Source organism: Urocitellus parryii, chromosome 1 (assembly GCF_045843805.1).
Source record: "Urocitellus parryii isolate mUroPar1 chromosome 1, mUroPar1.hap1, whole genome shotgun sequence".
Classification (NCBI taxonomy): domain Eukaryota; kingdom Metazoa; phylum Chordata; class Mammalia; order Rodentia; family Sciuridae; genus Urocitellus; species Urocitellus parryii.
This window is the reverse complement of record NC_135531.1, coordinates 224,550,324-224,622,412: the sequence shown is the minus strand read 5'-3', so window position 1 is coordinate 224,622,412 and position 72,089 is coordinate 224,550,324. Positions and strand designations below refer to the sequence as shown.

The 72,089-nt window shown below is 39.2% G+C and overlaps 1 protein-coding gene and 1 non-coding gene across 3 annotated transcripts; both read right to left on the bottom strand.

Moving 5' to 3' along the window:
• Positions 1 to 19,198: 19,198 nt before the first annotated feature.
• On the bottom strand, positions 19,199 to 48,778 carry Cybrd1 (cytochrome b reductase 1). 2 transcript variants are annotated; one of them, XM_026389575.2, is made up of 4 exons: positions 48,107 to 48,778; positions 34,893 to 35,101; positions 24,399 to 24,553; positions 19,199 to 22,817 (listed from the first exon to the last, which is right to left on the bottom strand). In XM_026389575.2, exons 1-4 carry the CDS (start codon positions 48,291 to 48,293, stop codon positions 22,514 to 22,516), a joined length of 855 nt encoding a protein of 284 aa, XP_026245360.1. In that variant the 5' UTR covers positions 48,294 to 48,778; the 3' UTR covers positions 19,199 to 22,513. The 2 variants fall into 2 exon arrangements, with proteins under 2 accessions (XP_026245360.1, XP_026245362.1); XM_026389577.2 differs by lacking the exon at positions 34,893 to 35,101 and having other exon boundaries at positions 22,596 to 22,817.
• A 22,317-nt stretch (positions 48,779 to 71,095) lies between these two features.
• On the bottom strand, positions 71,096 to 71,168 carry Trnaa-agc (transfer RNA alanine (anticodon AGC)). Its single transcript has one exon. It is a non-coding gene; the product is annotated as a tRNA-Ala (tRNA).
• Positions 71,169 to 72,089: the final 921 nt, after the last annotated feature.

Sequence of the window (72,089 nt, the reverse complement as noted above, 5' to 3'; positions counted from 1 at the left end):
ATAATAATCAAGGTATGTAACTGGGTGAGAAGTTGCCAGGGCACCTTCAGTAAGGCTGTTCTTTGGCCACATTTTCCCAAAGTGAATCAAAACAGTCGTGCTGCAGCTTAAAAAAAAAAAAAAAAAAAAAAAAAAAAAAAAAAAAAAACTACTCTGGTCAAATATATATAGATACTATATGTTATATCTCTTATCTTAAAGATTACCCATTACACATTAACAATTAAAAGTGTTATAAAGTCCTGATTTATTCTCATTTCTTCTTTGATTCATTCTTCATTTAAGAGAGTATTGTTCAATCTCCATGTGTTTATGTAGTTTCTGTTCTTTTTCTTCTTTGATTTCTGACTTCATTCCATTATGATCTGATACGATCATATGGGATTATATTGATTTTTTTCTAGCTGCTATGATTTGCTTTGTAGCCTAGAATATGGTCTATTTTGGAAAAAGTTCCATGCACAGCTAAGAAGACAAATTTAATTGTTTTGGGGTGAAACATCCTATGAATGTCCTTTAAGTCTATTTGACTTATAGTGTTATTTAGGTTAGAGATATATTTATTGATTTTATGTTTCTATGACCTGTCTATTGGTATAGAGTGTATTGAAATTACTCTGTATTATTTTGTTGGGGTCTATGTGAGATTTAATGTTATGGAGTATTTTTCCCATGTAATTGGGTATGTTGACATTTGGGACATAAATGTCTATTATTATTATATCTTTTTGTTGAATTTTCTCCCTTACTATTCTTGTAAGGACAAATGAGTCAAGGCACTGAAGATAGCAGGAAACAGTTTTATTTGGCTACAGCCAGGTTCAGAGGGCACAGCTTTGGCTGTAGTCAATCGATACCCTGAACCCCAAGTTTAGGTAGTTTCAGATTATACCCAGCATGTAAGGGGAGGGGCTCACAAGTTGACAGTCTGCAGATGTTCACATAAAAGCAGCTTTTTTTTCACTGTTCTGGGCAAGTTAACCCTTCAAGGACAACACCTGAGAAGGGGAGAGCTTCTTCTCCCCTTTATTTCCTCCCCCTGTCATCTGTTACCATGGAGCCCAATTGGTAACTTGGGCCAAGTAAAATAGGGCGACACAAAAGTAGGAAGTTTATCTACATTGAACTCTTTTGCAGAGACTCTTTTGCTGACAGTCCTAAAAACAGCCATAGTGAAGATTTCTGGAGAAGCCCAGTTAAGACTTTTTTGTGGAGAAAGGGGGTGCCACTTCACTATGATTTAGTGCCTTCTTTGTCTCTTCTGATTAATTTTTGCTTGAAATCTGCTTTGTCAGATATGACAAAAGCTACTCCTTCTTGTTTTCTTGGATCATATGCCTGAAATATTTTATGCCATTCTTTTATCTTCAGCCTGTGGATGTCTTTGCCTATAAGTTGAATTTCTTGTAAATACCATGTAGTTGGATCTTGTTTTTTGATCCATTCTTCTTTTCTATGTATCATAATTGGGGAGTTGAGACCTTTAATGAAAGGAAAGAGAGGAACTGGGAGATGGATGAGCAAGAAATGAAAGACAGACCAGGCGGAGATGCACATGAGAGTTTATTTGTCAGAGCTGACAAATAAAGGCCATCTCTCCATAGATGGAGAGAGGAAATACAGACTTGGGTTCCATGACTTTTATGGGGCAGGCTCAGGGATTAGAGCTGGGTGGGCCCTAATGCAGGAGGTAAAGGGTTGGGTTGGTATGAGGGAGTGGTAAGCCTTTCTCAGAAATGCCCTTGGGTGGGAAAGCTAAACTCTTTCTTAAGATGGCAGCTGTCACTTAAAATGGCCATCCGGATGCTAAGCAAGGACCTTACATTCCCTCCTTTTTTGTTTGTTATTGGGCCCCTTAAGGGTCAGGGATGTAGATCAATCTTCTATAGTTTCTTCTTGCTGGGAAAGGGCAGCATCTGGACCCTTGTTAGGGGAACGGGGTGTCATTGAGGCAATGGGAATGGTCAAGAGGTGCTGGGCGATGCTGACTCCAGATGGCCCAATTTTGGTGAGGGTTGGAAGTCCTGTTACAGAAGCTGGTTCATGGTTTGGTTAGGGTTCCTTTGACTCTGGTCTTGAATAAATCTAATGATGTGGGGACAAGCATTAGCCAAAGGCCTATGACAAGGAGAGAGGTCGGGAAAGGAAGTGCCCACTGGGGAAGGGGGTTACTTAGCTTCCATTCTTCAGTTCCAATGGCAGTGGGAAACTCTGAGGCCTGAAAGAGAACAGAGATAAAGGGGCATTAGTAATTGAGGTTCCCTTGGGGGTAAGGAATCCGTGCTCCTTCCAAAGAGCAGAGTGGGAGAGAAATATGTGGAAAGTATATTGGAGTCAGGGTAGGCATTGAGGGAGGCTCCCTTTGCTAAAGTGAAGGCTCTGAGGAGGGAAACAAGTTCAGCCTGCTGATTGAGTGTATTATTGAGGAGGGTAGCTGCTTGCACACCTTAGATCCGAGGAACTCCCTCCTGGAGGAAGGAGGAGCCACCTGTGATCCATGTGTATGTTGCCTGGAGCAAGGGGCCTTCCTGTATGTGGGAGGGATGTGGAAGAAACTCCTCCAGAGTTTCAATGCATGAATGGGTAAGAGCAGAAGAGGTGGAAGAGTCCTGAGGAGTGGGTAGGAGAGTAGCAGGGTTTAAAGGTGAGCACATGTGGAAAGTAAGATGGGATCTTCCACCAGGAAAACCTGTAGAGATAAGAGGCTATAGGGGGATAAAGAATGTAAGCCCTGTAAGCAAGGAGTTTCTTTAGGTGATGGGGAGCAAGGATGGTGAATGGGGCCCCAAAGGCAAATTTCTTTGACTTGTTAAGGAGAGGCTGCGGTTGGTAGGCAAGGGGCCCAACAGTAGGGTCAAGAATCTTTGATAGATAAGCCATAGGGGTAAAGGTTGGCCCCAGCATGTGTCCAAGGACCCCTAGAGCAAATCCCTGCTTTTTAGCCATGTAAAGGAGAAATGGGCATGTGAGATCTGTCCTTTGTATTTCAATGTTAGCTTCGGTGTGGCCTTGGCCAGAGAGATTGCTGCCTAGGGCTTTACAATGTAGGAGAGTTCTGGGTCCCTTGTGTGTCTAGAAGTAGGGTCTCTGGAGAAATCCAGAGCTTTATTGGCAAGTAGAAGCTGGGCGGGAGAGCAGGAGGAGCAAAGGGAAGGCTTTGTGCATAAAGAAGAGTGCTAGGTGAATGGAAGAAAGTGTGTCATAATTGTCCTGGGCCCTCAGGCCAGGATCCCTAAGTAGCTCAAATCCCCAGAGGGAAGAGCAAAGCTGACAAGTGACAAGTCACTGGCATCAATGAAAGAAAAGTGGCGCAGGACTAATCACACACACACACCTGGGATAAGGAGCAGGTTTATTGTTAGGAGCCTGACAAGGCTGCTCTGCAAAAAGAGAGGGACAACAGCAGCAAGGAGGTAGAGCAGGTATTATAGTTGGGCCAGAAAATGGAGGGGGTTTTGAGACGGATGTGAATGGGCTTGTGGTGTGAGGCGATAGAAGGACTTGAAACATCCCAGACAGAATAGGGGAAGGTGCTGAGGTTAGGGTGAGGAACAGGGGAGCAGCAGGCAAGTCTGGATGGAAGCATATATGAGGGGAGAAGGAAACCATAGCTCCCAACTTTGTGAGGATGTCCCTTTCCATAAGGGGAACAGGGCACTGTGGAATGACCACTGTGGAATGTGGAGTGGGTGAAAACTAGAGAGCCAAAGGCTCAAACAGGAATAGATGTTTGAAAGAGCTGGTAAGGTTTGCCCTCTACCTCGACAATAAAGGTCATGGAATGAATGGTAGGCCCCCAGAACTCCTTGAGGATCGAATATATAGCCCCTGTGTCTAGGAGGAAGGAGACAGGCCTACCTGAAATACGCAGAGTTACCCTGGGTTCCTGCAGAGTGATGGTAGTTGTCAGGTGATGGGGACCTGGGCCTTGTCAGTCCTCTGTAGCCAGAGTTGGAAAGGGGAACTAGAAGGGCCAGATGGTGGAGGCCGCTATGGGCTCAGGGACATCAATGGCCCAGTGTCCCCCCTGATGGCATTTAGGACAAGGGCCTGGAGGCTTGTGAGGCTTAGGACATGTACAAGCCCAGTGACTTGCCCAACAATATTTAAAACAGGATCTGGGTGGTCCCAAGGGACCCTTCCATGGGCCATTGGAACCAGGGACAGATGCTAAGGCCAGATGGATAGCTTAGGTGAACATCTGATATTTCTGCTTCTGGGCCTTCTCTTCTTTCCTGTTATACACCTTAAAGTCCACTTCCAGAACCTCAGCTTGGGGAGTTAGGGGTCCCTTCACCTTAGTTTGGCTTTAATATTAGGGAACCTCTAAGAGAAAAAGTAGATCATTAGTAGTTGTCTCTGATCTGGAGTCTCAGGGTCCAGATTAGTATGTTGTGATAAAACCTTGGTCAGGTGATCTAAAAATGATGAAGAGTTTTCATTTTTATCTTGGATGATTTCCTGGAGCTTTTCATAATTGATAGTCTTAGGGGCTGCCTTTCTTAGTCCTTCCATGAGGAAGTAATACATTGGTTTCTACTAGTTATTCCTCCAGGTGAATTTTAATCCCAATTGGAGTCCCATCAGGGACTGCTTCAGTCCCAATCGGATGGGCAAGGGAGGTCTGATGCACCTCAGCAGCATAATTTCTAGCTTGCTCCCAAACTCACCTGCACTCCTCAGGCAGGAGGATCATATGGACATGGTGAAAGGTCAAATCACATGATTGGATCAGATATTGAAACTCTTTGATATTTGTGGTTGGACTTGAAGTATAGGACTCAAGCTGCTTTTCTATCTGTGAAAGATCTCATAAAGAGAAAGGCACATGAACCAGGATTACACCATCTACCTCATCCACCTCATGTAGAGGACACAGAGATGCAGGGTGGGCAGCGGCAGCCTGTGAACGTGTGGCAGGAGGAGAGAAGTATGGAGGGGCTGAGGGGACAGTAGCTACAGTGGCCTCATCAGAAAGAGAATTGTAATATGGTGGGGACTCATCTGCTTGGTCAATGGAGAAGGAGTTCTGGGTAGAATCTTCTGTCCCTTTAGAAGCAGGCGTGGGGGAGGTGAGAGCTAAGACTTGTGTGGGAGAGCAAGAGGTGCAGAGAGAGGGCTTAGAATGTAGAGAAGAGAAGGCCTGAATGTATGATATCTCTTTCCATTTTCCTGAATACCCACAATAGTTGAAAAGATCCCTGATAATACTAGGATCTAGAGTGACGTTAAGCGACCATTTAGAGTTCAAAGGATATTGAGGCCAGATCTGATTGCATAAGTGGATAAGTTTTGGGGGGTTTAGGTCCAGGATTAGAGAGAGAGAGACAGAGAGAGACAGAGAGAGAGAGAGAGATACCCTAGGTTAGCCAGGAGGCAACCAAGAGGACTATGGGAGGAAATGGATAAGGAGCTGTTCATGGTGAGATGTAGGAGGTGAGTTTAGAGGTGGGGTATCCCCCGGTCTCTAGTATCACCCAGTCAAGAGGACAGTTATACTCAGGAGGTTATCACCACCACTGGGTAAGCATCAGGGGCAGGGCCCACAGAGCCACTTGGGCACCCAGCCAGGACTATGTAGGGGTATAAGCCGTAGAGATTAACCCAAGGCCAAGAGGTCTCACCAGGAATAACTCCCAATCAACCTCAGTGGTTTTTCCTCAAAGCCCAGGACCCAAATAAAAGACCACCTATGGACTCGGTCGACAGTAAGGATCAGCCATAGTTGTGAAAGCTGTGGCTGGAGGTGTCCCCAACCACACGGTAACCCTGGGAGTGCTTAACAATCAGCAGTCACTTCATTGGACTCGTAGGTCATTTAGGTTAACTGAAAATAGGGGTCTTATCTGATATGTCTGGTGGTGGGTGCAGAGAGGGTGTTCAGCAGAATGGAGGTCCTGGTCCCACAATGGAATTCGGAGTAGGGAGCTGGGAACTCTCAGTGGCCCTTGGAGAGGGGAGTGGGCACTCTGGGGAACCTGATCCTGGGTTTATGCACCAATGAAAGGAAAGCAAGGAACTGGGAGAAGGGCGAGTGAGAAATGAAAGATGGAGACCAAGCAGAGATACACTTGAGAGTTTATTTGTCAGTACTGACAAATAGAGGCCACCTCTCCATAGATGAAGAGAGGCAATATAAGCTTGGGTTCCATGACTTTTATGGGGGCAGGCTCAGGGATTAAAGCTAGGCAGGTCCTAATGCTGGTGGTGAAGGGTTGGGTTGGTATGGGGGAGTGGTGTGCCTTTCTCAGAAACACCGTTGGGTGGGAAACTTTTTTAAATATTTTTTTTTAGTTGTAGGTCAACATAATATTTTTATGTAGTGCTGAGGATCGAGCCCAGTGCCTCGCGCATGCCAGGCGAGCACTCTACCTCTGAGCCACAGCCCCAGCCCTGGGAAAGCAAAACTTTTTCTTAAGATGGTAGCTGTCACTTAAGATGGCCATCCAGATGCTAAGCAAGGATCTTACAATTAACATTCAGCATTAGTGTGAATATGTGTTTATGATTTCCTGCCATTTGGGTTTTTTGCTATGTTTTATCCTGTCTTGATTCTCAGTGGGTTATTCTTCTATTTAACTTGTTTGGGAGGTTTGGAAATTGCTTTTTAGTTCCTCTGTATACAGTTTATCTTTGAGTATTCTTTGTAGTGCTGGTTTGGTGCTCATAAATTATTTCAGTTTATTCTTATCATGGAAAGTTTTTATTTCTCCCTCAAATTTGAAACTGAGCTTTGTGAGGTATAGTAAACTTAGCTGGAAGTTGTTTTCTTTTAGGGCTTGAATATGTCATTTCAGGCCCTCCTTTATTTTAGGATCTGAACTGAGAAATCAGAAGTAAGCCTTATTGGTTTGCCTCTAAATGTGATGTGATGTTTCTCTCTTATGGCTTTTAATATTCTTTCCTTATTTTCTATGTTAGGCATTTTGATTACAATATGTCTTGGTGAGCTTCTTATTTGACTAGGTCTATTTGGGGTCCTATAAGACTCCTATATATGGATGTCTATCTCATTTATGATATGAGTAAAATTTTCTGAAACTATCATTGAAGATGTTCATTATGCCTTTGCTTTGTATCTTCTTATACTCTTCTATCCCAATAATTCTCAGGTTTGGATTTTAAAGTTGTCCCAGAGCTCTTGTATATTCTGGTAATGTTCTATAATTTTTTCCCTTTATTATTTTCTGTGTACTCAAGATCTTATAACCTGTCTTTGACGCCTGCAGTTCTGTCTGCAAGAGCTGAGATTCTATTTTCTATGTAATCTAATCTGTTAGTGATGACTTCAAATGAGTTTTAAATTTGGTTGATTGTGTATTTTGTTTCTAGGTTGATTGTGTATTTCGTTTCTGCTTGGTTTCTTTTAACCATTTCTATTTCTTTATTAAAGTGGTCTTTCATCTCCTGTAATTTCTCTCTTAATTCCTTTCTTAGGTCTTCTTTTTGTTCATTGAACATTTTAATAATCTTTTTTTTTTTTATAATCTGTCTCTGGGTTTTCACCTACCTCACTGTTGGTAGGATCTTCTTTTAGGGATTGCGGATTTTGAGGGGAGATTTGTTTGCCTGTTTTCTCATGTTTTCAGAACTCATGGACTTGCACATCAATTGAAGTGGATTCCTCTACTTCCCCCCCCCCATATGTCCTTTGTAATTATTTTATTTGTTCTGGGACTTCTCTCTATTTTTGATGTATACATAGATGCAGAAGAGTGGGACCTGAATTCCTTATCTAATTGTTACTCCTTGGTTCCTTGTTGATGGTTTGGGGCTTTTGTCTCCTTACTTCTTTGAGTTGCAGTAATGTCAGGGAATGTTGTTCAGCAGCAGAGCCTCTAACATGTGAACATTTAGTGTCCCTGTAAGTTCTCAGCATCTCACTGAATTGGGTGAAACAAACAGTAGTAATAATCATCACAAACAACAAACATTACACAATTTTAAAGTAAACATGCAGATCCTGCTATGACATCTTCAACATTAATTGCCACCAATAAAGTGGAATGGTGGGTTCAGCAGTTATCAACAGTGAAAACAATAACTGTGAACTAGCTCTGGCTTTAAAGCAAAAAGCCGGTGTTTACTATATCATCCATAGCAGTAATGATTGTATTAGCACTAATGGTGGGGGAGTTATAAACCAATTAGTTCTAAAAGATGGTGAAAATGATACCGGTGATGAGAATCAATCAGGGCTGAGTTCCCCATTTCCTCAGCTACTGAAGATTTAACACCTGAGAAATGTCAAGGTGAGTGTAGAAAGTGAGTTTTATTTAAAGGATAGAAGAGAGATAGTCTTTTCCACTGAGAAGGGGTCCCAGAGCTGGGTGTCCGTGGGAGGGAGTGAATCTTGTTTTCTTATAGTTTCCAGGTTTCTTACTTCTCATGCCCCTCCTTCTATCCTGGGCATGCAACAAAAAGGCAAGAATGGGGGAAATCCAGGGGTATTTCTCCCCATTTTACATTGAAAGAAGCAGGATGGGAGCCACCCAGGGAATACTCATTAACAATTCCCTCCTGGGAGGAACAATGTTCTGGAGGCAGGCGACTTTGGCCACAGGTGAGGGGGATGCATCCTGAAGGTATTAACATTCTATTCCTTTGAACCAGCTTCCATCTCTCCAACCAGATCATCTATCTACACTGACTGCCTGACCTGTGTTCTTGCTTCAAAAATACTGTTTAGGAGAAAAGGAAATGTGTTAGGAAGTTAGAAAAGATTTTACTATTTCAAAAAGTGAACAGAGAGAATGCAGAAGAGATGTAGCAAGTCATGTTTATGCAGAAGGAAGGGAAAACAGAAGAAGCAAGGTGTTGGAGGGAAGAGAGAGAACTTGTTAGCAGGAGAAGATAAGAGAGAAGGAGAAACAAGAGAAATAAACAAGTGAAAATAATACAAAACTATACAGAAATATACAATACAAAAAACTTGAACCCTCAAAAGACAATGCTAAGAAAATGGAATTACATAAGCCAGGCACAGTGGCACGTGCCTATAACCCCAGAGATTTGGGGAGGCTGAGGCAGGAGGATTTCGAGTTTGAGAACAGCCTCAGCAATTTAGCAAGGCTGTAAGCAATTTAGGGAGTGAAGGACAAAGAGAATAAATTCCAGGGCACTCTCCAAACTACAGCTGTTCCCCCACTCACCTCCTGCCACCCATCTGTAGGGAGATGTCTGTGGCAAATTGGAGCTTTTGTTGTTTAGAAGCCCAGGCCTCAGCCTGAGGGAAGGCAGGAAGGGAAAATGGGAGAACACCAAGTCTCACCAACTCCTCCCATGATCTGGCTCTGCTAAATCCTAGAAAACTCAGACCCTTGTTGTAGTCCATCATCATTTTCTCTCCTGAAAATATGCCCCTCTGCTGCTTAACAAAAGCATCGCTGATCCATGGAGGTCTGTCCCCCTTTAAGTTGTTTTTGTTTCCAGGGAGACCCTGTCTCAAAACAAAAGAAAAAAAAAGTGCTGGAGATGTGGCTCAGTGATTGATAAAGCACCCCAGATTCAATTCCCAGTACCAAAATAAATAATAGTAATTACATTAATGACGCTGCCAGTTACTGATGACGAGTTAGGCTTCGTCACATGTTGAAGTATAACATTAGAGAAGCAGGCCAAGGCGAGCATGAAAAGCACGGTTTATTTATAAGGGGATAATATAGACTTCTCCTGGGAGAGAGAAGGGGGCACATGCGCGTGCACACACACACACACACACACATAGAAGAATAAAAAAATTAAATTCGAAAATTAAAAAAATATGTTAATATATTTTTAAAATAAATTTTAAAAATTAGTGAAGACTGAAGAAACCTTCTCCACTGAGGTGGTCAAAATAGTTGTCTGTGTCCATTAGTCTTTCTTTCAATTTCTTGTATGTACTGAGAGAGGAAGCAAGGAGTGGGAAAGGTTAACTCTTTTTGTTTTTGTGTTGCTCTGAGAGTTACCAGTTGTGGTGTCTTAAGATTGAAGCTGTTCGATGTAAGAGTCGGCTTTGCTTCTCGCCCGTTTGATGTGGGATGGGTTAGGATATATTGTCAGTTGGCATTTTGTCCATTTGGACCAGTCTGATACACTCCTCAGGTATTGCTTCTGGAGCTTTCTGTGAGGGGAGTTCCAGCAAGTGGGGCTTAGGTCTAATCAGGCCTCAGGGGTTTTGCTGTGTTATGGGCCAGGCTATATGGGCAATGACTAAACAGACTCCATTTTGACCTGAGACTCCAGGTCATGTAAGAAATGCTTCTCCCATGGGAATACCATGCCTCTTTACCCATCAACATTTGCTTAGTAGAGCATGTTTGCCAACATAAAATGGCAATTCTTATACCATGTAAAATGTTCTCTCTTTGGTTCCCATTTTTCTTGGACAATGTACCTTGTCAGAGACTGATTGTCTACACATTCTTTAATTTGTACTCAACTAGGGTCTTTTGACACACTTCCCCTTCTGCTTATTATTTTAGATCTTATTATGTTTATGGTCTTGAATCACGACAAGAGCCACTTATGATTAATGGACTGACATGCTTTACTTATGGTATAAAAGGTGTACTCAAACAGGGGAGCCGCAGGGTGCGGACTTGTAGCCTGCCCCTTGGCCCACCAGCTGGTGAATAAATGTTCCCTCTCCTGCTTTAAGATCCATTCGGTGATTTATTGCAATGTTCCCGCAACAGTTGAGTGGCACCTTCTGTAGGGAGACTAGCTTGACCTGTCCCTAGGGCTGGATGGTATTTGATCTCTTCTGTAGTTCTGGTTCTCAGGAGCCTCCCAAGAAATCCAGTCATAAAATGGGGTGGGGGCAATCTTCCTCTCACTGCTGTCCAGGAGCCCAGCCTTCTGGGGATTAGTCCCTGAGCATGTTCACTGTCGCCTGCTCCGACTCCCAGACACTTCAGCTGGTCAAGTGAGCCACCAGACACAAAGGAGAAGCAAGTGGGACTCCCCTTCACCCTTCCATGTGGAAGTCCCCTGGGTATAGTCTACTCCCCACTGTTTCACTCTCGCTCCACCAGGCTCAGCCTGGGTCTCTAGATAGGCACTTGCCAGGAAATTGTGGCTGTGCTGTTTTTTTTGTCCCCCAGCCCCACCCTGATCCCACAGATGCCAAGGCAGCCCGCTTGCCCCAGGATGGCTCCTGCATCATCTCTCTGCAGCCAGTTGAGATATGGAACGTGCGTTTCAAGTGCCAGCGTGTCGTGCAGCCTCTGGATCAGCTAAGATTAGGCAGCACATTTTATCTTAGGCTTTAAGACTGTGTTCCATGTCCCTCTGCCTGAGGTGAATCCCCACTGCCACCTGCGGGGTAGCTGCCTTAGCTTTGGTATATTCTTTCTGATTTGCTTATTGTACTCAAATTTCTGAGTCCTTAAGCTGGTTTGAGTGTCCAATATTAAAATTTTAGTGAAATCCCTCTCTCACCCACCTCACTGAGGAGCTGTCCACCGGCTGCTTTGGTCCCACGCCACAGTGCAGCTTGAGATGCGGCCTTCCTTTACTCTGCCATCCTCCATCTCCCTGTAGGTAAATTTTAAAAGGCAAACAATTTTACTGCTTTGCTTCTTTAAAATACATATTTCTCTGGGCTGCGGTTGTAGTTCAGTGGTAGAGAGGTTACCTAGTACGTTTGAGGCACTGGGTTCGATCCTTGGCACCACATATAAATAAATTAAATAAAGGTATAAAAATACAATAACATTATTGAAAATATATGTCTCCATAAAGCAAAACTTTCAACACTATATTATGAATTTATAGCAGGCAATTGAGATATATATATAGATTTGGATATCTATATATATCAAGATAAAATAAAAGATAGTGAATCAACAAGTCTATTCTATTGAAAAATTAGTATAATGTTGATTCTAAGTAGATATTAAGGGTAATTATAACCCATGAAGCAACCACTAAAAATTTAATGACAAGTGGTGGCAAAAAAAAAAAAAAAACTAATAGAGTAACTAAAATGGAATTCTAAAAAAAAATTCATTTAAGGACCTGCCCCCCCGCCCCTGCCCCATACGGTAGGAAAAAAGAAACAAACAACAACAATAACAACAACAACAACAACAACAAAACAGATGGAAAAACTAATAGTAAAATCAAACTACATTAATAATTAAGTTAAAGGTAAAGTAAGAGTAAGCGGTATTAAAAGAGATCATAGACATAGATTTTTTGAAAACAAGGCCCTCTATGTTGCTTATTAGAAATGGAAATATAAGTAGATTGACATGAATGGTAGAAAAATATAATATCCAAATAGTAAGCATAAAAATATGGAGTAGCTGTATTCATATCAACTAGCACAGAGGTAAAGACAAATACTATTTTCAGAAATAAGGAAGGGTAAATGAAAAAAGATCAATAAAAAAAGATCAAGTACAATTGGAGTTTGTAAATATTCCTCTTTCAGCAATTGCTAAATAATTGAGACAAAAAAATCAATAAAGGCAGACAAACTCAACAACATTATATCAATTTCCGTGAGTTAAAAGATGTCTATAGAAGAATACACACAGCAACTGCAGAATTCATATTCTTTTTAAGTGCATATGACATGTTCAGCATGATAAACCACATACTGGGCTATAAAACAAGTCTCAAAAAATTTATAAAGATTGAAACCATATAGAATATGCTATCTGATTAGAATGGAATTAAATGGAAAATCAGTAAGATATTTAGAAAAACCTATTGTGGAAATTGACACACTTATAAAGAAGGGAAATTAGAAATCAGTGAAATAGAAAAGAGAAAACAATTAAGAAAATGAACAAAGCCCAAAGTTTGTTCTTTGAAAAAAGCAAACTAATTAATGCCTAGGTAGACTAGTCAAAATCAAAGTAGAAAAAGTTGGTAATATCGGGAATGAAAGAGAATATTTTTATAGATCATACAGATTTTGAAAAGAGAAGGGAATGTAAGTAATTTTATTCCCACAGAAACAGAAATCCTTATGAAAATATTAGCAAATCTAAATTGGGTCTAGTGGTATGCACTTAAAATCCCAGCACTAAGGAGGCTGAAGTGGGAAGATCAGTTGAGCCCGTGAATTCAAGACCAGCCTGGGCAACACAGTGAGATTTTGTCTCCCAAAACAACAACAACAACAACAACAACAACAACAAAAAATGAACAATACTAATTCATCAGTATATAAAAAGGATAATGCATAACGATCAAAGGGAGTTTAGAACGGCAAAGTTGGTTCAATATGCATAAATCAATGTTTGCCACCAAATTAACAGAATAAGTAGAAAAACAAGTGATTATTTCAGTAAATGCAGAAAAAAATCATTTAACACAGTTTAACACTCATGACTTAAAAAAAAGAACTCAGGCCATATGCAGTGATGCACGCCTGTAATTGTAGGTGCTTGGGAGGCTGAGGCAGAAGGATCATGAATTCAAAGCCATCCTCAGCAATGGTGAGATGTTAAGCAATTCAGTGAGACTCTGTCTCCAAATAAAAATACAAAATAGAGCTGGGGATGTAGCTCAATGCTTGAGTGGCCCTGAGTTCAATCCCCGGTACTACCTCCCCCTCCCCCACCCCCACCCCCAAAATAACACCTCAGCAAATTAATATGCCTCAATCTGATGAAGGTCGTGTATGACATCTTTAATAATAAAATATTGAATGCTTTCCCTCTGTTATAGTGAATAAACTAAGAATGTCTGCCTATTCCAATTGACTGGTGTTTGCAACAGTTTGAAATATACCAAAAATTTAAGATAGACTATTTGATTGAAAAAAGACTAGGTAAGCAGAAATATTATAAGACAAATGTACCAAATTGTTAATTATAGACTGTGAGTGGTGGCTGTGTTCATATTTACTCTATAATTCTGTCTGCTTTTCTGTATGCTTAAAAATGTTTATAAGATGTTGGGGGAAAAGGCTGCAAGATCCCATATTAGAAAAACTTGTTTTCCAAACTTCTTTACTCATCAACAATAACAATAAACAAACAAACAAACAAAAGCCACAAAAAACTCTTAAAGAAAATGAAATAAACATTACAGAGCATGCTCTGAAAAACAGCTCCTATGTAGATTTATTTCTGACTCCTTTGAATATTTAAAATAAGAATGGCATATTATTTATTCACTGCTGCATAGAAAAACGTCCCAAAATGCTGTGGCTTAAAATGACAACTATTTATTATTTCTGTGAGATGGTTGGAGCTCAGCTTGGTAGTTCTTTTGCTGACCTCGCTTGGCATCTGAGCTCAGCTGGGGCTGGAACATTCAAGAAGACCTTTCATCCTCTAAGATCTCTCTGTGGGTGACTTTAGTCCTTTAGTGGACTCTTCTAGACTTCCTCAAAAGCATAATGGCTAGACTCCAAGAGGAGAAACCAGAATCTAATGTTTCTCTAAATGCTTGGGCTCAGATTTTCAGAATGTCACTTACTCCACATTCAATTATTAAAGGAAGACAAAAGGTCAATCCACATTCAAGAGAAGACAGACTTCACCTCCCAGCATGAGGAACAGCACATACGTATCTGGAGAACTGATGATGGCCATCTCTGGAGATATCTATCTGTAAGCGCAAAATGATGGATACAGACCTCAACAAATCAAGGAAGCCGCTTATTCATTGGGGAGGCTCAGGCAACATTTCCTGGATGAGAAAGTGGCTGTCAGTTACAGAGGGGATTTTAGTTTCATAGGGTACAATGAGGGTGGCTTAATCATTGGATACTTTGGACATACCATTAGGACAGGTAAAAAAGTTGTATAGGTTACACTCAGGAGGGCAGTTGAAAAGGTTAAAACTCATTGTTGGAGAGATGGCATTATGGGCCAGGCTCTGTGGGCAATAACCAAACAGACTCCATTTTACCCATGTCATGTAAGAAACACTTCTCCTGTGAGAAAACTCTGCCTCTGCCATCCTGATCCTGCTTAGCACACTCTGCCTAGAAATGCAAATGTTTCTGTTCTTCTTATACAATGTAAAATTGTTCTCTTTTTGGTTCCCATTTTTTCTTGGACAATGTACCCTGTCAGAGAATTGTTGCCTAGACATTAGGAACCATTCTAATGGAACCAGAATTTCCATTCAAGGCAAAGATGTGTGTGCCTTACTAAAGATGCTTAAAATTTATAAATGAATAGATGGTTATTTATAATTCAAAGCAATCTTTTTTTGGGGGGAGGGGGTACCAGGGATTGAACTCAGGGGCACTCGACCACTGAACCACATCCCCAGCCCTATTTTGTATTTTCTTTAGAGACAGGTTGCTTAGCACCTTGCTTTTGCAGACGATGGCTTTGAACTCGAGATCCTCCTGTCTCAGTCTCCCAAGCTGCAGGGATTACAGGCATTTACCACCGTGCCTGGTAGCAATCTTTGCTTTCTAGATCACAGAGATTTTCTAAATAGCAGGTTCCAAAATGTACTTGTAAGGGTGGAAAAACAGGTTTTCCTACTCATCATAAAGTATCGTGGCTGACACCCCAGCACCCAAGGTCAGGTTAACAAGAGAAAAGCACAACAAATTTATTTGATCATAATTTCAAGTAGCACAGGAACTTTCAGAAATAAAGACTTAAAGGACCAGGGTGAACTATCTGTTTTTCTGTTTAGGTTCAATAAATCATGGACAACTGTGTAGAAACTGATTGAACAAAGAGGGTATGAAATAATAGTAATAGACTTTGGTATGTGTTGGGGAGATAGCAAGCCCTGTTCAGATTCTTTTTGGTGTCTTTAAGAAACATTACTTCCTTTCAAATATGGGGCATGACTTTTCTGGAATGGGGGTCTTAATATCTACAATCAAAACAAGGTAAGTAGTGAGAGTTTCTTTTATAACTCTTACTCCAAAAAGTGTGTGTATGTGTGTGTGATTAGAATAATATTTTTAGGTTTTATGGCTGGCTTCGGGGGAAAATTTTTTCTAATTTCTATGGCTTGCCTCAGGGAAGAATAAGGGGTGACGTGGTTGCGGGTGGGGTGGGGCTGAGACAAACTTTGCTTCTGATGTTACCAAACTCAGGTCCTGCTGCTCATTACTCAAAAGTCAATACTCAGGCTGGGATTGTGGCTCAGTGTAGAGTGCTTGCCTGGCACATGTGAGGCACTAGGTTCTATCCTCAGCACCACATTAAAAAAATAAATAAAATAAAGGTATTGTATCCATCTACAACTAAAAAAAAGGCAAGGCCAGGCATAGGAGTGCACGCAGCTTGGGAAGCTGAGATAGGGGGATTGAGGGTTCAAAGCCAGCCTCCACAAAAGCTGGCACTAAACAACTCAGTGAGACCCTGTCTATAGTAAAATTCAAAATAGGACCGGGGATGTGGCTCAGTGGTCAAGTGCCCCTGAGTTTAATCCCAGGTACCACCCCCCCCCAAAAAAGTCAATACTCATGAGAAGGAGTTTGTGGAAAGGAAATCAAGTTTATTCAAGGGCCAGCACCCCAAAAGATGGAAGAAGTAATAATCCTCAAATCTCCATCTTGAGAACTTAGGCAAATGAAAGGGTTTCTCTGAGGAAGGAAAGAAGGAACAGGAGAAAATGGGCAGGCAGGATACATGCTGATTGGGTGGCTTGTTATCCTGGATGTGTATCTCTTCTCTGGGCATCTCATTGCAATGGACCTTGACCTGGGAATAGTTCCTGTAATTCTTTAGACAGACATATTAAGTTTCTGCAAGTTAAACCTCATAGTAATTTACATGCTCTGTGTTAGCTGATGCACAGAACTAAACAACAAGGTGTTAGACATTCTGATGTTATCGGAAGGTCACCAGATGTTCTGAGGTCTGTAAATATAAAGAAAGATTAGTTATTACCATCTTAAGCTTTTAGACGTGGTTTCTTTTTAGAATTTAAAATGCTTTACAAAAGGAAGGGATGCAACCTTGTAAAAGGTACAGGACAACTTGCAAAGGGAGTGGCGACTGTTACACTGAGGTCTTCACTTTAGGGTGTTATTTTCTAAGCTCCAAGACACTAGTGTTGGCTTTAGGGTATAGTGGAAAGTATTCTGAATTTAAGAGTCAGGAAACGCAGTTGATTGTCCTGACTGCTACTTACCAGCTAGATGGAAAATTGACCTTGGAACCTTATTTGTAAAGCAGGATTAATGGTAACTCCTCACTAAATTTTATTTAGTGCCAAAAAAAAGTGGAGATCTGATTCCCAGAAGAACAGTCTCCAAAGGAATTGGAACTGAATTCAAAGCAGCTCTGAGGAACTCTCAGCAGGACTTCATGGATCTTCACTCTAATACCTGCCATTGATGTAATTTTGGCTGCCCTATGCAATACCGCTCCACAGTGACTGTTTCCTGTTGTGAACTACAGTCTTCCTCTCTGCCTTTGGTACTTTCTCGTTTATTATTTATTTTTATGATTTCTCATCATTTTAGCCTGCCATGAACGACCATGGCCCTACCTCATTGTCTAGAACAGGGACTAGCAAACTTTTAGCCAAATGTGGCCAAGTATGGCCTGCCATCTGTTTTTGTAAATAGTTTGGTTAGAATGCAGTCATACTCGAAAATTCATTAATGTATTGTCTGTGGACCCTTTTGGCTACAGTGGCAGCGTTAAGTAGTGGTAACAGGCCCTGCGCAGTTCACAAAACTTATGTGACTCTTATCTAGACTATTTCATGGCCCTGTTCTCTAACATTCTTTTAGTTTTGTTTTCATTGATGTGTGTGTGTGTGTGTGTGTTCGTGTGGTGCTGGGGTTCAAACTAGGATTTCATACAGGTGGGCAAGTGCTCTATTACTGAGCTACACCCCCAACCCCTCACTGATATATTCTTGAAGTATTTCTTAGTTCAAGTTCTTAGAAGAGAGAGAAGCAATATGGTTACCCTCTTTTCATGCAGGCCAGTTTATGGTATGTTCCCAGCTTTGGAAAGGCTGAATATGGGTTGCATGTCCTTTTCCACACTGTTCAATTATTGTGGCTGAAGAGATATAGGTAATACAGAGTCAATAAATCAGACCTGCCTTGGAAGGAGGGACTGGGGTATAGTGGGCACTATGATCAACATGGTAACCCAAAATTAAATTAGATAATATATGTAAAATTATATGATAATATGCTCCAGTCATATATCTTTATAAAGTGTTAAAAGTTGGGGCTGGGGATGTGGCTCAAGCGGTAGTGCGCTTGCCTGGCATGCATGCGGCCCGGGTTCGATCCTCAGCACCACATACCAACAAAGATGTGTCCGCCGATAACTAAAAAAAATAAATAAAATAAAATAAAATAAAAAAGTGTTAAAAGTACTTGCCAAGTATAAAATGAAATACAGTACCCTTAAAATTAATAATATAAATCTGTGACAAAATGTGATACAACATAAGACTTCAACTCACATATCCCTGCACTACTGTACAAAACTGGACATAATGTTACAGTGCTGTTATAACCACAGACATAAAGTACCATGAACATTTCCCATCAGATAAAAAGCAGGTGAAGAAAAGCAGGCCCAGATGAGCCTTAGTGTTAAGATTTCCTGAGTTTGGACACTACTTAGATACTAATAACCCTTATTTTTCTAATTTTGGAAAACAAACCAACTAACCAGTTCATCCAAGAAAATTATGAACTTTCTCAATGAATAACTACTGTAAACACAGAGTTCTGTAATGACCAGTATTTTAATAGGCTCTTCTTCCATGATTTTCTAACTTACACTGCATCTATGTGATTGCCTATCCCATACCATCCTGTAGTGTGGTCCAATTCAGAACCTATATGGAGGGGACACCATAGTTGGGTGGGTATTTGTGTGGTACTGGGGATTGATGCCAAGGTTGCTATACCACTGATCTACACCTCTGGTCTTTTTTTTTTTTAATTTCTGAGATATCTTGCTGTGTTGCCTGGGTTGGTCTGGAACTTGAAATCCTCCTGCTGCAGCTTCCTGATTAGCTGGTATTACGGGTGTGTGCTACTGCACCCAGCACCTTGACACTTTTGAAAGGGTCCTCTGTGAAGGGATGATACCTCAAGTGTACTTTACAGAGAAATATGACAGCATTTTCAATAAAAGTACTTAAAAATAACCCCTCACTGAAGAAACAGGGGAAAGAAACTTTCAAATAAAGCCTGTGCCTTCTACCATGGAAAAAAACAGAGAGCAAACACATAGAATTTCCAAAATACCTTTTATTACTATATAGAAAGTCAAGAAAAAAATAGATGCATACTTTTCCCACAAATTTATAAAATGTTCAAAATAGTTCATCTTTGTCAATAAATGTGCAAAGATAAAAAGACAAACTTAAAAGATAGAAATTTTCTTTTCCACTTATTTTCCTTCTCTAAATATTCCTATGTATAAGACCTAGCAGTTACAGTTTTCTGTTGGCATTATCCAAAAAAGGACACATCAAGATAAAAATTCTATCACATTGCAACAAAACTGACATAAGGCTTTACTCCTTCTTTTGCACTTTAAATTTGTCAGTTGTGATCAATCAGGATGATGCTGGAATTTCCAACCCAGCAGGAAAAAGAGCTTAATTAAAAATGAGACATACAATTTATCTTGTCCTTTAGAAAACAAACCACTTGTCAGTACTCCTTAAAAAGTGCAATTGCCTCCTTTGTCATTTCATTGCAAGGTCTGAGATGTGGTTTCTGAACAGCACAGCTTAAATGAAACCACATAAGTAAAGGAAAGAAAGCACTTTGGAGGGTGGATTCAGTTTGACACAAGCATAGGAAGCCGAACACTTTTGATGACATTAATTCAATAAAGTATATTCATTTGAGTTTTTCAATAAACCCTTCGAAAGAAAAGGCTTTCTTTGGTGTTGATTTAGGTGAGTGCTAAAATAAAGCTTTCTTTTTTGCAATTAGATTATGGGGTAAGTCAAGCCAGATTATCTCAGCAGATGATGTAAGCTATAATTATTTTGGGAAGTTTCAATCAGTGTTTTGGAATTGATACCTGAAGCTTTCTTCTCCCCTATTCTTTGTGAGCTTTTTAATATGATATTTTTGGTGGAGATGCTTTAGGTAGGAAATATCAGCTTTTGAAAGATAAAGGCGCAATTATCCTTAGAATAAAAAGCCCATTAAAAGAAGACTCTCAAACAGAAAAGTTTCTAGATATATTTTACTACATATCCTTTTCATAAAGGCTGAAAATGAAAGAAAAGAAGTCCTTATAATATCTAAGATTACCCTCACATTAGCCCAATTGAGAGAAAATAAAAGGTTGAGATGAAGGATGATCAAATACTTTGCAATGGAGCTATTCTAGTGCTAAATAATTAGCTGTGCACTGATCACCTCTTTCTTGGCCTATATAAAAAGAAATGGTAGCCTCACTTCTTGGGATACAGTCACCATCCTCCCTCCTCAAAATAAGCTTGGAATTTGGGGTGCCTACCTGTAATAAAACATCTATTTATCAAACTGTGTGTGTGACATGCAATTACTCCTTCCACTTAGCACCCATACTCAATTTAATTGTGCTACCATGTTCTAGGCTTTGGGCTGAGCATTGCAGATCCTTCTGACACCATTAACAATTTAGGAAATAGAATTAACTGAATAAGAGGAAAACAGTGCTTCAGCAAGGAAATCTTGAATGATTATCCATGAAATTTAAGGAATATGATAGAGTCTAACTTGTATTCAGTCTTTGGAAGTAATTACCAGTTATATAAAAGAAGTCCATTAAGCACCAAAAACGTTAAATGTATTTGGTATAAACTATAAGGTTTTTATACACATTAAAATACATACATACATATAAAGTGTATATATATATATATTTTTAAAATTTTATTTATTTATTTATTTATTTTAAGAGACAGGGTCTCATTCTGTTGATCAGGATGCCCCCAAACTTTTGAGCTTAAAGGATTCTCCTGCCTCAGCCTCCCAAACAGCTGGGACTAGAGGTGTATGCCACCACACAAGAATTCTAAAATGCTTCAACTTAAGACTACAGGAAAGCCAAAAGTCAACCAAAACCCAAAAAGACATCATTTAAGCATAGGTACTACTCTAGGTTTTAAGTCAGTTTAGAGCCTAGATAGAGGCCTCCATGCATAAAACGTATCATCTCTAAGTCTCAATTCATTACTAAGAACCCAAAGCTCAAAACAGCCCCTGGAACTCCATAAAAATCAGGAAGGATCTTGGCTTTTGCCCCAGCAAAGGGCAGTCCATGAGAATGTTCGCTCCAAACACAAAGTTGTTCAGCAGCTAAGATCCTGAAGAACGAATATTGCAATTAATTCATCAAATTTGCAAGCTACATATGTTTTTGCTCAAACCTCTCTGTTGCCAAGACACAATTTTAAGATTAAAAGGGCATCGAGGCAGGTTAAGACTTGTTGGCAGCAGCAGAGGCTCCCATCTATGTTCAGAAATGGGAGGCCCCTATTCTTTGGCTATCTGGAGGATCACTGGGAGACAGCCACAAAGAAACACCCCTCTAGCCTCATTCCAGTCCACTTCAGCAACCGAGGTTTATTCAGGGGTACAAATTAGTATTAAACAGAAAAGTATTGCACAGTGAAGTGACTGGGATCCCAGGCTGAGGAGCTGGCCTGCCAGGGTTTGAATGGCAGTTCCACCGTGAGGTTGAGGCATGTTATTAACATCTCCAGGCTTCAGATGTCTGACCTGTAAAATGGGGATAATAACCACCCCATAAGGTCTGTCTGGGGGCTGAGGGAACTTAGAAAAGCATCTAGCACATAGTGTCAGGTAAGTACTTTAAACAATAAAAACAAACTTAGGAAAAGACGCTCTTTGAGATTTGTAGAGCTGTTTATGCTTCTTAAGCATTCAGGCATATTTTTATTCTAAGAGGTCTAGAATCTGGGGAAGTCTAGGACTGAAGCTGAGTTCTGGAAAATCTTCCAAGTCTGACCAGAAAAGATCTCTTCAACTACCTATGGTCCATTGACTGCTCCAAAATGCCCTAATAAAATGCTTGTATCCAGGACCAACATAAGCCCAAACCAACTGGAGAGGGAGCAGAAGGCTACCAGGGGAGAAGGGAACTAATAATTTTCCTAAAGTTCCCCCAACCATACTCTTGTCATGACATCTGTGTAGCATAATGGTCTAAACCCCGTTATTTTAAAATTTTATTTTAAAATTTTATCTACTTCTGAAATCACTGGGCTCCCAGGATTAACGGGAAATGACAGTGTGACAAGAGGCTAGGGAAGCTGCCAGTTTATCCAATCAATCAATCAACTGATAAGACACATTTGGAGCACCTGTTCTGTGCAAGATGTTGCACCAATACTTTGGTCCTCAACAAGCAAAAGGTACAACAAATACAAATTTTATCAGCTATTATTATATTGATCAAGTCCTTTCCAATTCAGGAATGTTCACAGGCCTCAATCCACACCGACTCTTTTCAAGAAACCCTCCTTGATGGTTACAACAAATATTAGCTCAATTATCTCATGGCTAAGTAGGAGAAGCTAAATTGTAGAGCTGGTTTTTAAAGTGGAAGCTATACTTCTGCACCTCTATAAAATTTTACATGGTGGACCTCTGGCCAACATCATCCAGGCCGGAGTTTCTTTTCCTGGTCGCTCCTTCATTGTTTAACTCTGAATCTGATCTGTCTGTGTTGTTGCCAGAGCTTATTGCTATGTCACCTTCCATTCTCTCTGTAGTGTCACAATTTGATTTAAGAAGGGTAGAGTCTGGTTCTTTAGGACGTTTCCATTGTGGTCTTGAGACGATCCAAAAAATGAGGGCCCCAAACAACAGAATCAGAAGGCCGAGGGTGTTGACAAAAACACCTTCTGGTGGGAATGAATGGTATGCAGGATCTTTCCTATGAAAAAAGAGAACGTGTCCAATTACAAATAGGGTTCTACAGCAACATACAACATAGTGTTGAATTCATCTGTTCAAAATGCACACTGGTGTGGCTTTAATGTAAATTCCCTTAACGCTTGATATTAAGGAGAAATTTAAGTCATGCTATAACTCACACAATGAAATATTATAAAATTGTCAAAAATCCCAAGCATGAATATGGTACCTAGAATATCTGTATCACTTAAAAATTGAAAAAGATGAAATGAAAATGTGTATACACTGTAATTGTATTAACATGAAAATATGCACATAAAAAAACTGAAAGGGAATCCATAACTTTAATAGTTGTTTTGCAGGTGATCCTTCAAAAATTTTAGTCATTTGTTCCATGTATAATACAAATTATTTTTTGTTTGTTTTTTAAATATTTCTTTTTAGTTGTTGATGGACCTTTATTTTTTAATTTTTTTTATTTATACATGGTGTTGAGAATTGAACCCAGTGCCTCAGACATGCCAGGCAAGTGCATCTACATGCTAGCCACTGGGCTACAACCCCAGCCCCACAAGTTATTTTTTAACATAAACATTTTAAGCTTAAAATTTTTGTTTAAAAAAACTGTTACATTGGGCTGGGCTGTGGCTCAGTGGTATAGCACTTGCCTAGCATGTGTGAGGTACTGGGTTTGATTCTCAGCACTGCATATAAATGAAAAAAAAATTTAAAAAAGGTCCATTAACAACTTAAAAAAAAAAAAATATATATATATATATCTTGATTTCAGGCCCAAGGGAGGAAGCTAATGACCTGTAGTTACTTTGCTACTGTTTTCCAAAAACAATGACTTCCTTTTAGATAGCCTTGGAATTCCTTCCTTAGAAATTGAGGCAATGGAGCCAGGGCGGGGCAGGTCTGGCCAGTTCAGGAGCACAACAACACTCTCCAGGGCAAGACTGCTTTTATTCAGAAGTTGCAGAGGCACCTTAAAGGACGGTGGGCAAACAGTTGGGGTGGGGGGAGTTTGAAAGATCCCAGGTATGAATGAAAGAGATCTCTGTGCCTCTGCCTCTCCCTGGTATCTCATCTGTGTCCCAGAGCATGTAATAAAAACTAAGGTGTATAGTGTCCAAAAAAAAAAAAAAATTGTGAAACTGTGTTATTATGACCATTTTACAGACAAAAAATTGATAGTTCTCTGTTTCTATCTTCTATGTTAGAGACCCCAGGTCTAACGGGGGAACACCTGAAGAATGGAGGCAGAGGATGGATTCAAAGCCCTAGAACACTGTTAATCAACTTATGAGTAATACACACAGTCATAATAAGATAATGATGAAAAGTGCCTTTGAGGCTGATATGCACATTTTAATTTTTACCTAATACTAAATGCCTAAATGTGTTAGAAAATGGTTCAGAGGATTATACACACACACACACACACACACACACACACACACACACACATATATACACACACATATATGTGTGTATATATATTTATATTTATCTGTTACATTTACATTACATTTCCAGTGAACAAGTATTTAACTTTTTAAAGCTTATGTATTACAATTAGGAAGACTGTACAACTTACAGGACAAAAAATAGTTTCTCTGTCACTCCCATAAGGGCCGTCGCAATCGTTGTTCCAAAGAGGAAAAGTCCAAAATAAACATGTATGGGCATGACAAATTCTCGGAGAGAAGGTGGAGCCCAAGGAAGCAGAAAGATGAAAAAACCTGTGAAAAGCTAAACACCAAAAAGTACAAAGGTTATTGTTTAATTTAAGTTTTAACTCATTTAAAGTTATTCTAAAAGCAATTTGTAAAAAAAATGGGAAAAAAAACTTTTCCATAGAACCTGGGGTGAAAAAAAATGAAAAACAGAACACATTAGGACATATAATTCAGTTAGTTCAGTCTAAAAAGCTATGTGGAAACAAGATGACCATTTTTTCGTGAGGAAAAAATGAATTCTACAGGACAATTCTCTCCATTTCCTTGATAATTAAATCCCTAATGAGAATCTTCTTTGCAGAGAAGACAGCAAAATTCCTATATAAATTGAAGTCTGTTGGACTTCCAGAGTTTTGTTTTGTTGCCCCCCATACCCTGCCCAGTAAGTATTTCCTCAACAAGAAAATAAAGATCACTTAGTGGCTAACAGATTACTGAGTTTAAAGACTTAAAAAAAAAAAAAAAGTACTGAGTTAGAATCTACCAGCCTGACAAAACACTCCGAAAAAAACAGAAGAATGAGGAGAAAATTACTAACATCATTCACTGCTCCATCCTCTGTGTTAGAGACCCAACGTCTAAGGTGGGAAACACCAGAAGAATGGAGGAAGAGGATGGGTTCAAAGCCCTAGAACACTGTTAGAATCAGCTTATGTGTAATACACACAGTTATGATACGATAGTGATAAAAAGTGCCTTTGATGCTGGTGTGCACATATTATTTTTCACCTAATACTGCAAATGCTTGAATGTGTTAGAAAATGGTTCAGAGGATTTCCCCCTTGACAGTTCAAAATATTCCTAATTCTTCCTCAGTGAACGTCAATAGTTCTATCAGTATCTAGGGGCAAACTTCCTGACATTCATGTTGTACTTTCAATATGAAAATGTGGCCCAGGTCAATGACTGCCTGGGATTTAGCACAAATATATTTCTGTAAAGGCATTCTATGCCTTCCTATGGTTTACCTATAGAAAAACGTTATTTTTCATATTCTTGCTCTCTTGACTATTTTTTAAAGATCCTTATTGTTTTTTTCTCATTTCCTTCATAATTTATCATGCGTCTCTTGTAATCCTATACGGCTCAATGATTTAAGTAGGTGAGAAAACCAGAAAACTCAAGCAATTAAATCGTATTTTCACCATTGAAGAAATTCTTCAACAAAAGAGAATTACTTCTAAAAGGAAAGGGAAAACATTACGGAATGCTTGGCTTTGATTAAGTGTTTCAAGTAGTGCAATGATGCAAACTTAAAATTTGTAATACTTTCTAATAAACAGACTTTATTTCATTTTAACCATCTTAGTCTTACCACCTTACAAGTGAAGAGGGCAACTTATAACCTAGTGGACTGAAAATTACAAGATCCTTCGTCAAAAAATTACAAGAACCTAAGTCAGAGGTTCTTAAAATGTGATTCCCAGAAAACATGCATCAGAAACACTTAAGGTATAAATTTAAGAAGATGCTGAGTCATGTCCAGACATGCAAATCAGAGTTTCTGGATTAGGGCCAGGAACATTCATTTTTAATAGAACGCCCAGGTGTTTCTTACACATGTTGAAATCGGAAGATCACTACTTTTGATTCACTCAAATTATTTTTGATCCAGGTGAACTGAAAATCCCCGCAAAAGGATGCAGTGGAATCTTCTATTACCCACAGTCTAAGAAGACTTATTCAGTACCAACGATGTGTAAGAGCACAGATAGTTTAAAGAAGCCAAAGTGCTCCACTGTTTAGGAACCATCACCAACACGAAGCTGTTCTTCACCACAATGGAAGTTCTTAAGAGAACTAAGGCAATATAAAAGTTCATAACAAGTTATTACTTGGAGCTGGGCATGGTGGTGCATACCTACAATCCCAGCAACTCAGGAGGCTGAGGCAGAAGAACCAAAGTTCAGTGCCAACATAGTGAGACACTATTTCAAAATAAAATGCAAAAAGGTCTGAGGTTCAATGCCCAGTACTGAAAAAAAAAAAGTTATTACTTAAAGATGAAAGTGAAAATTTGTACAATCCTAATTATGTTTTAAAATTCAATATCTATATCCATAGGTACAATGAAAAAAATTAAACCAAAATGTAACACTATCTCTCAATGTGGTATTTAATCTTGAATTTTTTCTTTACAGAGTCCTCTATTTCATAAAATTTTAAATTAATGTGTACTACATCATAGAGCTTTTTTTAAAAAAAATTATTTTTTTAGTTGTAGATGGACTCAATACCTTTACTTTATTTGTTTTTGTTTTTTTATGTGTTTTTTTTTTGTTTTTTATGAACCCAGTGCCTTATGCATGCTAGGCAAGTGCTCTACCTCTGAGCCACAACCCTGGCCCCCAAATGTGTACTACTTTTATAACCAGAATTATAAAACTTATTTTTAAAGTTTTTATCTTAAATATTTGGATACTTGGGCTTTCTCAGTTAATTATTACTGTCTTTACAGATCTAAATATATTTTACTACAACAGTTTTATTACAAAAACAGACTATTTTTTTTTAAATGTGTGTAGCAAGGTGCTGTGATGCACACCTGTAATCCCAGCTACTCTGGAGGTTGAGGGGAGAGGATAGCAAGTTCAAGGTCAGCCTAGAAAACTTATTGAGAGCCTATCTCAAAATAAAAAATAAAAAGGGTTGGGGATATAGCTCAGTGATAGAGCATGGCTCTGAGCTAAATCCCCATTACTATTAAAAAAAAAGTGTGTATAAACCTTGAAACCTAACTTTTATTGCAAAAGTCATTAATGAGAGCAGGAAATATCCACTTGGCTAGTTTTTTTGTTTGCTTGTTTGTTTTTTTAGGTATGGTTTACCTTTTTTTTTTTTTTGAATGGGGGAGAGTAGAGGTAGTTTAAAGAGCCAAGTCAATTATAGATTATGAGGAAGCTCCTCCCAACTCTCCTTCATCCTTCTGCTATGCCACATTCAGTACCAATTCCTTCATTCTACATACATTTTGAAATCTTTGCTCTAAACCAGATGTTGCTCTGAGTGCTGCATATGCTATTGAAGATGGACAAGCTCCCTGTGTTCCAGCAACTCACATTTGTTTTCATTGGGATTACTATAACATCTAACCTTGTAACTATCAGCAAGCTTTTTTTTTAGGCCAACTATTCTCAAACGTTAGCATGCATCTGAATCACCTGGTAGACTTATTATAGTGCATAATTTGGGGCCCCACCCCCAGAGTTTCTGACTGAGTAGTTCTAGAGTAGAAGCTGAGACTCAATGGTACTTCTCTTCCAGGGATGAAAAAAATCTAATGAATAGCAACTAGAATATGTCCATAAGTTTTTTTTTTTTTTTTTTTTTTTAGAGAGAGAGAGAGAGAGAATTTTAATATTTATTTTTTAGTTTTCGGCAGACACAACATCTTTGTATGTGGTGCTGAGGATCGAACCCGGGCCGCACGCATGCCAGGCAAGCACACTACCGCTTGAGCCACATCCCCAGCCCTGTCCATAGGTTTTTATAAAAAGTATAACAACACTCAAACCAGTCATTGAGTCTCCTGCCCACATCCTGCATCTCCCTGCTACATCCACCCAGGCAATACCCCACTCTGGCTTAGCCATCTTCACCACTCCTCCTAGCCTGTCAGGTATTACCGGAGTAAGTCACCATTAAGGAAACTGGCATCACTATAAAGAGATAATAATGAGCAGTTGGATACTGCTCAACAAACCTTTAATTGTCTGATTTATCAGCTGACTCTCCATTTTCCCCTATTCTCAAATTTCTGACTCTCCAGAGTGCCTCCCCCCAATATGGTACTGGGGATTGAATCCAGGGGCATTCAATCACTGAATTACACCTCTAGCTTTTTGTATTTCTTATTTTGAGACAGGGTCTTGCTAAATTGCCCAGACTGATCCTGAACTTGGGATCCTCCTGCCTCAGCCTCCTAAGTAGCTGGGATTACAAGAGTGTGCTGTTGTGCACAGCCAGTAGAAAATTTTATGACCTCCACACTGAAAAAATAAAGGTAGCTGGCATGGTGGTGCATACCTCCCAGCAGCTCAGGAGGCTGAGGCAATAGGATCAAAACCAGTCTCAGCAAAAGCACAAAAGCATGGAGCTAAGCAACACAGTGAGACCCTGTCTCTAAATAAAACACAAATTAGGGCTTGGGAATGTGGCTCAGTGGTCGAGTGCTCCTGAGTTCAATCCCTGGTACCCCCCCCCCTCCAAAATAATAATAAAAAAAAAACAGAGGCAACTTCAGAGAAAAGCCTCAACATCCTGCCGCCAAACCAAACCCCATTCTTTTTTCAATTACAATGGAGTTGGTGTCAGACCTTTAATTTTCCAGCCGTCTCTGCAACCTGCTTCCTTAAGATCTATTTATAAATTATTATGTCTCTTCATCATTCACAAATTCTCCTTCTTTACAGGTGTCACCCTGTCATCATTTTCACATGCCCAAGTTTCTCATAATGAAAAGTAGACATTTAAAAAAAATTTCCTCTTTTCCCTCCCTGCTTATTCAAATCATTTGACAGAGTAAACTATTTCTTTACCTTCATTCCCTCTTTAACCATTGCAATCTGGCTTCTGCACTCCAAATAACTTGGTTTCCAAGATGTTCAGTGACTTTTGTTGTTGTTATTTTTAATTATACATGACAGTAGAGTCAATTTTGTCATATTTATACTAATATGGAGTACATCTTATTCTAATTAGGATGCCCATCTTGTGCTTGTACATGATGTAGAGATTCACTGTGGTGTATTCATATATGTACACAGGAAAGTTATGTCATAGTCATTCCTCTGTCTTTCCTAATCCTCTCCCCCTCCCTTCCTTTCATTCCCCTTTGTCTAATCCACTGAACTTCTATTCTTTACCCATTCCCATTGCTGTGTATTAGCATCCACATATAACAGAGAACATTCGACCTTTGGTTTTTTGGAGATTGGCTTGTTTCACTTAGCATGATAGTCTCCACATCCATCCATTTAATGGCAAATTTCCTAAATGGGCAATTGTCAGACCCTCTTTGCATTGGACACTTCTCAAGCCCTTCCATCCCCTTTTCATCCACCCATCTGCTGAAATCTGTTAATGACTCTCATTCTTCATCTCATTTACTTTTCAAATCTGCCTTTAAAAATTCTATCTCCTCAATACCTTTAGAATCTATCCAATCTGCTTCACTGCCACTACTACTCCTGGAGGCCAACACCACTTCTCATCGGAACCTCTGTAAACACCTTCAAGCTAGATTCTCCGTATTAATCCTGCCCTAGACTGCAATTCATGTTCTGTACTCCACTCTGGGCAGTCTGGTGTCCTTCCTATTCCTCAAAGCAAAACTTTTCTCACAGGTATTTTATGCACCTGGGAGAGTCTGCCTTTTCAACACCAGGCTAACAACTTCAGATCTTGGTGTAACTTCCTGTGTCTCCTTTATCCTAAGAGAGCTCTTCCAGAACACTCCATAACCAGCATATCAATTATCTGTCTACCCCTGCAAGCTTTCTAAGGGCAGAGAGCATGTCTCTTTGAGCCTATGTTTGACTTGTAGAACAATGTATCTCCCACACTTAGCAAAGTATCTGGCACAGATATACAACTATTGAATAAATAGATGAATTTGTGAATAAAATTTCACTGACAGAAAATACATGTTCTCAAACCATGAAAGTACTTATGTCATCTTCAGGTCACAAAGGAGCCTCCCACAAGATTTATACTTCTAATGACAACAGAGCTAACTTGTATTTTTCCAGTGTGCTAAGCCCTGGGTGGAGCATTTTCATGCATTATTTGGCTCTAATTTTTATGATTTTGTGAAGTATCATGAACCTTGATTTATACATGAACAATTTCCAGAGAAATTAAATAACTTGTTCAGGGTCACCAGCTATCAAATGGATGAAACTTATTCAAAACTGAGGTCTCCCTAATTGCAAATCCTGTGTTCTTAAACAGTACCTATTCTCTGGATCTGAGCAAGGAAAAGCCAGGAGCCAGCATTCCTCCCTCAAAACAAAAGCCAAAAAGTTGTGAAACTATTTTTCTAAGAAGCCCTGTGAGCACAAAGAAAACAAGAGATAACAATCCAGAATCAATTAAAAAATAGATTCTTGGGACAATTAAAGATGTTTGTAATTTACCAAGTTTAAAATTAGAATCTATTGATGTAATCCAACTATATTAACAGATTAAAAAAGAGAAGCCATATTCATCTCAAGGCACACAGAAAAATCATTCAATAAAATTTCACATCCACTCGTGACTTAAAAATAAAATGTTTTTATAAAGATAGGAGGCAATGTGAAACACCTATACTCAATAGAACATTAGCAACATTCTTTTTAAAAAAAAACGTTGGGCAAGATGGTGCCCACCTGTTACCCCAGCAGCTCGGGAGGCAGGAGGATCACAAGTTCAAAACCAGCCTCAGCAAAACAGAAAAACAAAAAGTGGGTGAGGGGGCTGGGGATGTGGCTCAAGCGGTAGGGCGCTCGCCTGGCATGCCTGCGGCCCGGGTTCGATCCTCAGCACCACATACAAACAAAGATGTTGTGTCCGCTGAGAACTAAAAAATAAATATTAAAAAAAAAAAAAAAAGTGGGTGAGGGATGTAGTCCAGTGGTTAAATACTTGGTACCAAAAAAAAAAAAAAAAAAGAAAGAAAAGAAAACCAGGAAATGAAGAAAAAACATCAGGAGTCTGACTACCCCCAGGGGTTAGAATCCACACAAGAAATATGGGTTTGAGGTACAGTTGGATAGCTGTGTGGGAGTTCTACATTTTCTACATTAGGTTATATATAAATCATGGAAGTTAATTTTACTATAATGACTTATAAATTCCATATACACATAACAATTTGGTTTTGTTTAATGTCCCAGACGCTAAATCTCAAGTAGAAAAGAATTCTGTGCTTGAACTGATTTCAGTCCATTGAGGATGGGTGAAGAGCTTTCAACTGTTTGGGGTTGTATTGTCCTAATGTTTATCTCCTTCCATTTTGTTTTTATTGAAACAACCCTGATACTGTCTTAATTCAGTAGGTAAATCTTGATTTTAGCCTAGGGGCCAACCCAAACCCCCAACAGTGCTAAATAAAGTGAGAGGATCCAATCTTGAAAATCTCTCTCCATCTTTTCTTACTCCATGAAGGTTCTTCCTCGAGTTGGGCTGAGGGGGTGCAAACTGACCTTACAAACTCCGATAAATGGTCGCAGATGATTATACTTTGCAATTGCAGTGCACAGCAGTGTGGCTCTGACAGCCCTAAGACTACTGGTAGCTCTCAAAAAGGGGGGCTTCCTATTCTCCACCCACAAAGGGCAGTGCAGGAACCACCATCAGGAGAGAATGTTTATTCACTCAGAAAGTGAAAGTGCTTTCCCTTTTTGCTTTTAAGAAATATGACAGAAAAACATCTCCTGTATTTTGCAGTGAACAACATGGAGGCAAGAATCTTTGCTTAGCTCGGATCAGAAGTGAAGAAAGCAAGCTTTGTGATGATTTCTCTTTACAGGGAAAAGAAATGTTCTTTCACCTCATTTCTACCTGAGCATCTGGGTGGAAATTAGTAGTGTTGGCCCTACAGGGATGGGAGATCTGTTGCTCCTATGGACAGGCAATGCAAACAACTTAAAAACATTTTTTATACAACCAAGGAATAAAGCTGGAATGTAACCATCCTTCCTAGAAACAGATATAGAGCTGTTCACCTCATTCCTGAATGAATGACAAGAAGTGATCAAGCACAGGGTCCACTAACTTGCCCAGACCGACATCAAACTTGAGATCCTCCCACTTCAGCCTCCCCAGTAGCTGGGATTACAGGTGTACACCACCGTAACCTGCTTCCTGCTATTTTCTTTCAATGTCTTGAAGGAATAGTTTACGTATAGTACGTATAGTTTCCAAAAGTAAATAAATAAACACATTTAAACTTATATTCCTCCAAGAGCCATTTTAGTTAAGGCCCATGAATTTTGGAATAAGCATTCTCATTTTTTATTAATTCCTAAATATCCCTTAATTTTATATATTAAGATACAGAGCAAAGTATAATTGATTTTAGAGAATCCTAATTAAAAGACATACCTGGTATAGAAAAATATTTTATTATATATCTATTTATTCACTTTATTACTTATTATTATTATTATTATTATTATTATTATGCAAGAAATAGCTGTGACGGAGAAATATTAGAAGTTTCAGAGAGTAATAAGAAAAATAATCACTGGAATGCAGCCACTTCTGACATATACCTGTTCAGATATCCTGAGATGCCTTGGTACAGAACTAATTCAGTAAAGGCATTTTATTTAGTCCATTGTAACTACTGCACTTGGAAGCCCAGAGCCAGTGTACTTTTATGTACAAAGCAGTCTTTTACAATTTGTGTGATCAGGCAAGTAGTATAAAAATTTGTAGTATATGAAGACCTTCACAGGAAGCCATGTGCAAATCTGGATGGTTTCTATTCTGACCCTCAGAGATGTGGCCCTTCACTAAGGATGCTGAAACACAGGCTGGGTGATTGTGGGAAAGTCATGGAAATGGTAGAGCCAACTGCTGATAGGGAGGGTTGGGACCTGGCAGACCTGGGTCTGCATCCCAGCTCTGCCAATGCCTGTGTACTTCTGGGAAGATTATTTCCCCTGTACCCTGGGCATCTGTACCAGTATTTCATCTAAAGGAACAAGCAACATATGTAAATGCTTTGCAGCATATGGGCTCTAGAAGCATTCTGCATTCTGATGTGGTGCAGGGGAACTGAGACAAAGAGAGAGGAACTGACTTCTCAAAGCAAAATAGAGGGGCTGGGGCTATAGCTCAGTGGCAGAGCACTTGCCTAGCATGTGTGAGGCACTGGGTTCAATCCTCAGCACCACATAAAAATAAACAGATAAAACAAAGGCATTTTGTCCATCTACAACTAAAAAAAGGTTTTAAAAAAAGGCAAAATAGAGAACTGAGAGCAGTCCTACAGAGATGCCAATAAGCCACACAGGTCCAAAGCAACTGGCAGATCTCAGTGGGCTCTGCTCTTGCCATCCTCCTGTCTGAGGAGAGAGACCACATCAGTTGGTAGCAATGGAGAAATGGAATGTTTACCTCAGATTATTCATGAGGAAGCTGCCTCTCAGATGTGAGCCCATGACTGAAAATATTGCGGGAAAATTAAGGAGAACAGAAGAGCTGAGCTGGCTCAGCCATTCACTTGGAGTATTTGCCTTGTTCTTTCTGGATTAGGAAGATCATCGTTGATAGATATAGGGTCTGCTCTGTGCTTCTCTCCTTTCAGGCTCCTTTCCATTCCCAACCTCTACATCCAAGCTGGTTAAATTTAAATAATTAATAGTGTCCATAGAAATAGCAACTTTTATTTAATGAAAATTGTTTTTTAAAAAGTTTTTAAAAACTTTTATATATATATATAATAAAAAAATGACAGATGTTTGGTGACAGTCCCTATTTTTTAAATGGGTCATATAGTTTAGGATAAGCCTTGGGTTTTGTGAATCCACTCAAGTCTTATTCCTCCTATATCCCCAGAAAAGTGAAGTTCCCAATGATATTCTAGTCAAGCAGTTCAGTAGATACTGTGCTAATTAAGGAAGGAAACTGAATCAATACAGCTTACAAAGATTTTTTTTTCACAAAATGGTTAAGACCCAAAAGACAACATTAACTTTTAATTTAGTGACCCAGAACATCCAATTACCTATCAACTCTACAAAATTATGTTTAAACATAGTGCTCTTAGACTATATGTCTTTACAAAGTGAAGGGAAGACAAGGGGAAAATAAAACAATCAATGTGCCCTCCAAATCTAGCCAAAAGTTATAAATTAGTCTCTCCCCTCAGAAAAGTAAACAGAGAATGTGGAAAAGAAGGTTATAGCTCTTGCCTATGCTAGTTTATTCAGCATACAGAACTCCAAAGTCTGAGCAATATCAGTCTAGATGTTAGGAGATGGTAATGTCCCTGCAACAGATGTTCATATTATAAATCTCACGGGGCTGGGGATGTGGCTCAAGCGGTAGTGCGCTCGCCTGGCATGCGTGCGGTCCGGGTTTGATCCTCAGCACCACATACAAACAAAGATGTTGTGTCCGCAGAGAACTAAACAATAAATATTAAAATTCTCTCTCTCTCTACCTCTCTCTACCTCTCTCTCTCTTTAAAAAAATAAAATAAATAAATCTCACATTCAAGCTCATAGACGTGAATTCTGCAGTTCCAGAACCCACTTGGGGGAAGAGTTAAAATGGTAACAAATGTAAAGCATGCTTAGAAAACATTTATGGTCTCTGAATTGTTTTGCTTTTTATATCTTGTTTATAAATACACTGACCTGTAAGACATAGCATATGACAGCTGCCAGTCCAACCCAGCTGTGAAGACTGTACATATTGGGGATACTTTGGGCATTGTGGAAATCAAAAACGGCCACCAGAGCGATAACTGCAAGAATGGTAGCAACACCATTTAACCCTGCATGAATGGATTTCATCAGGAACTTGCTGCATTTCCAGGTCCATGGCAGTCTGTAGACGATGATGGCTAAGGAGACAGAAAGTGTTTTTAAAGAATCAACACAAAATAAACAACTCAACCCAGTAGACACTTTCTTTTGTAAGACCCCTTTCCCTTGGCTTCCACTTCTCACATACTCCTGCCCCTCAGTGCCTCATTCTTGGGCTCCTTTACTGCTATTCTACTCCTGAGTACATGCCCAAAAGAAATATGTACATATGTTCACTAAAAAACACTAGAATGTTACTAGCAGCACCATTTATAATAGTCAAAACCCTGGAAAACTTCCCAATAGCTCATCAATAGAATGAATAAATAAATTATGATATATTCACGCTATGAAATAATATACAGCAAAGAAATGAATGATCTATAATTAGTACTACATCCAACGATAGGAATCAACCTACAAAGCGAATCCCAAGAAGGCAGACATTAACAAGTATACAGTTATGATTCAATATGTATAAACGGTAAAAACAGACAAAACTCATCTCTTCAGTTAGAGAAGTCAGTGGTGGTCCTTCTGAGGAAGGGGTACCACAGGCAATAGAACACGCCAGAAAGTCCAAAAGTTCCTATTGATATTGTTTCTCAGTCTGGATGCTGGTGTTCACTAAGAAAAGATTCATCTATATGTATATGCACATAGATTAAACTTAAAATTTTTTCAAAGCCTTTCTACTCAAGAGTCCTGATTTAAGCAATAGATTATATGGCCACCTTATCCAGAATGCAATTAATTTTTGTTCTGAAGAACATATTCTGTAAAAAAAAAATAAATTAAAAAAAGAGGGAAAAAAAAGAACATATTCTGCCATTATCCGTATCTCTCGTTCATGTATTTAAAAAAATTAAATGTGTGGAAACGTGTGGCAGATTTAAAAAGTTTAAAGAATACTTCCTTGATAGATGTATTCCACGCTATCAGCAATTTATCATGGACATTTCTTAATTCTAGCAAATAAAAAAGAATCCTAACTATCAAAGACATTTATAATTTGACTATATAAAACTTCTTAGGATCATATAAATGTAAGGGATTATTTAGTCCCTTCTCAGGCAAAAATACATCTAAACCTACAAAGATAGATGCAAATGCAGCCTCTTTAAAGTTTTCCGTGTAAGAGTCATTCTTCCTAATTTTTGGACACTTTTCAACATTCGATAGCCTTCACCATCAGAACAGTATTCCTTTTATTTAATCCAAACTCTGAAGGACTGCTCCTTACCAATTTCAGTGTGCATATAGGTATCTTAAAAGTGTTGATTGATTATACCTCCTTGATAACATGGAGACTTTGGATAATGAATCTTTTCAAACCAGTAATTTTAATATCTTGAAAAGCAAACTTTTAAAACTAGCTCTAGGTCCCTTCTCACCTCTATTCTATCTTCTCTGAGTACATTAATGTGTCTTGCTATTTCTCTCTTGAATCAACAGAGCCTGCGACAGACCCAGGTTCAAAAAATGTAACTCCATAAGTATTTTTAAAATTCTTATTTAATTGTAGATTTACATGCGGTTGTAAGAAATAATACAAAAAAGATCTCACATACTCTTCACTCAGTTTCCCCCTAAAGTAACATCTTACGTAACTATAGTACAATATCACATCCAGGAAGTTTAGGTGGATATAATCCACTGACCCAAATCAGAGTTCACCAGTTTTATCTTATTTGTACGTGACCTATAAGCATTTATAAAAAAAAATGTTTGCAAAGTACGTTCTATACACTAGTCAAAGTCTAGAAATCAAAGTGATGTGAAGTCAAACATTGGTTTACCCACCTCATACTTTTTCTCCCCTGAGGGTTGAGAGCACACCCTATATAATTCTCTAGTTTTCAGGGAGAGCAAATCCTCTCTACCCAATGACTAAGTGACCATTTATCCTCTGCTGAGAGCCATAGCCAACTAGGAATGACATGGCATTTTTGGTTGAAAGGTGACCCCAGCAAGCCATTGAGATGATAATGATTATGTTAAGATGTGCATTCAATTGGAGATTAGACCCCTGCTGTCTGCCTAGGCCTGCTACTTTGGAGCTCTCACGGGACTCCCGGAGAGTTCCCATTGGTTGGGGAAGTGCGGTAGGAAGGAATTCTGGAGGAGGGATTTCCTGTTGGTGTAGTGTGTCCCGAGAGAACGCCCCGTGCATGATTTGCAGGAGAATTCCCGGGGAGCGTGTGTGGAGTGTGCTGGTGGAGTTCAGAAATAAAGTTTGTTCCTGCTTCAGTGGCTCGTGATTTGTGCCCAGCCAGACTGCGGCAATCCACAAATGGAGCCTTTTGCAAAATGTGTGATTACGCAGTAGTAAAATAAAAATGTGCAATATCTAAAGACATGTGTTATTCATCTCCCCCCTCCTGGTTTAACCTCATTTGTAACACACACACACACACACACATACACACACTTGCTTGGGAACAGACACAATGCTCGTGTCTATTTACATTTTAATTCTCAACTCTCTAAGAAAGGTGTGATTATTATCACTGTTATACAGAGGAAGAAGCTGAGTCACAGAGAGGATAAGCAGTTTGTTCAACCTCAATAAATGCTTTATAATGTTATTGCTAACAGGGCACAATGGTGTGCACCTGTAATCCCAGCTTCTTGGGAGGCTGAGGCATAAGATTGCAAGTTCCAGGTCAGCTTGGGCAACACAGTGAGACTCCATCTCAAAATACTTATATATTATTATCATCACCATATTATCAACCAAGCACCTGCAGGAAGAAATCTTAGGTGAGTGAACTTGAACAACTATATAAAAGGAAGTAATCAGGATGTGTTTGCTTGAAAAGCAAATTATAGGGCTGGGGACGTGGCTCAAGCGGTAGCGTGCATGCGTGTGGCCCGGGTTCGATCCTCAGCACCACATACCAACAAAGATGTTGTGTCCGCCGAGAACTAAAAAAAATAAATATTAAAAATTCTCTCTCTCTCTCTCTCTCTCTCTCTCTCTCTTTTAAAAAAAAATTCTCTCTCTCTCTCTCTCTCTCTCTCTCTCTCTCCTCTCTCACTCTCTCTTTAAAAAAAAAAGCAAATTATAACAGTATACCATATACAGCTTTTTCTCTCTTACCTGGATGACAGTTTATCAAAAATTCCCCAAATAAAACTAATTTCTGCAGTTAAAAGTCAGGATTAGCTTCTACAACTAAAAGGAGTTGCAAGGGTGACCAGGGAACCTTGGAATATAGTTTCTTGACTTGGGTACCCAGGTGTGTCCATGTTGGGAAAACACCTCACATGACTTAGGCACTCTTGTGCATGCTGTTCTTCAAAAAAAAAAAAAAAATTTAAGAAATTGTTGCCAAAAACCCCAAGACCACTGCATTCCCAGTGAAGACTCTGTACTCTTCCCCATGCCTGAGGCACAGGAATGTGTCAAGTTTTTCATAACACGGAAATCTATTCCTTTTGAATGTCAAAACTTGATTTTTAAACTTTTCACCTTCACTCAAATGTTTGTTGTTTGTTTTTCATTTTATTTTTTATTTTTTTTTTGAGAAAGGATTTCAAAGACAGGCTGGTCTTGAACTCCCACATCAGCTTCCAAGTAGCAAGTTTTGCAAATGGGCTGCATACTAGCTTTCTTTCTCCAGCAGTTGCATGAATGGAACCTATTTAATTCCTCATAGATGATGTTAGGTTATTAACAAAACACCAATCATTATCCTATTACTTTAGAAGGAAGATCTCATTTGCATCTGATCCAAATGGACCTAGACAATTGTGGTTTTAGAGGCCCTGGGTCTATCTTGGGTTTTCCTACATCTTCTTCTTGTCAGGTTAGGGTGCCTCTCTCTTTCATCACCCAATTTTATGCTTCATTCTCACCAGCACTGATTACTGGCATATAGATTTTCATGGTGCCCCAAATCTTAACATCTACTAAATCTGAGTAGCAAATATATGGGGATCTATTATATAATTTTTGGTATGGTTGGAAGAGTTCTTTATAGTTTTAAAGTTAAAACAATATTTTTGTGAGCTTGCAAACCCAGTAGTCAATTAGTCTCAAGTGCTCAACAGGCAGCTGGTGGAGTCTTATGGGCTCTTCCAAGTGAGGCACACAGGGTTTTCTGCCCTGGCTACACAGGGGCTCGGCTGCACAGATGAATGTGCTTCAAAATGCTCCCTGGGATAAGCAAAGGTTCAATGTAAAATCATGCATTTCAATGAGCTGTTTATATGCTTTAAAAAAACAAACAGCTGAAATATGGTAGACCTTAAGGAAAAAAGGGGAAGTTTAACAAACCAGATCACATTTCTTAAGGAAGAAGCTATTCTCAACAATTATAAAAACTGCCTGCAGCGTGGAATTTAAATATTTCTTGCTTCTTTGGCTTGGCACTTACCTAGACACCATTCCTGAGGTTCAATGAGAAGGAAGAAGAGGTCTGCTAAACCCACAAGAAGGAGAAGTGGTATAAAACAGCTACTTGTGACTGGAACAAGGGTTATCTGTTGGAGGCTCTAATTACCAAGACTATTTTTTTTTCCACAAAAAATAAGGGGAAGCGTGAATTATATATGTGATAAATACATTTTAAATCTTTTCAAAGAAAAGCTATTGTTGGTGGAACATGCTAGTGTTCTAATTTAGAAATAAAGGAAGGATTGAAGAGGGAAAGAAATTAGTAACTGTATATAATTATTCTCTAGACAATGAAGAAGAAAATACAGTAACTAGATTTTGAATTTAATTATTGGAAAATTTCTCAGCTCCTAGTTGTATAATCAAAACTCAGAAATATAAGAAAAAACATTCTTTAAGTAATCTCTGGTTTGGCATCACTTTCTCCCCCACATTATATAACTATATATAAGGTTTTATATATATATGCAAGTTGGTCTTATGGAAGGTAAGATGAGAATCTATCAAAGTGGGAGCAGATGAGGAAGGAGTGCTTGGAGGGAGAGGAACATCCCCAGACATGAAAAGCACTGTGACTCTAGTTCCTCTTAGTTTCTGTCTTGTGATTTATGAGGTAGAAATATACTTATTTTGTTCATCATCACATCCCAGAAGTTGGCATGGAGCCTGGCACACAATAGGAATTCAGTAAGTATACGTGAAAATGTAAACTTTTTTTGGGAGGGAGTACTTGACCACTGAGCCACATCCCCAGTCCTATTTTTTTGTATTTTATTTAGAGACAGGGTCTCAACGAGTTGTTTAGCACCCCGCTTTTTGCTGAGGCTGCCTCTGAACTCACGATCCTCCTGTTTCAGCCTTCAGAGCCACTGGGATTACAGGCCATGTGCCACGGTGTCCGGCTGAAAAAGTAAATCCTATTTATTTATTTATTTATTTTAGTTGTTGATGGACTTTTATTTTATTCATTAATTTATATGTGGTGCTGAGAATCGAACCCAGTGCCTCACACATATGAGGCAAGTGCTCTACCACTGAGCCACAACCCCAGCCCCAATGAAAAAGTAAATCTTAATAAAGCACAGTAATCATTCAGTATTCCCAGCAAAAGAGCAGATCCTCTTTTGATATTATTTTCAAATTTATTTTTTTTAATTTTTAAAAAATTGTCAATGGATCTTTTTATTTTATTTATTTATTTGTATACAATGCTGAGGATTGAACTCAGGGCCTCACACATGCCAGGCAAGCACTCTACCATTGAGCAACAACTCCAGCCCCTCAAACTTATTACAGTCAAAAAAATTATTTGTGATATACAATATGATATTTTGATACATGTGTACATTGTGAAGTGGCTATATCAAACTATTTAACATATCCATCCCCTTACTTACCAATTTTTGTTATGATAGATCTTCTTTTAAAAGGTACAAATCAAAAACTCAAGACAAATTGTCCTGCTGACCCAAGTACTAGCTAATATGAGACCAAGAAATCCTTTCAAGTAAGTAAAAAAGATTCTGCACTTAGGCCTGCGTAACGGCTTTAAGTTAATTTAAAAATAAGTTATTGAGCTCAAACTACACTGGGATTTTAAACATAAATTCTACTTAAACATTCTGTGTCATGATAATTTCCTCCCTCTGAATAAAGTCTTATTTTTTGCTTCTTGATAGAATACTTAGAACAGGATTATCTATCTTTACAACTCATTTTCCTGTCCACCCATGACTTTACCAGATTCTATCCAAAGGACCTCAAGTTGAAATTGAAAAAAAAAAAAAAAAGAATCCCCTTTAAATTCCTGCAGCAGCTGTCAGAGAATCAGACCTCTGAAATGTGCCTGGGCCTGTGTATCTGCACTGTCTCATTGCATGAATATCATGAAAACAAGAAACATCTCTCTAAAGTGACTGAAATCATCCCAAAGGCAGCTACTTGGGATCAAATAGAAAAAGATCAATTTATTGGCTAGACATTTATAAATAAATATCCAGAAATTTTGTTTTCTTAGAAAGATCAGCTAACCAGGTATGATGCTACATGCCTGAAATCCCAGTAACTTAGCACTGAGCCAACAGAAAAACAAATTCAAGACCAGACTGGGAAACTGAGCAAGACCCTGCCTCAAAATAGAGGCAAAATAGAATAAAAAGGGCTGAAGATGTAGCTCAATAGTAAAGTACCCCTGGGTTCAATCCCTAGTACCACTAAAGGAAGGGAGGGAAGGAAGAAAGGAGGGAAAGAGGGGAAAAGAAAAGAAATATCAGCTATATCCAGCTATAGTTTCTTGTGTCTCATATGAATATTATGACAGATTAGAAACAGTCCTGGTTCACATATCACCTAGTTGTCTGATGTGGCCAAATTCAAATGAGAATTTGAATTTAAGGTCCCATACAGTTTTAAGTATTCAGGGATCAGTATAACTTACATTCTTAGAAATAAAAAACCATTTATCCTCTCTAGCCAATTCAAATGTGAACAACTTATAGACATGACTGCATCTTTTTTTTTTGGGGGGGGGGCGGGGTGGTGGTGCTGGGGATGAAACCCAGGGCCACACACATGCTAAGCAATCATTCTGCTACTGACCTGTAACTCCTACTGAGCAATTGAGCAGAGCTCTCTCTGCTTCCTGGCTGCCATGTCCATCACACCCTTCTGCTATGATGTCCTACCTTACCTCAGACCCAGAGCTATGGAGTCAGCTGACCATAGACTAAACCTCTGCAACAGTGAACCAAAATAAACTTTTCCTTCTCTAAATTGTTCTCGTCAGGTCTTTTGGTCATGAAGATGAAAAATCTGACTAAAATATAAAGTATCTGGAATTAGACTTGGATCTATATTTTTGGAGGCCACTATTCAACCCACTGCATATCCCTTGTAGGAATTCTGGAAATGAGGACTAGAGTATTACAAGAGAAAATGGTTCCTACAGGGTGTGATCCACCCGTATGCATCTCATCTCCTGGTATCTGAGCTGGAATCTGGAAAGAGGACTGTTTAAGGAGAGCTATATGTATGGTTAAATGAATTACTGAGGCCAGGGTGCCCACCAAAGAGGAATACCTGATGCTGCCCTACTAGCAACCTCAGGTTCCTGTCCTATGTCCTGCTGAACTGACTGATTCTCACTATGGTCCTGGTAGTTTCTCGTGTCTGAATGTTGTGCTGACCCAGGGAAGACATGCGGTGATACTCCATTCTAAATCCACTTCACTTAATTACTTCATACACTCAATCCTTGTAGGTGTGACTCCTGGTTTAAAGGATTGGCCAAACCTTCATTAATTCAAAGAATATCTGTTGAATGCCTACTCCATGTTAGGTAATGCTATGGATACATTAGTGAAGAAAACAGACAAAATCCCTACCCTTGGGTAGCTTGCATTCTAGTAGAAAAAGAGAAATAATAAATTAGTAATTTAAATAGTCAGTGGTCAGAATATGGTCAGAATTTGGATAATAATATATCTAAATTTCTGATGGATTGGATAAGAAGTGTGGAAGAGAGGAATAAAGAATGATTGTATAGTTCCGAACATCTAGAAAGATGAGGTTGCCATTTACTGAAATGGTAGAACTTATAAGATAAGTGTTTGGGGACATGTGAGGAATATCAAGAGCTGAGATTTGGACATGTCTATTTAACATCCAAATAAATAGTTTGTATAGGCAGATGAATATCTGGTTCTAGAGTTCAGGAGAGAATATGGGGTGAGTATATAAAGATGGGAGAGCTCAGTGTATAGATGGCACTTAAAGCCTGGAAGGTGGGTGAGACCACCACAGGAAGGAATGCAGGAAAACTGAAGTACTTAGAAGAATGAACCCTGGGAGCTCTAACCTGAAATAATCAGGGAGATGGGGAGCAACCTGCAAAGGAGATAGAGGAGGGGTGGCCAAGAAAGAGAGAACAGCCAAGGAGATGGGTGTCCTAGAAGCTACTCAATCCACCAAGTGAAGGAAGAGAGGAATGAGGGGTCACTTATGTCAAATACAAACTTCCAGCCAGGCAACAGGAGGTCTGAGAATTGACCACTGGTATAAGCAATGTGGAAGCAATTGATTATTACTTCAAGAACAATTTTGTGGAGCAGAACAAGAGAGCCTGATTAGAGAAGGTTCAAGGGAGGACAGAGAAAAAGAATTAGAGACTATAGATACAGACTCATATTTCAAAATGTTCTACAGTAAGGCCAGAAGAAAATTGAGGCGGTCGCTTGGGAGGGATACAGGGGAGAGAGACAGAGATAGATGGGTGTGGGGAGAGAGAGATTAAGACGACATAAACTATCACATATTGGAAATAATCTAAGGGAGGAGGTGAGAAACTTAATGATGCAGAAGAAAAGAGGGAGAATTAAGTGCTGTCCTTAGGTAGGCAAGAGGAGGAACAGAAGATACTACTCAGTAATGAACTAATGAGCTCTGTAGCTTAAAATAAAGATGCCTTTCCAGTACAACTGCATGTCCAGTCTTCCCTGAAGTTGACTAAGCAGTGTTTCTAAATTTTTGAATAGGATAACCACTAGGGGACAGGAAAGGCACTTTTAGTTCAGATGTTGTTGTTATCGTTACAATTCAGTAGCTGCAAAACTGGATTTTGTTACTAGCAATTTAACTATGGTGCAGAAATAATTATTTATTAATTCAGCAACTATTTATTGGCCTATCATGTGTCAGTTCTAGGTGCTGGAGATTGAGCAGTGAACAAAATAAGCATATCTAAAACATTTATACTAGCTAGTGCATTTATTTATAACAAAAAATGTGTTCTGAGTTGCTTCCAATTATGTCTTTGTTTTGAAAAAACCCTCCTTTCTCTAATACTGATAGGTTTTGTTATAGAAGCCTGTTTTTCCCCTGGCTAGTTTTGGAATAGATGTTTGGGGCACTTCCTCAAATATCTTCTTTGCAAGAGGCTTTTCAAATATATTTAATTGATCTTGAAATTTAGTCACTTTTACATAGATTAATAGGATATCTCAATTTCCTTTTAAGAACTGCTCTTGATTTCTGTTAGTCTTTTAAATGTTACTTAAATGTAGTTATATTATATCTCACAAAACCAACTTGAGATCATTAAACTATTTAATTTCCCTTCCTTTAACTTACACCACAAAAGGAGTTCCACACATGGGAAAGTACAAGTATAGAATTGCTAAGACTTCTTCGGCTAAAGTAGACACCTGAATTTTCTACCTTTTACTAAAGAACACATTCCACCTTGTTGAACCTTTTAAAAGACCAAATGCTACTTTGAGAGCATTTATTCATTGTAGTCTTTTCTTCGGCCTTCTTTACAAGGGTTGTTTCTCTGATTTCCTGGCAATATACTTAATTTCATGGGAATCATTGCTTTTAGAGAAGCACAAAGCCTCTTCTAAATTCTTCCTCATTAGTGTCAGAGACTGTTAGGTAGATTTCTCTTATTTAAGATTTTGTTTAGCAGGGCACAGTGGCATGTGCCTGTAATCCCAGCTACATGGGAGGCTGAGGCAGCAGATCACTTGAGCCCAGGAATTAAAGGCAAGCAAGACTTCATTTAAAAAATTTTTTTGTTTTACATTTTCCATAATCTGTTATACTTTAATTTAGAATACATATATTTTCCAAAATATATTTGGAGTACACTTGATTGTGTGTGTGCATGGGGGTGAGGGAGATTTTATTTTTCAACTTCTATATTAGTCTTACTTTCTTCAAGGCTTAAAGTATTTCAGACCCATATTTGTTCTTAACATAGTTTCAAATTCTGTTTATGTTTGTATACTGTATTTGTAAAGCACTCTATGCTTAGAGTAATAACTATATGTTAGCTTTCCCATCCTCATCTCCAAATATCTGTGTATTATATAAGTGTTCTATTACATCATGTTCATTATTAGAGATCTAAAATCTCATAGTCTTAAAGTTTCCTCCCTAAAGCAATAACATACAGTAAAGAAGTCCAGTATAACATGGATAGTCTGTAACATGTGTGTGCCTCACTGTCAATAAAGTCAACTACAGACTGTCTGACTTAGGATGGTTTGACTTAATGGTTGTTTGACTTTTTACAGTGGTACCAAAGCCACATGCATTCAGTAGAACTGTGCTTCAGATTTTGAATTCTGATCTCTTCCCAGGCTAGCCATATGATTATACTCTCGAGATGGTGAGCAGTGGCAATGAGCCATAGCTCCCAGTTAGCTACACCATCATAACATTCAATGCTCTACAGAGCATTGTACAGTGATGCTAACCCAGAGTAGATTAGGAATATGCATTTTCAAGTTATACTATTTTCAACATATGATAGGTTTATTGGAAATATAACTCCATAATAAACCAAGTAGCTTCTTTATTTACTTCTCTTCCCCGGACACTTCCTACTGCTTGGCTGAGTATGTGTGAGCCAAGATACAGGAGAACCAGGGAGGATTATGTATGGGGTCTACATATATGAAAAAGTTTATGTTCATGTCAGTTACATGTACTACATGATTAAAACGCTTTGCAAATTCAGGATCCAAACAATAAACAGGGTGGGTAATGTTGACAAGACAAACATTGAAATATTAACACAAAAGAGAGTGACTAAACCTAAAAAAAATGAGGTTTGCATAACGGCAATACATGAAAAATGCCCCAATATCCGTTTACATATTTTTGCCCCAAAGGAAGTATAAACAGATTAACAGAAATCCACAATTTAGAGAAATCAGAAAATCTTTTACACAAACTGTGTAATGGATTATAATGTGAATAAAGAGTTTCAAAATGTATTTTAAGTAAAGCTTTTGACTTCTCTGAAGAGAAGACTGAAAAGAATAAGTTCATTGTCCTAAAAGCAGAGAACTCCTTGAAAGTTAGGCCATTGAAAGGACTTAGGCTACTTCCGTGGGTATGTTACTTAACTCCTCAGTCCTTCAGTTTACTCATATAATACATTTAGTGGACACACAAAATTTAAACGCTTTGACTGTGTCCTCTGTGGGAAGTCAGGCAACAAGCACTACCACCTGTGTTCCCCTAACCTCAATTATTAGAACACACTTCAAGCCTTTGAAGAGCTTCTCGGTTTTAGGGGCTGCTTTCAGAGGTGGAGGGAAGAGATGAAAAGACTATTCCTACCACTTTGAATAAACAGAATGTGTCCACAACTCTGGTCAAACTAAAAGGCTCCACCGTGAAGGAAAGTGTACTGGTGACATCAACTTTGGAATTTGAGTATTTTCCCCCCTCCTTTTAGTGCAGTAGCAAAACATCTGGGAATTATGCAACAAAATAACTCGGATGACCAGTGACGCTCACACCCTGAGGAGCATACCAGGGAAGCCTCCAAAGGCTGAGCATTAGTAACACCGTCCACTACACCCAGAATTGAGAACTTGCTCAAAGTTGTAGCACAAGTTTAAAAAGGAAAAACAAAACCAAAACGTCTCTTTAGAAATGAGGCCAGGGTTTTTTTCTTCACTTGTTTGTGGGTAATTAAATATTGGTGAAGAAAAGGCAGCCTGCCCAGGGGCCAGGTAGAAGATTCCCGCTGGTGGGCATCTCTTTCCCAATTCAGTCCATTTCTCACGATAATTTTCTGCAACATAACTCCAGCCCACCAATTTCTACAAGTTGCTAAATGTATTCTCAAGGCCACCGCCTTGATTTCACTTTTGAGAAAGTGGTTACAAATAAATGGTGCTTGCGCCACTACCTAGAGGTTCCTCCAGCCAAGCCGCTGAAGACAACTGTCAGTAGGTCGTGAGACCTACCTAACGACAATAAACCCCACATAGACTGAGCCTCCCTCTGAACGCCTCTCCCATCCAGCCTCATCCCGGAAGAAGTAGGCCGGGAGCTGGCACACCGCGGGCAAGCAGCGACACGGAAAACCCCAGGGACATCGCGCGCGGGAGCATCCCTCGGAGCCACGCAGCCGCAAGCTCTCTCTGGACTTCTCCTACCCCAGGTTTGGGGCCACCGCCCAACAGGAAGCCCCGGAGGGGAACTTTCGCCAGTGGGCCGCCACATAAACACGCTGGGTTCCAGAGCGCCCAATGGCTGGGCAGGGCGGCGAAACACCCCTTTGAGTGTGTTTAGACTGAGCGAAGGCTCGACTGGGTTTAACTGGGTGAAACCCTGAAAGGATGCTCCGCCACTCGCAGCGGCTACCAGCTGCTCAGCCCCTTTAGCCAGAGCTAAGGAAGCTACGGGAGAGGCCAGTTGTCGCCCTTCCATTCGGCCCCGCAGCCTTCCTCTCTCACTCTGCAGCCTTCTAACCAGTTCAGCAAAAGGCCTCTGGCTAGAGAGTTTCTGCGCCCCTGACTGCGCAGGCTCCGCCCACAGAGGCGACTTTTAGGGGCAAGTGGCAGGGAAGCGCGGCGCTGGGGCTGATCTCCACTCATGTTCCTGCAGACGCGGGGACGTCCCGGTGCGACCCAGACCCACTGCACCGAGTTGGCCGACTGAGGCCAGCTGCGCTCCTCACCGCCGCCCCCCGCAACGCGTCCTCGCCGCGCACTCCCGCCCGGGCGCCACCGCTGCAGCGCCGCGATCGCTGCTTTGCCGGGGCCCGCCCGTGCCCCGCCGGAGCCCGCCCTCTTTCTTCTCGCCGGCCACGCTCCACCGCCCCACAGGAGGTGCCCAATACCGATGCCCTGGATGAAGATAAAGCCTGTCACCGCGAGCACCGGGTGCCAGTTGAACTCGAGCGAGCTCCCGTCCCAGCCGAGCCCCTCTCGGTAGTGGAGGACCCAGATGAGGGTGAAAAGCACCGACAGGAAGCCGACCGGTAGCGCCGACATCAGCAGCGCCAAGAAGCCTCTGTAGCTCTCCATGGCTGTCACAACTACTTGGTCCGCGCCGGGCAGCCTCTGGGTACTAGCCCCCGCCGGCCCCGGGGTCGGGATTTCTTGGCGACGTCCCCGCCTACGGGGAGGGGCTTTCTCGGAGTTGTCAGGGCTGTGGGGCCTCCTGGGGGTGGGCAGCTGGCACTGGATCCGAAGCCGGCCCCACCTCCGGGATCACGCGGCCATCGAGAGCTCTCCCAGCTCAGTGGCGGCCCAATGGCCCAGCCTCGGAGTTCGCAGAGGGCTGGAGTGACTGATCCAGTTACTTGTGCAGAGAGCGCGCTCAGAGGAATTCAGGCTCACCAAACATCTTTTTAACTCTTCCCGCGTCTCTTATTTGTGGGAAGGCCGTGGCGCAGAAGAGAGAGATTTGTTCGGTTATGCGTGTGCTTTTAAATGAAGTCTCTTGGGTCCGGATTCTGATGCCAAGGAAGGGTCAAGAAGGAACCTTGGATGGTTTGGGCAGTAGTGGGCTAGCAGCCAAACCACTTGTAGTGTGTGGTGCACGCCTATAATCCCAGCGGGAGGTTCGCAAGTTCGAGGTCAGCCTCAGAAGTTTAGCGAGGCCCTAAGCAACTTAGCAAGAGACCCTGTCTCAAAATTTAAAAAATAAAAATAAAAAAAGCAGGGGGATGTGGCTCAGTGGCTAAACGTCCCTGGGTTCAATCCTTGGTACCAAAACCAAACCAAACAACGACAAAACAAAATACCAACCAAAAAATAACCATTTGTTTTTAAGAGGGGAAAACAGGCACCTCCTGGACCCTGAACTTTCCTGTGGTGTGTGATAAAATGGATTTTAAAAGTGCCCACCTAGGTTAGAGCACTTGCTTAGCATGCACAAGGTCCTGGGTTCTATTTCCTGAACTGGGACCTGCAAAACCGATATGAACCAAAAGCCTCTTAGTGGAATCACTTTGACACCCTGAAGCTTACTCTCTGCTGTTTCTAAAATTACCTTCCCCCTTCTTCATGGGGCAAGAACATGTCAGTATTATATGTTGCTGTCAGAGAAAAAGGGTCTGACTGCCAGGGTTTCTAGAATGTTTTGGGGAATGTTCATTTCTAACCCTCCTCTGTAACTTATCTACAAGGTTATTTTACTATATTGTCTTGTTGCAATCTTAATGACCTTAAACTGTGCAGAATGTGTATGGAGGTAACTTTCCAAAGACGGGTTTTAGGCCAAGAAAGTAGGAATGTCAAACCCTGGTAGTGGGACAAGATTAAAAGGCTAAGAGTGAGAGGCTGCCGATTTTATGTGTGTCATTTAGTTCCCCTTGGTGGGGAGAATAAGAAAATGGAAGAAAAGAACCCCTCTTCACATTAAAGTCTTCCTTTGATCAGGCCCAGCCTAACCCTGACTGGCTCTGATGTCCTTGGCTGTCAGTGTCTCTTGAGGTTCCTGATCACTCCTTATTTACCTTCTTGCCTCTCAATTTGCCTGAGCCTATCTCCACCAAGAACCCATGAGGCTCCCTATGACTGTCTATCTTACATCCTACCCACCTCCCCATCCAATGCTCGGCATCATTTATCAACATTTAATATAATAATCTGTTTCTGTGATTGTCTCCTCTTTCCAAACTTCCCTTCTAGGCATTAACTATCCAATATCACCATTGTATTCTTCCTTAGAATGTAGTGTTTACTCAATAAACATTTGTTGGGCGATTAATGGGACTTAGTGTGCCAATCAGGATCCTATCAGGAAACAGATGGCACTTTCCAATTGGGCAATTTAATAAGGAACAGGATTATTTACATCTGTGGGTATGGTGTAGGAAACCACAAGGATTATCCAGTGCCCCAAGCTTAAAGCAAAGATATCTACTAGAATCTAGAGAGAAAACTATGGAGAGGGCAATCAGACATAGGCCTTGAGTGGACAGATTCAGCCAACTTACAGGAACCCCCAAGAAGGAAGAATGTGAAAGGGATTATATATTTCAAACATCCCCCAATGGCTAATCAGAACCTAACTAGAAGCCAGAGGGCCTCCATATAGTTCATACATCTTCCCAGGACCCAAGCAAAGTGCAGGAGGGTGAGAGTGGGAATGGATGGAAACTATCACTGAATCTTTCAGTTCTGTTGTTTCAGACAGTTTTTGTTCCTCAGTGCTACAAACATTCCTGTTTAATATTACACTGTTTATATTTACTGTTTATATTCCTCTGCTACCTCTAGCTAGTAATTCTACAACAGTCATTTTTTCTCCTAAAAGTATCTAATCCTTGTCCCCCTTTGTGGCCCAACTCATCACCTCAATAGTAGTAGCAAATGAGAATCTCCAGGATTCCAGACCCCCTAATAAAACACCTCAAGAGAAGAAGACATGTCCTAATGGTAAACTATGGTATAGGACTGTCCTGGAGGTATAAGTTAGAGAATTTCCACTTTAAAATTTAAAGTTGCCTCAGCTTTGATAAAAAACCAGTTACTTAAAAGAGTAATTCTTCGCCAGGCATGGTGGTGCATGTCTGTAATCCCTGCCTCTTTGAGGCAGGAGGATCACAAGTTCAAAGCCAGCCTCAGCAAAAGTGAGGCGCTAAGCAACTCAGTGAGACCCTGTCTCTAAAGAAAATATAAAATAGGGCTCAGTGGTTAAGTGCCCCTTAGTTCAATCCCCAGTACCAAAAAAAAAAAAAAAGAGTAACTTCCAATAAATATTGTTGTGAATTAGTATTAACAACTTTTAAAACAGAGTTGTTCAATAATAGAAGTTTCTCTCAAGAGACAGTAAGCAGTTTGTCATCAAAGTACTCACTCAGACCAAATAATGTGTCAGCAATGCTAAGTGATTCCTGATGTATATGGTGGGGGGTATTGAACAAGATGGACTTCCTAAAAATTTGTGATCCTAAGAACATGTAGTGTTGACACAGATTTTTATTACTCCTGGCAGAAATGAACAATACAGTAAGGAGATATGTTGGGGGGGGAGCAGGATCTGAACCCCATGCATGGCAAGATGAGGTACCAGATGCCATCGAGCTATTGAACTTCCAGGTGGTACTGCTACATTTCTTCTGGCATGTGAGGAATTCATTATTCTAAAAGCAAAGTAGTAGTAAGTTGTACCAAGTGGTTTGTTTTATATAAAATGTGAACCATTTTTTAAACTTCCAAATGTTGACAATGTATTACTCTTTGCCCCTTAATTCTTCACCCTTTGCCTTGGCTGCACCCTGGGAGGCTGACATCTACAGCTTCTTTGCCCTCTGGCTTCCTATTGGGTTTGACTGATGGGTGATTCTTACCAGAGATTAGGGGGCAGGAAAGAAGACAGGCCAGCCTACTTATCCCACTGTGCCCCCTTGTCAGATCAGGATTTTTGCTATGGTTATGTTCTTTTGTGCCATGCGACTTTCTAGTGTCCTTTCTCTCACGGTTATGACTCTCAGAGGGTCCAGCAACCGCCCCCCCCCAACACATACACATTTGCTTTTTCAGGCCTAGGGTCGATGCAGTTGCTTGTCTTCACCATTCTTGATGGATTCCCTTAAGTCTTAAACCTCTGAAACCATTCCATTTAATAAACTCTCTTTAATAAAATCATTTGTGCAAACCAGATGCTTCCTGCAGCACCCTGACAGGTACAAGTGGGAAAATACTCTGATCTAATACTAGCCTCACCCCAATTGTCCCTGCCTTCTTAGAATGTATTATGGATGGAGGGATAGATAAGGCAAGAGAAAAGCAAAAGCAGGAGGAATAAGATGAGGTCACATTTCCTTTTTACCTTCTACTAGACAAGAAGTTTGAGGATCAGAAAGTTGTCCCAGATGACCAAGATTAAGTTACTCCCTGCTGACACTGTAATTCAAGCCACACCCAGGAAGTGGTCAAAGGCTTCTTAACAAAATGATGAAAGGATCAGTGTTTTGAAAGAACAAAGGCAAACCCATGTTAATGGGAAGAATATACCTTTGTCTCTGGAGGCCTATGAAAGACCTATAGGCAGGCAAATGTTTATTTCTAGGGAAAGTTAACCCCGAGAGGGGTGCCTTTCACAAGGCCCTAATGTCAGAGATCAAGAATACAGAAAATAAGTTCATTATGTATCCTGGAAATTAATGCTCTATCTGAGGTGCAGGTGGCCAAGATTTTCTCCCATTCTGCAGGCCCTCTCTTCACACTCTTGATTGTGTCCTTCGCTGTGAAGAAGCTTTTTAGTTAGAGGGATCACAGCTTAGTGGTCAACAAGATGAACTCAAGTTCTAACATTAGCCTGACCGTGGTCTCACCACTTACTAACTAGTGTATGACCCTCATTACCCTAAATAACTGGAATTATTTATCTTTTTTGTACCTCAATTTCTTTTTTAAATGGGTTCTTTATTAAATGGATTCTTTATTAAATGGGAGGACTAAATGGGTTAGTACATATGTAAAGGACTAAATGACTGGTCTAAAGCACACACTACAAAAAGAAGAAAAAGACAGAACATAAGGAAATATAGTTAATGTAGCCGAGAATGGTTGTTGAAAGAGAAAAGGCATTCAGAACACATTTATTCACTGTCTGTCTAGAACAGTTAGCCTAAGATAAAGTCAGAATTAATGAAGAAAGAAATACCTAGGACATTTTTCTTATAATCAAGCTTTCTTACACATAAACCAAATGTTACAAGTACATCAAACTGTTTGGATGGAACATCAAAGTATGCAAAAAACTGAGCTGAAGGTTTTGAGGAGTAGCCAAAACCATAGTTTTACCTTTGGAGAACTTCATTGGATGCTTTCTTGTTTGGTTTTGTAATAACAGGAGTAAATGCTTTAATTATAATCTCCTCTGTCACGATGCAATTTTAAAGTGTTCACAGGCAAAGTATCTCTAAAATATTATGTCCAGAATTTTGGTTCACGGACATCAGGATCTTATTGAAGCATGAAAGGACACGTGTATCCAGAAAAGATTTCTGAATGTAGACCAGAGTGGCTTTCTTAACAGCCTTACCTATAATCAATTACCTATAGTCAGTTTATACATATCTCACTGGATCTTGGGAAAACTTGACTATGATTTTTGTTAGAAGATAAGGCTCTTTTTTAAAGAGAAAATCAAATAGGATAAGTCCAAATTTTACATTTGTTCCAAAATAACTTGGCTCTGTCATTTATATGTTCCATCTAAGCCTAAAACCTTTAGATTCCAGAAAACAGGAAGCTTTGGAATAAGGGAATATATATTGTTCTCAGACTTCAGTTTGCTACTAGCTTGCTGTGTAATGAGACAATTCACAAGGTCCAAAAAACTAAGCTTCATTTGCTAATCTGCTAATCAGGATAGTTTTGGACTTGATTAAAGTAATTTTTTGTTTTGTTGTACAGTACTGGGGATTGAACTGAGGGCCTAATGTGGGCTAGGCAAGCACAGTACTACTGAGCTAAATCCACAGACCTTTTTATTTAATTTGAGACAGGGTCGTGCTAAATTGCTCATGCTAGCCTGAAACTTGTGATCCTCCTGCCTCAGTCTCCCTTATAGCCAGGATTGCAGGAGTGCACCACTCTTAGCCTGGTTTATGTGGAGAGAACATAGATGGGGAAAATGGTATCTTTGCTTTCATTAATTCCTAACTGAAATTTAGCCATTTTTTAAATTATGTATGCAGACAATAAACCTCACTAGTCTTCCTGGTAGTTATGATTTTGTTATCAATGTTATCCTTAAGTCACATTAGAATTGATACAAATATTTCAATTCATCATGTATGCTCAGCACTTCTTCAAAGTAACAGTTGTAACTAGTTAGATCTGCTACAGATTTTATTAATGAATAATTAAGCACATACATTATTATATCACATATTTATTTTTATTTTTCTAATTTAAAAAACTCCTTTTCAATGGGACTGATTTCCTTCGTAATCCTATATTTTGTTTTGTTTTATTTTTAATGCATTTTAAAACATTATTGTGTGGAGAAGTCCATAGGATGTATTAGCTTGCCAAAAGAGTCCATAGCACTTTTGAGGCCTTCATCTTTTTGTTTTCCCACTTCAGAGTAGGAGTCAGCAATTTTCTGAAAAAGCCCAATAGTAAGTACTATAGGCTTTGCATGCCATATGGTCCCTGTGGCAAATACTCATTTCTGACATTGTAGCATGAAAGCAGCCACAGATATATGTAAATAAATGTATGTGGATGTGTTAAAATAAAACTTGGTTAACAAAAGCATGCTGAGGACTAAATGGAATGAAATATGTTCAAACCACATACCTTATAGGGGACTCAGTAAGACAACAGACAACACACTTAGAAAAAGGGCAAAAGACTGCAATAGACACCTTACCAAAAAAAAAAAAAAAAAAGGGTATATACTTGATAACTAAGCACAAGAAATGGTGTTCAAAATTACTATCCATTAGGGAAATACAATTTAAAACCACAATGAGATCCTATTATACACCTCAAAGAATGGCTGAAATAAAAACACTGACATTTCTAAATGCTAGCAAGCATGCAAAGGAACTGGATCTCTCATACATCACTGTTGGAAATATACTATGGCACAGCTACTGTGCAAATCAGTCTGGCAATGTCTTACTGACTTTCACGCACACTTGCGATATTTACCCAGCAGCTAAACACTCTTGAACATTTATCCCAGAGAAATAAAAAATTATGTTCACACAAAACCCTGTACACAATGCACGCTTGCAATAAGCAAAAACTGGAAACAATGTAAATGTGCTTCGACAGGTGAATGGTTAAGCACCTGTGGTACATCAATAGCAGGGAATGCTGCTCAGCAATAAAAAGGAATGAGCTGGGGTTGAGGCTGTAGCTCAGTGGTAGAGTACTTGCCTCACAACTGTGACCAGTTGGATCCTCAGCATCACGAAAAATAAACACATTAGAAGATTTTCTGTCCATTTACAACTAAAAAAAAAAAATTTAAGAAAAAAAGGAATGAACTATTGCTACATGCAATATAGGGCTCTCAAGTATATTAAGCTGGGTGAAAACAGATAATGCAAATGGTTATTATGTATAGTATGTCTGCACTTCTATAGCATTCCTGAAAGGGCAAAATGATTAGAGAACAGGTCAGCGGTGCCAAGCATTTGAAGGGAGAAGGCCACATGTGCTAAATGAGCAGCAGGGGGAGCTCCATAGTGAACAGCTCTGAATCTTGACCATGTGGTGGTTCTGTGATTCTCTACTTATGATGAAATGCCATAGATTGTACATGGAGGCACAGAAAACACCTTAAAGGGCTGGGTGTGTGGTTCAATCCTTGCCTATCATGTGCAAGGCCCTGAGTTTGATCCCCAGTACTAGGGAGTAAAAAGGGGAAAGGAAAGAGTTAAGAACTAGTGAAATCTGGCTCATTTATATTAAGCCAGTGTCAGTTTCATGGTGTTAATACTGCACCTTAGAGCTGAGTGTGGTGGACTTGGATCTCTGATGCAGGAGGATGGGAAGTTCAAGGCCAGCCTTGGTAACTTAGCAATACCCTGTCTTATACAATAAAAAGGGCTTGGTTGGAGCTCAGTTGTAAAACACCACTGGGTTCAATCCCTGATATGAAGAAAAAAAAATAATGTGACTTAGTTATGTTAGATGATATTATTGGGGGAAGATGGGTGATGGATATTGGGCACTCCCCACTTTTATTTATTTATTTTTTTGGTAAATCTGTGAGTCTGTAATTATTTCCAAAGACAAAAACAAAGCAGGCAGTGGACTGAAGGTGTGGTTTGCCAAACTGCTCTTTTATCATTTCCTTGTTATATATATCCCAGAAGGTTCTGACAGACCTGGCTTGGGTCATGGGCCTCTCCTATCACTGTGTATAAATAGAAAGCAAGGCCATCTGATCAGATAGGAGAAGCTGCTTGGGGTGGAGAGATTGTGCCCTTAAACAAGGAATAGGTGCAAGGTGGACAATGGGTGCAAGGTAGTACGTTCACTAAATGGGGGTCTTAAAATCTCCAAATGAGGAAACACAGCAGGCCACATGTAGATCTGGAACCAGGAACTCAAAACCTCAGGACCAACCATGCTGTCCTCTTTGTAGAGCCACATGATCTTCTGCATTGGGTTCTTTCTGCTTTCCTGTGGGCTACAGGTGGTCCCCCACAGTTTTGTGTTTGTTCCCCCAGTTACTTATATTACTAGGCTCATCTTTTACCTTGTGCTGAAGAATACCAAATGACAACAACTTTTGATTTTCCATTTGGGAATCTGTATTACTAATCATAGGCAATTTTGTCTTTGTGATGCCATCCTTTCCTAGCCCAACAAGTTATGTGTAATATATAAAGCAATGTGTAAAATAAAATAGTGTCTCTGGTGAGAATGTGCATGTGTCATTATACTGAAATGCTTAATAAATGGAGAAAATTAAAAACCACTACAACAACTCCAAGACTGACAAGTGTCTTCTAGTGTCTGACCAAATGGTGCAGACACATTTGGGCCAGGATCTGCCGAGCACAAAGCTCCCATCCCCCCCAAACTGTCTCAGTTCTTTATTTGTGAAATGAAGGTGGAAATGATGTCAAGATTGTCTAATAAAACCAAGTTCCACAGTATCAACTCAACTGTTATTACCATTCAACCTCTAACTAGGATGTATTTATATGTGTGTGTGTGTGTGTGTATCTGTGTATACATTTTAAAATATTGACAACTTTCTTACTTCAAAACATAAAATTCAAAGAAAATTAGCTCTAAAATATATAGCAAGTAACCTCTCCCCCACTACCCCCCAACCAAGTTTAAGAAAAAGTAGAGGAGAAAATTATCAACAAGAAAAGCATCAGGTACTTTTACAGTTTACAGAACTTAACAGACTAAATACAAAAAGAGTGTCAGTAATGAGTTCCAAGCACACATTCTCATTGAACCAGACCACAGGATTGGAGCTTAATCACAGCCATCACACAGGAGGAAAATGGGAAGACTTTCTTTGGAAAGTTCACCACATTATTATTAAATAAGCACACTGGGAGCTAGAATTGTTTGGCTCTACAACAGTACAACACATGGAGAAGAGAGGAATGACAACATGAGTCCTTCAAAAACCTAGTGGTTTGCTCAGCAGAAGAAAGATCATGGAGTCAAAAAGAAATATCAGCTGTCATGGTCATAACGATAGCTGAGATCCATATTTGTGTTTAGGTAGCAATATGCTTTCAAGAAGCCCTGAGCACATGAATCTTCTAAAGCCCACATTGGTGGGATACTAGTAAATAATATACTATTATTCTTGTTAAAGAGAAGAAAAACCTGTAAAAGTCAGGCATGGTGGAATACCTATTATCACAGAAACTCAGGAAACTGAGGGAGGAATATCACTAGTACAAGGCCAGCTTGGACAACATAGTGAGAACCTGCCTCAAAATAAAAGATAAAAAGGAATGGGGGGCTGGGGATGTGGCTCAAGCGGTAGCTTGCTCGCCTGGCATGTGTGCGGCCCGGGTTCGATCCTCAGCACCACATACCAACAAGGATGTTGTGTCCGCCGAGAACTAGAAAATAAATATTGAAAATTCTCTCTCTCTCTCTCTCTCTCTCTCTCTCTCTCCCTCTCCCTCTATCTCTCCTCTCTCTTTAAAAAAAAAAAAAGGGATGAGGATGTAGCTCAGTGGTAGAGTGCCCTGGGATTCAACCTCCAGTACCACAAAAGAAAAAAGAAAGAAAGAAAAGAAGGAAGAACAAAGAAAGAAAGACATTAATACATAATTGTTATGGTTTGAATGTGAGGTGTCCCCCAAAAGCTCATGTGTGAGACAATACAAGAAGGTTCAGAGGAGAAATGCTTGGGTTGTGAGAGTCTTTTTGGAACCGAGGATTGAATTCAGGGGTACTTGGCCACTGAGCCACATCCCCAGCCCTATTTTGTATTTTATTTAGAGACAGGGTGTCACCAAGTTGCTTAGTCCTGAATACGTTTTCAGGACTGACATCATAAGGTATCTCCTGCTCACCTTGCCTTGCACTAACAGCTGGAGAAAAGTGCACATCTGTGGTGTCTGTGGTGTTGCTCCAACAGAGCATCCTGTCATAGTCACAAAGCAGGGCTGTGTGTCATACATGCCAGAGTGACTGAGGAGGTGAGAAGGCCACCACTACTTGAGTTTTTCTACAACTGTGCCCAAGAAGGTGACAACCAGTTGAACTTTGCAGTCACTAATCTGGATAAGCAGTCTTGGCCATTTTCCCCACCGGGAGTACTCTTCCTAGATTTGGGTAACTCCAGAGCAGCCTTCAGCACCATTGCCTTGGGGAAGACTTCCAGGGCCCCAGGCTTTTGTACTTTCCCCTTTGCACTTAGCAAAGGTAACTAGGCTAACAATCATACCTTTGTGTTGGTGATCATAAGATTGATATCACGCTGCCAAGCTAGAGAAGTTGAAAGGCCCAGGAGAGGGACTTTTTTTTTTTTTTCTGTTTCTGCTTATCACTGTGTCCCAAGCACCTGGCCAAATAACTGGCATTCTGTTTAATGCCAGTTTGTATAGGGGCTGGGGAAGTGGCTCAAGTGGTAGCGCGCTTGCCTGGGATGCATGCGGCCCGGGTTCAATCCTCAGCACCACATACCAACAAAGATGTTGTGTCCTCTGAGAACTAAAAAAAATAAATGAATATTAAAAATTCTCTCTTTAAAAAAAAAAAAAGAAACGTATGTATAGATGGGTGCATGAATAAATGAATAAATGTATGAGACTTTAGTGGTTTTAAGCTCACTGGTAGAGTGCTTGCCTAGCATGGATTTGATTCCTGAAACCAGCATAAAAAAAATGTTTTAAGACTAAGGTAAAATGCAAGTTATCCAGTTTAACTTGAATTTCAGATAAACAACAAACATTTTTTTTAGTGTAAAAAAATTTTTATACAACATTTGGATATATTTACACTAAAAAAATTACTCATTAGTCATTGTGTATCTGAAATTCAAATTTTCAAATTTAATGTGTTTATTGTGTGTTCTATATTTAATTTGCTAAAACTAAACATTGGAGCTCAAGGAAACTTGGAAAATTTTCGGGTTTTTTTATGTGGTGCTGGGGATGGATCAACCCATTGCCTCAGGTGTGCTAGGCAAGCGGTCTCCCACTGAGCCACAATCCCAGCCCTCAGATTCTTAATTTTAAAGACAAAATGACAAGGGAGGGAAAGATTAGAAGTTCTTAGGACTAGACAAAGAGAAATGAAGGGAAGGAAAGGGGATAGAAATAGAAAAGTCAGTAGAATGAATCAGACATATCTTGCCTATCCTTATATATGAATACATGACCAATGTAACTTGACATCATATACAACCATAATAATGAGATCTTAATTGGAACAAATTATTCTATATGTATATAATATGTCAAAATACACTTTACTGTCATGTATATCTAGGAAGAACAACAACAACAAAAGTACAGAACCTCAGTATAGAAAGATGCATAATTCTTAGACTAATGACACAGAAGCATCTAAAGTAATTTTTGAACTTTTCAGTAACATGAACCAATAAATTCCTTTTATCAGTTGAGATGGCTTGAATGGTATTTCTATCCATTTTAACATTCAGAGTCCTTGCTAATATTTGTGTTTTCATATTTCTTATTTCAAGTTGTTAGACTAGTCATCATAGTGCTGTTCATGTAAAAGCTCAATAAATATTTATTAAATAAGTCATAGCTAGATCAATTGAACGATTTGTCTTGCACACATACTCAATTGAAGAATCTGCTCCTAGATACTTGTACTAAAACATACTAATACAAAAAGTCCAAATATCATTTTAGTTAAGAGAAATTGTTCTGATATATGTAATAAAAGGGAATTGGAAGTATTATTTCCAAATCAATCACACCACATAAATTTGGCCAACATACTATGTTTAATTCCTTTCATGGTCTTGAAGCCAGATTTAAAGATAGGTAGTCAGTGTAGTTAGGTAAATCAGGTCTAATATCGAGTAAGATCCAAAATGGAGGCCATGTTAAGAATGAATTGGGGTGGGGGGGTGGGGGAAGAGGGGGAAACCCGAACAACTCTTGGAATGTTAATAAAGTCCAGGGGAAAGCCCAAGGCCCAGAGCCCATCCCAAAGAAATGTTAATGAAGATTACTTCTTTGGCCCACCTGTGCCCCACCCTTCAGGCCTTCCCACCTACATTCCATCACCGAAAGAACTATAAAAAGGGGAAACAACCACACTTCCACGGATTCCACCTCTTGGGTCCCCTTCTTCCTCCGGGAGAAGTCTTTTCTGCTGTCCTTTTATAAACTTCTACTTTCCACTCTGACCTTGCCTCGGAGTGCTTCTCTGGTGTTATTCTTCAACATTGGGGAAGCAAGGACTCGTCACCGGTCACCAGCGGTAACAGTCTTTTACTTTGCTTTATATTTTTTCCAATAGAACTCCATGCTTTTGGGTACACACACCAAGAGGTGACAGAGAGTGGAAATTGTGATCACTTGTTCAATTGAGCATGTTGGAAACCAAAGAGAGGCTGAATATTTTTATACCTAGCCCACTAAGTCCAAACTGCCAAAGGACAAAATTATAACAATTTAGCTTAAAGATTTTAATTGGCTTTAATTTTTATTCTAGAATCAAGCAACACTTCATTCCTATAAAATGGAGTTAAATGTTCTGATGCGTTGAGCAGAAGAGATTGATTTTATATATAGAGAAGGATTTTTTTAAAAAACAGGGGGAAAAAAAAGAACAAAACATAGATTGGTTATTTCAGAGCTACTTTCCTTGGAAGGTGGGGACAGGGAGACAACATCAGAAAAATAACTGGTAACATCAGGTTATGTTACTATATTCATTTTTTCTTAAGGATTAAAAGAGAGGAATTCATTATCATGTCAATTGAAGATGGCCTGTTTGGAAAATTTAGCTGTTACCTCTGTCTTCTGGTTTCTGGGAAGGTCAAATCACAGCTTTGTTTGATTTTGTGATATGGAAGTTTAATGAGTTTTGACTGTTAATCTAGTTGTTGGGGCCTTGTGCAGAAGCCTAATCCAAAACAATGGCTCCCTATAATTTTTAGTTAAGAGTTGCTAGGCTATTAAAGAACCAAGCCATTTCCCATACTAGAAGAAATTAGTTCAATAACAGAAATATATTGAGAGTCAACCACATGCCAGGCATTCTTCTAGCCCATTGGGACACATAAGAAAACAAAATAAAGATGAGTTGATTTCATGAAACTTACATCCCAGGGAATGTGGATTGAGGGAATGCAGGCTTCACCTAGAGTGAAACCGTATGTTCTGATAATCTCCAGAGCCCAGAATGGAACCCAGAGTGATTCACGAGGCTGAGACAGGAGCACAGTAAATTGGAGTTATCATCCTTGGCAACTTAGGTAGAACTGCCTCAAAATAAAAAATAAAAGGCTGGGGATGTAGCTCAGTGTAGAGCACCCCTGGGTTCAATCCCTAGTGCCAGCCTTGGAGTAACAAGGCAGTTACAAGCAGCCACTATTATGTTCAAAGATACTATGTTGGAATCCAGCTCCCATTTGGTAGGTCATGAGATGGCACCCTCCAAGACAGGAGATGGTACCCTTCGAGGTGGACTAAAAGTGAAGCCAGATTTAAAGTTAGGTAGTCAGTGTAGTTAGGTAAATCGGGTCTAATATCATATCGAGTGAAATCTAAAATGGAGGCCATGCTGATAATGATTCCGGGAAATGCAGGACAACTCATGGAATGTTAATGAAGTGTTATTGAAGTCCCGGAAAGGCCCTAGGCCAAAGTCCACCCCAAAGAAATGTTAATGGAACCCAGGAAACAGCCCCCAACAGATCTGGAGATAGCCCATCCCCAAAAGTGATAATGAAGTCCTTCCTGCCCAGATTACCTGTGTCCCACCCCTTTCAACCTACATTCCATCACCAAAACTATAAAAAGGGGAGACAACCGCACTTCCATGGATTCCACCTCTTGGGTTCCCTTCTTCCTCTGGGAGAAGTCTTTTCTGCTGTCCTTTAATAAACTTCTAATTTCTACTCTGACCTTGCCTCGGCGTGCTTCTTTGGTGTTATTCTTCAACATTGGGGAATCAAGGACTCGTCACCAGTCAACAGCGGTAACAAAAGGCTAGGAAGTAAAAAATCTGGCCCATATCCTTAGAAAATACTCATCCTTTGGATTTAGACTTTCTAACAGTTTGTGATATGGGAAGACGCTTGTGAATCCAGATGATACAATCAGCAGGATCTGTATTGTGATCCTAGCTGGATGACTTTAAAAAAAATTTTTAGATTTTTTATTACTGCTTTTCATAATCTTACTTTTTAAATTGCACATTGTGCATTTATTGTAAGAAAAAATTAGGAAGACAAAGATAAACAAATCCTTTAAACCTATAATCCAGGGCTGGGGTTGTGGCTCAGTGGTAGAGCACTTGCCTAGCCTGTGTGAGGCACTGGGTTTGATCCTCAGCACCAGATAAAAATAAATACATAAAATAAAGGTGTTGTGTCCATCCATAACTAAAAATAAATAAATTTTAAAAACCCCATAATAGAAAAAACCCGTATCATCCCATTCTCCCTAGATAATCCGTAATCTGAAAATCTGAAACTCCTTAAATAACAGTATGATGCCTGAAGTGGAAAATTCCACACCATGAAACTTTGTTTTTTTCTAAAAATTAATAAAAATATGTATGAAATTACCTTAAGGTTATGGATATGAACGGTATATGAAACATGTGGGTTGCAGGTTTAGACTTTGTTCCCAGTGCGAAGATATGTCATTATAAGTATTTTGCAATCTGAAATTCAAAACACTCTGGCTCCAAGCAAGTTAAGGAATATTTAATTCGTATCATTTTGGCATGTCTCAACTTGGTATTCAGAAATATTTAAGTCAATATATGAATCAATACTTCAAAAATAATACTTTACCTTCCTAACTTGGACCTGAAGTTGGTTGACACCTGCCTTTTGAGGAGGGAAAGAGCCAACTTTCCTTCCTACTTGTCAGGGGAGGGAGAAGGGGAAAGTTCTCACATGACAAGTGAAATTTCTCACCCGAGTTCTTTCCTGGGTTCCTTGAGAGATTTCGCGCTGAGCTTCTCTAGCTGTAATTCCCATGTTACCACCAGGAAGTCTGTTCCACAGGTGCTGTTACCTCTCTGCTCTGGGTTATTCATTCAGGCCCTTCTTTTTGAAGCTTCATCTGCTTCCTCTTCCCTGAAGCAGGGGCCAAAACACCTGCTCCACATCTGACAAACTCTGTGAGGACAGAATGCTCCTGATGCAGCCAGCAGCTCTGCATCATCTGGAACCAAGCAGGTCACCCCTCATCTCTCCTGCCCTGTGGGTTTTCAGCAGCAGCAGACAGACTCAGTCCTGATCCCAAACTCAAGGGAACACAAATAAAGCCATGAAACCCCTCTAACTAGTGAAATGAAGAGACAGTCACTCTTTTCCCCTTCCCCCGTGGGGAGGGAAAACAAATTTACTGCCTAGCTCTGCCCCTAAAAACCTCCTCATAAAATAATCTGCTTCTACTTTCATAATATTTTTGTCTTCCTTTCAGTTTCAGAGCTACATAATATGTTCTACATCATTTACTGTGAAATTTCCACTTGGTATTCTGACATCACATCTGTTTTTTTACAGTGCCATCTTAGTTTTCTACAGCTGCTGCAACAAATTAGCACAGAACAGTTTAAGCAACACAATTTTATTATCTTACCCAGCACTGTGGGATAGAAATCTGATTGGTCTCACTGGGCTAAAATCAAGGGGTCACAGGGTCGCTGCGTTCTGTTTTTGTTGTTTTCAATACTAGGGATTGAACCCAGGGGTGTGCAATACCACTGAGCTGCAACCCTTGTCCTTTTTATTTTTTATTTTGAGTCAAAGTCTCACTAAACTACTGAAGCTGGCCTCAAATTTGCAATTCTCCTGCCTCAAAATCCCTAGTCACTGGGATTACAGGTATATGCCACCATGCCCAGCTGCATCCCCCACGGCCCCTTTCACACACCCCCGTCCCCACTTTTTTTTTTTTGGTTCTAAGGAAGAATCCACTTCTCTGCCTTTTCTAGCTTTTACAGGCCATGGATATTCCTTGGCTCAACATACCACCTATACAAATGGCATCATCTAAGGTTGTACAGGGCATGATATGAACAACTAACTATATGTGGTAGCCTGGACCAGTTTTATAATATGGGGATTACATTTTACTGTTTCTGACTTGGTCTTCTGTCATTTGTGGCCATAACTTTTGGATATTTTGTTCTGGGAATCCACTCATGGCCATCAGCTAAGTCTGTCCCCATAACTTGGTAGGAAGATTAATTCCAAGAATCAGCAACTATAGGAACCAGTGCCTACCAGATTATTTTGACTACTCAGACCAAGTCTAGATTTAGTTATGTTCCAAGATGTAACAAACCTAGTTTCTAGAAAATCCTTCAAGCCATTTCCATCTCTTAGATAATAAATACACGTTTGAGGTATAACAGGATGATTACTTAAGTCTAAAATGCTAAAATAAGGGTCTAGTCGCCTTCTGGCTCTTCTAATACCAGGAAGCATTTATTTAATACCCAACAGAAAAACTATAATATATTCTGCTGGTCACATTCATGTATGTTATCAGGTCCCGAAAGACATAAAAGTAACAGGGGCATGAACTTGCTTTACTTTGTAGATATTCTGCATTAGTTGCAGCAACATTCTAAATTAGAAAACTTAGAAGACATGAAAATCCTTTCCCCTCATTTGCTTCCAAAGGACTTTACTACTGTAACTTTAAAGTAAGAAATGAATAATATATATTATATATTAATATATATATACTAAGTTTATGATTATTGATTATAATTTAAAGTTTAGATATACTTAATTTATGAATGCTTAACGGGCTGTAATAATTTTCTACCATAAAATACTTTTCAGTGCAAAGATAATAGTAGAATCCATTGTCAATTTTAGTTTTGTACCTGCAATTCCATTCCATCTACTCCACTATAAAATGTCAGGCATGCATGCCTATTTAAATTATTTTAAAGTAAAGGACTCACAAATTTATTGACTAAATTAAAAGTACAATAGTAATTAATCTTTGTAAAAATTGGTTATTGTTGGGGAGAGAAAAATAAGACATCCTCTTATATTTAAAGAATAGCATTTGGGACACTTGAAGCTCATGAAGCAACAAACTTGCTTTATAGTCCATTATTTGTTCAATTTTGCTTAATATTCCATGTGTACTTGAAAAGTTTTCCCACTCCAAAATCTCAGTGAAATTTTGAAATTGTTAACACTGCATCTATATTTCAGAAGGCAATGTAGAATATTTTTGAGAATTGCATAAAGCAAATATTCTATGTATTTTTCAGTATTTATAAACAATATAAAATGATAAATTTGTACAATCTTTACAGGGCAATTTGATCTAGTAATTCTGTTTCTAGGAATTTATGATACAGATATACACACATAGGTGTGAAATGATATTGTAACATTGCGTATAGTAGCAAATAATTGGATTTAATGTGTAGGTATATCATTGGGGAGCTGGTTAAATAAATTCCATACAACAGAATATTTATATAACCCTACAGAAAAATGAAGAAATTCTGTAATGATCTGGAGCAATAAGCAAAATATTTTATTAGGGACTTCCAAATACGATGTTACAGATGACGAGGTGCACTAAGGGATCCATCTGCTAAGGAACAATTAGACCTTGGACAGGACCCATTTCTTTGAGGCATTGTGGGACTCTGATAAAATAGGGAGTTTTCCAAAGGTGCTTCACCTCCAAACAAAACTAACAAACAAACAAAAAATCCCAAACCAGAATCATTCTAAGTAAAATGCAGATAGTAGTACTGCTATCAGGATAAGGCTTTGGTCAACACAGAATTGGGAAGGATGAACTGAGCCAAGATACTGAAGTAGTCCTTGAATGGTGGCATATTTACCTATTAACAGATGCAGAAATAAATCTTCTCTGGAGGAGAATGTTCTGAGATTTATTTCAATCAATGAGTTTACAACTAAAGACCATGAAGTACATGAGAAGGCAAGGCAAGTCACTATTAGTGAGAATCTGCATAAACAACAGACAAAATACAGAGAATATATGAATAAAATGATTATAAAGTCAAGGAACACAAAAATCAATGTCAGGTAGATTGAAAATCTAGCCTAAGGAAGGAAAAACTATAATGCTTTTAGAAAAGAATGTAGAAGAATATTTTCATGGCCCCAGATGAGCAAAGAATTTTAAATGCAAAATAACAACAGATGGGCTAGGGATGTGGCTCAAGCGGTAGCGCTCTCGTGTGGCATGCGTGCGGCCCGGGGTTCGATCCTCAGCACCACATACCAACAAAGATGTTGTGTCCGCCGAGAACTAAAAAATAAATATTAAAAAACTTCTCTCTCTCTCTCTCTCTCTCTCTCTCTCTCTCTCCTCTCTCTCACTCTCTTAAAAAAAAAAAAATAACAACAGAATGAAAGACTGATAAACTCAACTACACTAAAATTAAGAAGTTCTTTCTGTTCCTAAAAATACTCCATTATTATTAGGTATTACAAAGTAAAAAAAGTAAAAGATGGGAAAAGATATTTGCATTACTTATAATCAAGAATGCCTAATAAGCATTAATATTCAAAAGTGATAGGACAAACAAGCAAATAGAATAACAGGTAAGATACTTTAACAGTCAATTTACAAAAAGGGATATCCAAATGATCATTAAGCAAAGAGAAGATCTACCTTTAGTAACAAATAAGAACTAATTAAAACAAACCTGGGACATACCCCTATTAAATTGGAAAAAAATGAAGTGTTTAGTGAATGGAGCAACAGAAAGTCTCAAACCCTGCTGTTGGGATTACAAATTGGTATTATCTTTTTGAAAAATAGTGTGGCATCCAAGAAAGATAAACATATACTTAGCTTCCAAGCCCCCAAATTTATTCTAAGATGTAAACCCTAAAGAAAAAAGCACATATGTGCATCTAGATGATGTAAAGGAACATTCAGGAAGTATTGTTAATAACTGGCCCAAGTGCAAACAACCAGAATGTCCACCAGGTATAGAATGGATAAGTAAATTTTGATACAGTTGGAAACTTTACCATAATAAAAACTAACTAAAACATAATGAATAGGAACAAATTTAGGATACATAGGAATAGGAACATAATGAATAGGAACAAACAATTCATAAAAATGAATTGTACATACATAATGTTGAGTAAAAATGATGAAAACAATATAAATAATAAAATTATACTTATATAATTTTTTTAAAAGGCAAAAGTAAGCCACACTTGGTGGCACTCACCTGTAATCCCAGAATCTGGAGGCTGAGGCAGTAGAATTGCAAGTTCAAGACCAGCCTTGGCAACTGAGCAAGACCCTGTCTCAAAGTAAAAAAAAAAAAAAAAAAAAAAAAGGCTGGAGGACTCATGGAAGATGGCAGAGTAGGAAGTTGCTTTCTAAGGGCTCTGTGGCATGAAACCAAAGAGTGGATAAATAGCTTCTCAATGAGGTGGGTAAAACAGGGACTTAACCCTGGGCTCAGAACAGCTTAGGGACTCAGAAGTTTGGACACAATAAATAAAAGAAGAAAGCCTACTGCTGGCACCAGTGACTGTTGGAGCTGATCCACTGTGGGAAAAGCAAGGAGAGGGACTAAGAGGACCTGCATTGTGGCACCATGATGTGTCTTGGTACAGAGAAACCAGAGATCAAGGACGTTGCCAAACTGATCCAGAGGGTGTTCTACACTATATTTTCCTGCAGGAAAGATGCTAAGCATCTCCCAGGTGTCTGCAGAGAGTCAATGCAGGACCCATTTTGCCATTGTGTTACTGTGGTCTGCAGCTGTGGGAGCAAGTCCAGGAGCCCAGAGCAGGGAAATCTAAACTAGGTCTGTTGCAGTCCGACTGCAGCAAAATAAGGGGGGGGGGGGTGACGAATAACTTGTGTAAGTTGATACAGCAGGAATGGGAGCCATTTATTGTAGGACAACAGAGGTATTTATACATTTTGCACAGCTTATCTTAATTAGCATAAACTAGATACATCAGTCAACCAATAAGGAATCTCCACACTTAATGGCTTGCTTTTGTTACTTCTCAAACCACTCCCTCTGGCATTTTGCCAGGCACCATCCAGACTTGTTTACGAACTCTAACATTTCTCTGGCAAAATACCAGGTGTTATTTTGTCTACAGACCTTAACATAGGTCCATAAAACAGACCTGGCAGATGCCTGCCCCATGACTCAGAGTGTGCCTAGGAGACCAGGAGGAAATGAAGCACAGAGAGCATTTTACCCAGGGGGGAATACAGGTCCAGCCATAGAGACCCATGAGATCCTGTGTCCCTTTTCCCCACTTTGTGTCTGGACTCACAGGACCAGCTAGGGTGGGCCAGGAATTTGATTGGGTGGGCAAGAGGGACTATATGCTTGGAGACTGAGCCTGGAAATCTGGGAAGGGCAGGATCCATGGTTGGCAGAGGGGGCTAAGGGTTGGCTCCTCTGCTGTACCAGTGGAATCCAGGCAAGACTCCTGAGGTATAACCTCCCAGCACGGTACCTTTGGAGTCTTGGAGTTGTGCTTATTTAAAATCTTCGGACTAACTGACATTCAAGGAAGCACCTGGGGCCTACTTAGACCTAAATCCTGCCTTTAGGAGCTCTGCTTATGGGAACTCCTCCCACAGAACTCTACATTGATCCCACCATGAGAGTGAGGCAAACAACACTCTCAACCTGCTTCACATCATATTGCTGAGAAGAGAAGTGTGAATTTTTGAACTCCAGCTGGCAACTTGATGAGCAATTTGACAACCTGCGGCCCCTGCTCTTTTGTGCACAGTACATACCTCAAGAAAAAACAAAAAGAGACATTTGGGAAAAGACAATGAACATATATTCTCATTGACAATTTTAGACCAATGCAATGCAAACAATTATTTTATTTTTATTAAGAACATTTTTAAAGGGGCTGGGGTTGTGGCTCAGTCATAGAGCACTTGCCTGGCATGTGTGAGGCACTGGGTTTGATCCTCGGCACCATAAAAAAATAAACAAAATAAAGGTAAGGAATGTGTCCATCTACAACTAAAAAAAAAAAAAAGAAGAAGAAGATTTTAAAAATTATTTTGTCTTTTCCTTCTCTTTCTTCCTCCCTCCCTTCCTCCCTCCCTCTCTTTTGCTTGTGTGCTGAATGGTTAATGGACAATTACACATATACATAACTGTCTCTCTTTCCTCATTTCTTGTAGTTTTTAAAGGTAGTTATTTTTCATGACTGCTTTTTTAAGAAATAGTGTTTTGGGTTAGTATATTTTGGTTTTGTTTGTATTGTTCTTTACTTTTCTGTTTCTTTGATTTTCTTTCTCTCTTTTCTTTTGCTAATAGCAAAATTCTATTGTTTTCTCTTTCATTTTTCCTTTAATTTTTTACTCCTATTTTCTCTCCTCCTACCTCATAATCATCACATCCTACATCTCTTCTGCATTCTCCGTGTTCCCCTTTTGAAACTGCAAACACTTTGACAAATTTACTGTTTTTACTGTTGGCAATTGCATATCATACCATTTCTGTATATTGTACCAATTAATGTTGTAGTTGTCATAGTAGGGATTAAATATTTAGTTTAATGCTGTATATTATTTGCCTTGATTATTATTATTATTTGTCTCCCCTGAAACAGTGAGGTACTAGAAATCTTCAGGGACACCATAAGTTCATAGGGTAGAAACTCTGCTACCTTCAGATAGAGGTAGAAACTTACCAATCAAAAGACATATACTGATAAATGGGTAGACACACAAACCATATGAAGAAGTAAGAGAACAAACTATCCCATATAAGCCAAAATAGGGATATTTATAACAGAAGCCATTGACACCACAGTGGAGGAAATGTCAAGAAGGAATTTAGAATGTTCATAGTTAAACTGATCTGTAAGGTAAAAGACAATGTAAAAAGTGAAATCAGAGAGAAAATATAAGAAGTGGAAGATCACTTCAAAAAAAAAAGATATTCTGAAAAAGAATCAAATAGAAATCCTCAAAATGAAGAAATCAATAAACCAAAAAATATTCAATGGAAAACTATTCAATGGAAAACATCACCAATAGACTAGACCACTTGGAAGATATAATTTTGGGCAATGAAGACAAAACATATAATCTTGAAAATAAAGTTGACCAAAGAGAAAAGATGTTAAAAGATCATCAACACAATTTTCAAGAAATATGGGATAACATGAAAATGCCAAATTTAAAATTCATAAAGGTAGATTTAAAATTCATAAAGACTCTAAAATACAAAATAAATGAATGAACAACCATTTCAATGAAATAATATCAGAAAATCCCAAATCTTAAGAATAGAATGGAAAACCAAACACAAGAGGCATACAGGACTCCAAATATACAAAATTACAACAGACCTACACTAAGACACATTATTATAAAAATGCCTAACATATAGAATATAGAATTTTAAAAGCTGCTAGAGAAAAACAACAGTTAGAGGTAAACCATCTGTATTTCTCAACCCACATCCTAAAAGCTAGGAGATCTTGGAATAATATATATCAAGCTCTAAAACAAAAATGGATCCCAACCAAGAATACTATACCCAGCAAAACTAAGCTTCAGAATTGAAAATGAATGATAAACCTTCCACAATAAACAAAAGTTAAAAGAATTCACAACTAGAAAGCCCGTACTACATAACAGACTCAATAAAATATATTTAAATTTTTTTTAATTGTAGTTGACACAATACCTCTATTTTACTTATTTATTTATATGTGATGCTGAGGATTGAACCCAGGGCCTCTCACGTGCTAGGCGAGTGCTCTACCACTGAGCCACAGCCCCAGGCTCTCAATAAAATATTTTATGAAGAATAAAGGAAAAATAAAAGTGAAAACCAGCAAAGGGAGGATCTATATTAATAGTCAATAATAGTCAGTCAAAGGAGAAACTAATTCAAATTAAGAACCATAAAAATCAAAATGATAAGGAATAAAAATCATATCTCAATAATAACATTGAATGTAAGTGGCCTAATGCATTAATCAAAAGACATAGACTGGGGCTAGGGTTGCGGCTCAGTGGTAGAGTGCTTGCCTAGCATGTGTGAGGCACTAGGTTCCATCCTCAGCACCCTGTAAAAATAAATAAATAAAATAAAAGGTATTGTGTCTATATACAACTAAAAAAAAAAAATTTAAAAGACATAGACCGGCAGACTGGATTAAGAAATAAGATTCAATATGCTGTCAAGAGACTCACCTCATAGGGCCAGATATCCACAGATTGAAGGTAAAATGATGGGAAAAAAATATCATTTACAGGGATCTTATAAACAAACAGGTGCTTCTGACCTCATCTCAAATAAAGTGAACTTTAAGCCAAAGTTAATCTAAAGGGACCAAGAAGGTCATTTTATATTGCTTAAGGGAATTATACATCAAGAAGAAATAATAATCATAAATATTTGTGCCCCAAACAGTGGAGCATCTATGTACATCAAACAACCCTTCTCAATTTCAAGAATCAAATAGACAACAAAATAATACTAGGTGACTTCAACATGCCTCTCTCATCACTAGATAGGAGCTTCCAAACAAAAACTAAACAAAGAAGCTTTAGAATTAATAAATACAGTTAATAATTTAGACTTAACAGACATATGTAGAATATTTCAACCATCAATGACTGAATACAATTTATTCTCAGTATCGCACAGATCCTTCTCTAAAATAAGGCCACAAAGCAACTCTTAGCAAATACAAAA

What these genes read in the sequence shown, in the direction of transcription:
- Cybrd1 (XM_026389575.2), bottom strand. Translation starts at nt 48,293, where the DNA reads ATGGAGAGCTACAGAGGCTTCTTGGCGCTGCTGATGTCGGCGCTACCG. An exon ending in TATCTTCATCCAGGGCATCG is followed by an intron (nt 35,102 to 48,106) that starts GTATTGGGCACC and finishes CTGTCTCCTTAG; the next exon opens with CCATCATCGTCTACAGACTG. An exon ending in GAGAAACTATTTTTTGTCCT is followed by an intron (nt 22,818 to 24,398) that starts GTAAGTTGTACA and finishes CTTTTTTCATAG; the next exon opens with GAAAGATCCTGCATACCATT.